This window comes from Hyla sarda, chromosome 4, assembly GCF_029499605.1.
Source record: "Hyla sarda isolate aHylSar1 chromosome 4, aHylSar1.hap1, whole genome shotgun sequence".
In the NCBI taxonomy this organism is placed as follows: Eukaryota; Metazoa; Chordata; class Amphibia; order Anura; family Hylidae; genus Hyla; species Hyla sarda.
The window spans coordinates 248,309,420-248,381,508 of NC_079192.1; the positions used below are offsets into that span (position 1 = coordinate 248,309,420).

Genomic DNA, 72,089 nt, shown 5'->3' on the forward strand with positions numbered 1-72,089 from the left:
CACCATGCTGACTGCTAATCATGCTACCACCTGCCTGCCTCATGGGCAACCTGCCTCACGTGAGGCACATACTGCCTCACGGGCAACCTGCCGTCTTCTCCTGACGTAGATGAAGCCCCTTCTGCACCTGGTTCTCATGTGTGATCGGCTTCATCATCAGTTGTGTCTGCACGTCACTGATGTCCTCCTCATGTTTCTCAACACTGTCTGCTTCAGGAGCCTGAACGATTGCAACACCACCTCCCACGCCACTCTTCTCATCACTACTTGCCCGCCTAGCGGAGGAAGCGGCGGTTGTCTCCTCCCCTTCTTGGCTGGGCAGTAGCTGATGACTGTCCTCCAGATTGACCTCACTAAATAGTGGAGCTGAATCCACAGCATAATATACTTCTGTGGGGGAAGGAAACAGAATAGGACAGAGGCAATGGGAGGACAGGGACTGCTCCCGGTCCATGCCAACTGACGGTTGTGTCTGAGGAACCCACCGACTGTTGACTGGGGGTATCAGATGTCACTTGTGGTGAAGTGGATGACCGTGTTAACCAATCGATAACAGTAGATGGGCTCCTGATCGAGACACGACCACTAGCTGATACCGGGAGCTGCGACTACTCGCTGTGACTACTGCCTGATGAATTTAGGCCTCTGCCATTCCTCTGTGCACTTCCTGGCACTTCTCTGCCTGACATGCTTAGTGCGTATATCAGGGGAGTACAATATGCTCCACTATGCTTAAAACAGTAATTGTCTACAACACCATCAGGTATGTACTTTTGGCTGGCCTTTCACAGAATCTAGGCCTCTAAGACTTTAACAGGAACAAAATGGTACACCACTTAGATGTACATATGTGGTATGCACTTATGAGGGGAGGACAATGCGCTTCAAAAGCTTAAAACAGTATTTTCACATCACCAGCAGGTGGGAGGTGTATACTTTTGCCTGGTCTTTCACAGTATCTAGGCTCTTAAGACTTTAACAGGAAGAAAATGGTACACCACTTAGATGTACACACAGGTTACACTTAATTGAGGACAATATGCTTTAAATGCTCGGGTCCCCCTCACTGGCTGGCAACTGTTAGTTTTTCAGTTGTTGTACACACCAGTGCTGCAGCACACAGTCGCCTGTGTACTACACCCAAAATTGCACTCTCTCTCTCGATCTCAGTCCCTTCCCTATCAGTGCTTCTAGGCTGGATTTGGGCTTGAGGTGAACCACTGTTGTAAAAAAGCATTTCTGTGCAACACACTTCTCTCTGTCCCTCTCTGCGATAGGACACTGATGTGACTGGGAGGCGAATCGCTGCTGTAAAAATACTTTTCTGTGCAACACACACTGCTGTCTGTCCCTCTATCTCTGTAATAGAACACTGATGTGACTGGCCGCAAGATTACTGCCGATTATATAGGACTGTGACATCACAGGGGTGGCTGGCTGCTCATAGGCTGCACTCTGCATGTGACTAGTGTCATGAGCGAAAATTTGCATATGGTAAAATTCGTACGACAGTCTCACACAGTAGTATTAGAGCCTTCTTTACACCACACAAGCTGGAAGCAGAGATGGGTAATCACTGTGATGTGTGCTGTGAAAAAAAAAAGGAATATTCGTAATTACGAATATATAGTGCTAAATTCATGAATATTCGCAAATTTGCGAATATGCAATATTCGCGAATACAATTTGCATTGCGAATATTAACGAGCAACACTACATGTGACTCAGGGTCATCCCGCTGACCCTTGATCCCGCCTTCCCAGGATACCTTGCCCCATGGCCTCACATGTGGATCCGCCATTTTAGATGCCCAGCCCCTGGAGCCTGGACCGCACTAAATGGAATTTAATTAAGCCATTTGCGCAATTGAATCGCGGCGATGTTCGCATTTGTTACTAATCAAATTTTACTGAAATTCGTAACAAATTCGGATTCGTCAGATTCGATTCGCTCATCCCTAGTTTTGATGGTAATAATAGAGGTATGGTAGTAATAATACAATAAAATAAAGATATGCAGATGGTGATTCTGGTGAGAATTTTAGAAAAGGGAAAGGAAAAGAGGAGAGTGAAAGAAATTAGTGAAAAGGGGGAGACAGGAAGAGTGTGGTGAGAAGAAGAAGAGTAGAAAGTGAGACAGAGTAAGGAAAATGATTTAACCATTACTAAATAAGTAGCTAATAAAATATACAATTTATTAATAGTGATTAGGGATGTTGCAGGGCCCTCGCGATTCCCTTCCACACATAGAACAATAATAAACATGTAAAATGGTATATAAGCAGTAAAAACAATATAAATGGTATTACAATCCCCTATTGTGCAAAATATGCAATAATCCAACAGATATATGTCCATGCTGTGATGGATGTTCCTGTAAGGGAAAGAGATGGCAATGCAGTATGTCCAATCCTAAGGCTATGGAAAGGTATATACACCTCTGTTGTAGTGGTTGATAAAATGCGATATTCCTTCATACTGGGTGGGAAAAGATGTGATCACAGTAATAGTCTCCATACAGAAGTTCACAGTGCTGGCTGCTATGCAGCTTACCTATTGAGAGAGATGTTGGGACTGTGTCCCGCTCACCCGTCCGTCTGGACACTCATATGGCACGCTGTCGCTTCTGCCCATGCTGCTCGCGGCAGCTCCAGCTGTGTAGGGCAATCACTGTGTCGGCAGGCAGCCCCGCTCAGAAAGCACTCGAAAGCAGGAGCCGTGTCCTCCTGAGCAGGAGCGGTGTCCTTGTATCGGGGCTCAGGAGCGGTGTCCTTGTGGGTGCTTTCAGTTGCTTCAAATGGTGCTCAGCGTGCTCAGGTGGTGGAAAAGGCGCTAGGTTTGAATTGTGGCTAAAGGAAAAAACAAGTAATGGTGTACTTGTGAATGAAGTTCTCTGTAGGGGAAAAGTCACTTGGTACAGGATAGGTTATGTAATACACGGCTAGATGCATTTCAGGAGGCTCCTCCTTTCCTCAGTAGCTACTAAAGGGTTAATGCTGGGCTTCGACCCGATCGGTGGTGCCCGGCATCAACCCTGGGTCCTAGCTGCTGATAGCAGTGGAGGCCCATGGGGTTTGAATCGTTCTCCGCTCGTGAGAACGGGACTGCGGGCGTATAGGTATGCCCTGAGTCCTTAAGGACCCGGGAATGGGGCCTACGCGTAAGCCCTGCATCCCCAAGAGGTTAAGGGCATGGGAGTATATGTATAACATCATAATTGTTGTTACACTAACTATGGAATGAGTGTGGATGTTCAAAAACTTGTGAAATGTAATAATCCTCTGCATGTGCTGAAACTACGGGTGGCCAGCACTCATGTGGACTTTTGAGCTATACGCACATTTAATGGTTGCCCATTTTGTACACAATAAACGTCAAGATTGTTCCCATACTTTCCTCTTCCTCATTATTAAAGTGTGATAAAAAAAAATGCACTGTGTTCTAACTATAGTTAGGGGTACCTTTGGTAACGTGATTTGTTGTAAAGGATTGTGACATATTAAGGTCAGACTCAAATTGGCAGACAAGTTCTTTAATTAACCAGAAGATCTTGCAAATATGCTCAAATATGGTAACTATACAATTCACCAAAAAACTGTCAACCTCCCAGGATGTAATTATAACCAATGGAAGTTGCTGCATGTGTGTTTCTACTGTTATATGGTGCACCCCAGCACGATTTTCATACAAAAAGGAAAACAAGCATGACTAGTCAGGGTACAGGTGCAGGCTCTGGTCCAAGTTTTTTATAATCATCCTAATGTTTTCAGTGGCTGCTGGAAGGCTTTCAGCAGGGTTTCCATACAGGTTTGGTGGCACTCCCACAGTCTACTTATCAGTGTCGCAATCTCCTATCTGCAAATGAAGAACCACATATAGTGCCAGAGCTATTGCAAGTTGAAGTAGACAAAGGCATGATCAGGCCCTTTCCTGCTGATCGCAGCCAGGGACCCACCCGTAATGGCGGACACCCGCGATCCCGCCATTAACTCCTCAGATGCCGTGATCAATACAGATCACGGCATCTGCAGCATCGCGGTCACTAAAATGGATGATCGGATCGCCCGCAGCGCTGCCGCGGCGATCCAATCATCCAGCATGGCAAACGGAGGTCCCCTCACCTGGCTCCGCTGCCTTCCCGGCGTCTTCTCTAAAATGCTTTTTGATAACATTTTATTCCCCAAAAAATTACTAAAAAATGGATTAAAAGTTCTATATAAACAAATATGGCATCAATAAAACGTACAGATCACGGCACAAAAAATGAGCCCTTATACCGCTGCTTATACAGAAAAATGTAAAAGTTATAGGTCTTCAAAATAGGGGGATTTTAAACGTACTAATTTGGTTAAAAAGTTTGCGATTTTTTTTAAGCACAACAGTAATAGAAAAGTATGTTATCATGGGTATCATTTTTATTGTATTGACCCAAAAAATAAAGAACACATGTAATTTTTACCGTTAATTGTACGGCGTGAAAACAAAACCTTCCAAAATTAGCAAAATTGCGGTTTTCTTTTTAATTTCACCACACAAATAGTATTTTTTTGGATGCGCCATACATTTTATGGTACAGTGAGTGATGGTATTACAATGGACAACTGGTCATGCAAAAAACAAGCCCTCATACTAGTCTGTGGATGAAAATATAAAAGAGGCATGATTTTTTGAAGGCAAGGAGGAAAAAACGAAAACGTTAAAATTTTATTCAGTTCATAGGTAGACAGCACGGCACTACTTTCCCTTCAGGTGCAGAACGGTGATGATACGGCAGACTAGGACTAAGGATTGCTGGAGGTGGTGCTCTGACTAGCAATGGTGCATGGAATCGCAACAAAGAAGCAGAGAAATAATCGGCAACTCACCGCGGCCAGCTGAGTAAATCTTCTTTTATTTCATACTCACAAAAATATCATATGGGAAGAGGGTAGTGGGGGGGACACAGGATGGCGACCAAGCTCCATTTCGCATGATGATCATGCTTCCTCCGGCCATATCGCTGCAGATCGCAGTGGCGAGTGGCAGACATGGCCCCCCTTGGCGTTTGCCCTGGATGCCTGCTGAAGCATTTCAGCTGGCATCCGCTTCCGATCCCTGCCCGGGGAGCGGCAGAGACCAGAGAAACACCAGGACATACTAGTATGTCCTGGGTCCTTAAAGCCCAGGGTGCCAGGACGTTCTAGAACGTCCTGGGTCCTTAAGAGTTTAAAGGGGTATTCCAGGCCAAAACTTTTTTTTTATTTTGGAAGGTTTCGTTTTCACGCCGTACAATTTACGGTAAAAATGACGTGTGTTCTTTATTCTGAGGGTCAATACGATTAAAATGATACCCATTAATACATACTTTTTTATTATTGTTGTGCTTAAAAAAAATCACAAACTTTTTAACCAAATTAGTACGTTTATAATCCCTTTATTTAGATGACCTATAACTTTTTTTATTTTTCCGTATAAGCGGCGGTATGAGGGCTCATTTTTTGCGCCATGATCTGTACTTTTTTTGATACCACATTTGCATATAAAAAACTTTTAATACATTTTTTATAATTTTTTTTTATAAAATGTATTAAAAAAGTAGCAATTTTGGAATTCTTTTTTTTTTTTACGTTCACGCCGTTCACCATACGGGATCATTAACATTTTATTTTAATAGTTCGGACATTTACGCACGCCGCGATACCAAATATGTCTATAAAATTATTTTTTTACGCTTTTTGGCGGTAAAATAGGAAAAAACGGACGTTTTACTTTTTTATTGGGGGAGGGGATTTTTCACTTTTTTTTTATTTTTACTTTTACATTTTTTTACATTTTTTTTTACACTTGAATAGTCCCCATAGGGGACTATTCATAGCAATACCATGATTGCTAATACTGATCTGTTCTATGTATAGGACATAGAACAGATTAGTGTTATCGGCTATCTTCTGTTCTGGTCTGCTCGATCTCAGACCAGAGCAGAAGATGCCGGGAGCCGGAAGCAGGAAGGTGAGGGGACCTCCGTGCGGCGTTCTGAATGATCGGAACCCCGCAGCAGCGCTGCGGGCGATCCGATCGTTCATTTAAATCGCGCACTGCCGCAGATGCCGGCATCTGTATTGATCCCGGCACCTGAGGGGTTAATGGCGGAAGCACGCGAGATCGCGGGCGTCGGCCATTGCCGGCGGGTCCCTGGCTGCGATCAGCAGCCGGGATCAGCCGCGCATGACACGGGCATCGCTCCGATGCCCGCGGTTATGCACAGGACGTAAATGTACGTCCTAGTGCGTTAAGTACCACCGCACCAGGACGTACATTTACGTCCTGCATCCTTAAGGGGTTAATGCCCAAATGGGCTGCGTCCTTACGGGGTTAAGTTGTTACCAATCAAGGAAGAGATATGGAGATTATATCATGAAAAGTCGGCAGGCGCTTATTATTTTGCAGTTAAGCTTCTCTTCAGCTGCAAAAGTAGTCTCTGACTTTTCAACAATAAGTGCAAGCATTGCACTGGGCATGTGGTTGATTGTGAATATTTATTACACTGATTTTCTATTGCTAGAGCCCCTGTCAGTTGTCCCCAGTTTATAGCCAGCACTAATGGAGCTGTTCAGTTAGGGGTGACAGTTTCTCCTAAGAAAAAAGGCCTGCTACCCAGTTAACTTTCTTAGGAATAGTGTTGGATTCTGTAAGCATGTAGGTTAGTCTACCTCAAGATAAACTACTTAGGATTAGAAAGGTGAGTCATAAATTCAGTGTGGTGCAAGCTTTATCGAAGGACAAATTTCAGTTTGCTTAGGATGATGGCTTTTGTGATGAGAATCATACCACTGGGCAGGTCATTTTTTTCCAGGCTGCTGGCTTTGCTATCCAATGCCCCTGGTTAAGGCAACATGATATAGTTGGATGCAAGGGCCAGGGCAGATTTGTGTATGTGGGAAAGGTATATCAATGAGTGGAATGCGGTATCATTGTTTGTCCCCGCACTATCCTGACCTCCTATCCCGACCTCCTATCCTGTCGTCCTATTACGACCTCCTATCCCGTCATCCTATCTCGACATCATATCCCGTCCTCATATCCCGTCCTCCTATCCCGACCTCCTATCCCGACCTCCTATCCCATCCTCATATCACAACCTCCTATCCCGTCCTCCTATCTTGACCTCATATCCCATCCTCATATGCTGTCCTCATATCTTGACCTCATATCCCTTCCTCATATCCCGACCTCATATCCCATCCTTATATCCCGTCCTCATATCTCGACCTCCTATCCCGACCTCCTATCCTGACCTCCTATCTCGACCTCCTATTCCGACCTCCTATTTTGACCTTGTATCCCGTCCTCCTATCCCATCCTCCTATCTTGACCTCATATCCCATCCTCCTATCCCGTCCTCCTATCCCAACCTCTTATCCCGACCTCCTATCTCGACCTCCTATCCCGACCTTCTATCTCATCCTCCTATCTCGACCTCCTATCCTGTCCTCATATCCCTTCTTCATATCCCAACCTCATATCCTGTCCTCATATCCCGACCACCTATCCCGACCTACTATCCCGTCCTCCTATCTTGTCCTCCTATCCTGTCCTCCTATCCCGTCCTCATATCCCTTTCTCGTATCCCATCCTCGTATCACGACCTTGTATCCTGTCCTCATAGCCCGTTCTCATATCCCGACCTCATATCCCGTCCTCATATCCCGTCTTTGTGTCCCATCCTCATATCCTGTCCTCTACATCCATTTCCTGTAGATTTGCATGGGACTTTAAAAAAAAAAAAAAAAAAAAAAAAAACGACCCTCACAAATGGGGGTAGTTAAAGGTTAAATTAACTATCCTATATTTTAAGTGAACATATAAGTAGCATGTGACCAAGTATTATCGAAATATCTCTAGCCATTTGGAAGTTATGCAGTAACATATATTTCCCATAGACTTGTATGGGACTTTAAAAAAAAAAAAAAACTTTTTCACCCCCTTAAGGGTTGAGTTTTGAAAAATCCTTTATTATTCCTTGTCTACATCTTAAAAACAACACTTGTGAAAAAATTCAGCTTTCTAGGTCCAAGGGTTTAGGCTGGGCGTTCATAAGTCAGGCCTTCTCTTTTTATATATATAAATAGAAGGTTTTATAAACCCCTGTCAGCGGTGTTTGTGTTCAGTCCCGGATCATCTTGATAAAGCCACGGATGTGGAGAATCTGTCGAGGGGGACCTGAACAAATTGTTTTAATTGTTTTTAAGCATGGTTAGCCTGGGCATTTCATAGCGAGCTGCAGACGCTAATGAGTGCAAATAGAGACAGTCACAATTAACAGGCCGGTTGGCCTGAGAGAGTATAACCACCAATATACCCAATGGAAATTTATGGGATATACCTGCTTTTTTAAAATCACTTGGTGTGTGAGTTAATAATAAAAATATACATTTTATGTGGTGTAGGAAACAAGGGTTTTTTTTTGGACCACCTTTAAAGGGGTATTCCAGGCAAAAACTTTTTTTATATATCAACTGGCTCCGGAAAGTTAAACAGATTTGTAAATTACTTCTATTAAAAAATCTTAATCCTTCCAATAGTTATTACCTTCTGAAGTTTTCTGTCTAACTGCTCAATGATGATGTCACGTCCCGGGAGCTGTGCATGATGGGAGAATATCCCCATAGGAGCTGGACAGCTCCCGGTGCCAGAGTCATCAGAGAGCAGTTAGACAGAAAAAAACATCTCAACTTCAGAAGCTAATAACTATTGCAAGGATTAAGATTTTTTAATCAAAGTAATTTACAAATCTGTTTAACTTTCCGGAGCCAGTTGATATATAAAAAAAAAGTTTTGGGCTGGAATACCCCTTTAAGTTGGTCTATGAGTAAATTCTGTTCTTCATCTGTCACATCATTCTATCAAATTACACCTAGCTGGTATTCAACACCAAAGCTCAATTCTGCACCCAGACAGACCTTTTATACTTTTGGCTCCCATGGTTAAAGCTGCCCTGAAGGGTGTTTTGACTCACTGTGCACCAAAGTGTGCGGTTCATCAACCGGTGTCTGGGAACATGTTCAGAGCCATGTGCACACTATTAGACTCTCACCCTTTTGGGTTCTTAGATAGATAGCGCCTTAATTACCAAACTATCTGGCCTTTTACGGTTTTCTCGTTCTAGGGGAATTTACTTGTGTGTCATCAAAGAAGGATGTGCGTTATGAACTTTCTTTGTCTTCCACCAAAACTTGTAGATGGGATGCAGTTATTCAGTATTTTCCTACCAAAAACCATTGGTGCCAAGTGTTGGTCTTCACGCAGTTTTTGCTGGCCTTCGCAAATAAACCAGGTGATAGTCCGTTACTTCCTCTGAATGGAAGAGCACTTACTACTACTACCAGCAAACTTGTACAATATGTGCGCACTTTGGCTAGTTTTTTGAGGTATAAACCTCACAGGTTCTCCGCTCACTCCTTCCGCATTAGAGCAGCGTCAGCAGCTCTAAGCATAATGTGGCGGCACATATTATCAAGAAATTGGGGAGGTGGAGGTCTTCTTTGTACCATTTGTATATTCCCCATCCTCGTGCAGAAATGAATAATGTTTTTGAATATTTGGTACTATGACAATGTATGCAATAAACAATTTCTTTATATCTGGTGTTATTTTAGCCCACTATAGGCATGCCCACAGTCGTGGTTTTGGGTACACTTCTAAATGCTGTAAATTCATGGTGTTTCTGTTTTAGCATCTTGTTATTTGTTAGTTGGTGTCAGGTTAGTATTATGTTTGCAAACTTCCAACTGCATTTAGTGTAAGATAAGTGTCACATTTGCAGCCACAACCACAAATATTTTTTTACACTAACAACATACTTATTTTAAAGCTGTTTGGGGTCCGAAGACACCATTCAAAACCATAAGTATTTTATCTTCATAGCCAGCAGGGATCACAACTATTTTACGGGGCATGTCATCAGAACCTTCACCAACTTATCTAGAATAAAAACACACACCATAAACCATTAGTATTCATGCTTTCTTTGGTTGGATCACGAAGAGCAGCCATGCAGTGCAAAATCGTAGTATGTTTTCAAAGCAGAGTTTCAAACCAAGGATTAAAGCTAATTGTCATTTATCCATCCTTGAGCTTAATGAGAAGCCTACTTTAAAGGGGTACTCCGGTGGTTATTTTTTTGACTATATGGCATCTTCTTTGTAAGTTTTGTTTTTTTGCAATATACATGTGTTATATGTTTTGGCAGCATGTGTGTGTTTTTCTTACCTGTTTGTTGGGCAGGAAGTTCTGTAGTTCAGAGGGTTTTCTTTTACTGTTGTCCACAGTTCTGAGTCTGTTGTGGACAAGAATTTTTTTTCTCTGTCTGCATGAGAGAAATAAGCCACGCCCCTCATCTCATCCGGCTGAGTACTCAGCTCCTCACCACCCACCCCCCCCCCACCCCCCCGCTCTGTCTTCTGAAGATGCAGGTCTGCACAGGAGAAAGAACACAGAGAAGATAACTGTTATCTAAAGGGGAGGATGAGAAGGTGCAGGGGGTGGGGATGTATGGACTGCAGTGGAATAAATCTCATACTGGGAATGATCCCTATATGTGAAGGGGGAGGGGGACTCCTGAATGACACAAGTTGTAGTCCCTGTTGTGTGTGTGCATGCTAGTGTTTACAAACCAGTGTGCCTCCAGCTGTTGCAAAACTACAACTCCCAGCATGCCCTGACCGACTTTGGGCATGCATTTGCAAGATTTGCAACAGCTGGAGGCACACTGGTTGGGAAACACAGGTCTAGCCTATTCAGCATACACATCATGTTACACCATTGTTTCCCAACCAGTGTGCCTCCAGCTGTTGCAAAACTACAACTCCTACCATGCCCAAAGGCTCTCAGGGCATGCTAGGAGTTGTAGTTTTGCAACACCTGGAGGCACCCTGGTTGGGAAAAAATGGTGCATGCCTTACAGAGGAATGGTGAATTACAACCCCCAGGAGACTACAGAGGCAGCATGCTGGTGTAATACCACAGACTGAAGACTCCTGAATTACACATGCTGGGAGTTGTAGTCCCTTTTGTGTGTGTATGCCAGTGTATCCCAAACAAGGCTGATTTATATTAGTGTGCTGTGTATAAGGGGGCCGACCCGGGAAAATAGTAGGATGGGTAAAGGGCGGAACAAAAAAAAAAAAAGGAGCTGCCCCAAACCAGCAAGGCATGTGGCATGCTGGGATTTGTAGTTTTCAGCACAGCAAGAAACAGGAAATAGAAGCAAAGATAGGAAAACAAAGTGGGGGATAAAAAGACAACAAAGAACGGAAATAGAGTAGGCTAAACAACAAGAATAGAAATGAAACAAAACTAATAGGGTAAGTCAAAAACGGAAAAACACGGTGACTACCGGAGTACCCCTTTAACCTTCCCTAATTGATGTTACAAAACAAGTGAATGATTTCATGCTCCTAACAGGTACAGAGCATGGGGGTATGTAATGGAAGGTTAGCTAACGCATGTTAATGACATAAAGATAGTCATTGACATGAGTTAAATAACCTTCCATTACTTTTCATGGTTTGTGTAGCGGATCACTGAAAAGTATGCTATTTGGTTTTGTTTTGTTTTTTCATGTTTTTATTCAAGTTTTCATTCTGATAAATTATACTTTTAAATATAAAAACAAAAAAAATTAAAAATGTATTCCATGTTCAAAAAGTTTTTGATGAATCTTTAACGCGCTCACGCACATTTTGCTACATAACACAGCATTTCTATTAAATAAACTAACCTGCAGGGGAACATCCGGTTTGGAAGAAGCATGACCAGGTTTGTAGCATATAAAAGAAAGATCTCATCAAAAGGGATATGAAAGGCCAAGTTGCTGAAGCAAAAACAAGATGTCCTCCTCCCTGATGTCAGGCCTTGAAGGAAAGAATTAACCATGTTACCAAATTGTCTTGTCTCCATTAAAGGGGTACTCCGGGGACCTAAACCCATAGCCCATTCTTTCCCTCTCATCAACCTATTTAATTGTCTAAATATATGCATTAGCTATATAGAACAGTTTCCCCTCTTTGGCTGTCATTTACATGCATGACATGAGGAAATTACATCATCCAGCAATCCACTATCTATCCAAATCACTCTCTGAAAGCAGCCCCCACCCTCCTTAGAGACACAGACCATGTGTTTTCGTCCCTGCACTGCTGAGTCATTCTCTCTTTAGTGCTGAGAACCGGGATTTGTGTGCAGCCTTAGTCAATCAGACATTGAATCTCTCACTGCTGCTCAGAGCTGGAGGGTGGGGGCTGGCAAAGCAGAGCTTCAATGATTGCTGGGAGATGTAGGCAAGGGGAGAGAAGGATGGCAAAGAATATGAAGCAGCTAGAGAAGATAACAGATGCCACAGAAACCATGCACATCAGGCAGGATGGTTTACAGGGAACATATCCAGGAAGTGTGGTAGTTTTGGAGCTTTTTATATATATGTGTATATATATATATATATATATATATATATATATACCGTATTTATCGGGGTATACCACGCACCGGCCTATAACACGCACCCTCATTTTACCAAGGATATTTGGGTAAAAAAAGTTTTTTACCCAAATATCCATGATAAAATGAGGGTGCGTGTGTGCGCGTGTATACCCCGATATACCCCCAAGAAAGGCAGGGGGGGAGAGGCCGTCGCTGCCCGCTTCTCTCCCCCTGCCTTTCCTGGGGTCTAGAGCGCTGCTGTCGGCCCTTTTCACCCCCTGGTTATCGGCGCCGCTGCCCGTTCTGTCCCCCTGACTATCGGTGCCGGCGCCGATAGCCAGGGGGAGAGAAGCGGCGCCGACAGCCAGGGGGAGAGAAGGGGCAGCGGCACCCATTGCCGGCGCCGCTGCCCCGTTGCCTCCCCCCATCCCCGGTGGCATAATTACCTGAGTCAGGTCCGCGCTGCTCCAGGCCTGAGTCGGGTCCGCGCTGCTCGGGTCCGCGCTGCTCCGCTGCTCCAGGCCTCCGTCGTTGCTATGCGCTGAACGGCGTGGCGCATGACGTCAGAGCGCCGCGCCGTGCATAGCAACGGCGCTGGGGACCAGCGTAGTTTCTATGCACGGCGCGGCGCTCTGACGTCATGCGCCGCGCCGTTCAGCGCATAGCAACGACGGAGGCCTGGAGCAGCGGAGCAGCGCGGACCCGACTCAGGTAATTATGCCACCGGGGATGGGGGGAGGCAACGGGGCAGCGGCGCCGGCAATGGGTGCCGCTGCCCCTTCTCTCCCCCTGGCGCCGATAACCAGGGGGTGAAAAGGGCCGACAGCAGCGCTCTAGACCCCAGGAAAGGCAGGGGGAGAGAAGCGGGCAGTGACGGCCTCTCTCCCCCTGCCTTTCCTGGGGGGGTATCGGCGTATAACACGCACACAGACTTTAGGCTAAAAATTTTAGCCTAAAAAGTGCGTGTTATACGCCGATAAATACGGTATATATATCTGGAGTACCATTTTAACCCCTTGGTGACGGAGGGTTTTTCCATTTTTGCACTTTCGTTTCTTCCTCCTCACCTTTTAAAAATCAAAACCCTTTCAAATTTGCACCTACAGACCCATATGATGTTTTATTTTTTATTTTTTTTTGGCGCCACCAATTCTACTTTGTAATGACATCAGTCATTTTACCCAAAAATCTACGACAAAACAATAAAAAAAAATCATTGTGCGACAAAATTTAAGTAAAAACAGCATTTTGTAATTTTGGGGGCTTCTGTTTCTATGCAGTACATTTTTCAGTAAAAATGACACATTATCTTTATTCTGTAGGTCCATATGATTAAAATGATACCCTACTTATATAGGTTTGATTTTGTCGTACTTCTGGAAAAAATCATAACTACATGCAAGAACATTATTAAGTTTAAATTTGTCATTTGCTGACCCCTATAACGTTTTTATTTTTCCGCGTACAGGGTGGTATGAGGGCAAATTTTTTGAGCCGTGATCTGAAGCTTTTTTATTGGTTTATTTTTGTTTTAATCTGACTTTTTGATAGCTTTTTATAAAAATTTTATGGTATAAAAAGTGATCAAAAATACGCTATTTTGGACTTTGGAATTTCTTTTGCGATACACCATTGAGCTTTCGGTTTAAATAATTATATATTTTTACAGTTCGAACATTTAAGCACACGGCGATACCACATGTTTATTTTTATTTACACATTTTTTTTAATGGGAAAAGGGGGGTGATTCAAACTTTTATTAAGGGAGGGGTTAAATCTTTATTAACTTTTTTTTCACTTTTTTTTTTTTGCAATGTTATAGCCCCCATAGGAGACTATAAAATGGCACAAACTGATTTCTTACACTGATCACTGCTATGCCATAGCAGAGCATTGATCATTGTTATCGCCGCTTGATTGCTCCGGCCTGGATCTCAGGCACGGAGCAGTCATTCGGCGATCAGACAATGAGGAGGCAGGTAAGAGACCCTCCTCGTGCGTCCTAGCTGACCGGGACACCACGGTTTCACCGCCGTGGTCCCGATCAGCCCGACTGAGCTGCCGGCGTTCAACTTTGATTGCCGCGTCTTGCGACTGCGGTGATGAGCGCTATTAGCCATGGGTCCCGGCCATTGCTAGAGGCTGGGCCCCACTCGCTATGATGCGGGGTTACGGCGTGACCACTTGTTATAGAAAGGGAGCGGGCGCAGGGCATACAAGTGCATGCCCTTTGTCCCCAAGAGATTAATGAATAAACTTCTAAAGTTACAAAGGATTCTGTCTATAGATTTAGTCATTTCAAAACTAAATACTACTTATTCTTTCGGGCAAAAAAAATACTAGCTAGAGGTTCAGGCAATACAAAAAAGTTTTCCACTAGATGGAACCCATGGTACTCCTCATCCTACTGTATTGATATTTAAAGGGGTTATCCAGGAAAAAACTTTTTTTTATAAACAGATTTGTAAATTACTTCTATTAAAAAATCTTAATCCTTTCAGTACTTATGAGCTACTGAAGTTAAGGTTGTTCTTTTCTGTCTAAGTGCTCTCTGATGACACCTGTCTCGGGAACCACCCAGTTTAGAAGCAAATCCCCATAGCAAACTTCTTCTAAACTGGGCGGTTCCCGAGACACGTGTCATCAGAGAGCACTTAGACAGAAAAGAACAACCTTAACTTCAGAAGCTCATAACTACTGAAAGGATTAAGATTTTTTAATAGAAGTAATTTACAAATCCGAAAAGAAAACTAATGTGTGCAGCTCACAACCAACGTCTGAGGTATATGTGGTTAAAAATATCAATCCCCACTGATCAACAATAGTATTAAATAATAATAATAGTATATTAACCACACCTCATGGATGATACACAATGAACAAAAATTGTAGACAGTTTAATTGATGGGAATGCAAAACAATTTATTATACAATGTTGTTCACAATATAAAAAAATTTTTAAATTTGATTAATAAAACATAAATATGAATAACAAGACTGATAGAGCAATAGTATATGTAATATTTTACCATTGGGCCCTAATGGTATATATGAATAAATGTAGCACTGCTGTTCTTAGGTTATCGGACGATTATCCGGCATAAGCTGTTGGTACGGCAATTAGAGGGCTATAGTAATGAAAGTCTTTGATTAACAGACTGAGCTGCTCAAGAGTGTCAAGAAAATGTCTCTCACCCTGTCCGCTGGTCTCCGTGCTGCGACGGGCCAAAGATGGTAAAAGTTGATGTAGTATAACTGGTAGGAATCCTTCTAGCAGCGGGGCTCTGGCATGAGACTCCCGCGTCAGAGGTCCGTAGCGGCAGCGTGCGGCTATGTTGGTATCGGACCTCTGCTTAACCAGCCAGAACGGGATACTTGTGCATATAGCAGCGTATGAAGCAAGTCTATGCGGCAGGTAAGTGAGACTCCCAGCTGAGGCAGTAGGTGGATGAATGGCTTGTTTCAATGGATATGCCGGATTCTATAGGAGCAGCGCGTATTTCTAATGCTCTATTCAGACTGAGTCTAGACCTAGACGCGTTTCAGGGTACCTGAATCGACCCCTTCTTCAGTAGATAAGAGAGATCTTTTACCTACTGAAGAAGGGGTTGATTCAAGTACTCTGAAACGCATCTAGGTCTAGGTCTTACCACATTGCTCTCTGCAGACACCTCTGTCCATGTCAGAAACTGTCCAGAGCAGGATCAAATCCCCATAGCAAACCTCTGTGGCTCTGGACTGTTCCTGACATGGACAGAAATGTCAGCAGAGAGCACTGTGGTCAGAAAGAAAATAAATTCAAAAAGAAGAGAACTTCCTCTGGAGCATACAGCAGCTGATAAATACTGGAAGGATTTAGAATTTTAAATAGAAGTAATTTACAAATCTGTTTAAATTTCTGGCACCAGTTGAATTACAAAAAAAAATGTTTCCACTGGAGTACCCCTTTAAAACTCACTCAGGCATCCTGTTTAGTTTTCCTCCCTACATAGCGATGCTTTTCCTATTTATGTTTTCCCAAAAGTCATAGATTCACTCTTCATAGCTGACAGCTGTGTCTGTCTCTTGTTTACTATTATTATTTGAGTTATCTGTATTTCTTATTTAATAGAAAATAATAAAACACCATTGAAAGTAAAAAATATAAAGGATGAACAGATTTTCTCTATAAATAAATATCTAACAACAACCATTTCTTCATACAGTTTTGATATAAAGGCAAAGGCCAAGTTTTAGTATCGAGCGCACCAACCAACCACTTCACGTGGTCAATACTGAAAAGAATTGTGTCCAATTAATACATTGTCATTTTTTGAAATTGGTCCACTAGAGAAGTGAACTACTTCTACCCTAGTGCATAATATGTTAAACAAACCTTACTAATTGCAAGCAGGAGTGCTAACAATTTCAAAACGCCACAGGAATTTGAGTGAAGCCTCTGAATTAAACCTAACTAATAACAAGCCAAGCCACCATATCCAGAACAATGGCCCACCAAACAACCAGACATAAAGCTCTTAAAAAACCTTGGTCACAATATGCACCCCTATATTTTTTAAATAATCTTGTGACTTTGAAGCACACTTAAAATGGTAATTTTATAAGGTACTACCCTAAGTTTCAAGCATTAAATGGTCACCAAACTAACGTAAGAGCATGAAAGTGCATCAATGTTGGCCTATTTTTAACACCATAAAACTAAAATATACAAATTTAAACATGTGGCCAACAAACAATTTTATTATACTCCAAAACTAAAGGGGCATTCCAGAAATGATGAACCAAAGGACACCAATACCAACATTACATATCAGAACCAATACAGACAAGAGATATTTCAATATCCCAATACAAATCAGAGAGCTGCATCATATCAGCAGTACAACTCGAAGGCATTCAGACCTAATATCCAGGAGAAACAACAAACATTCAATCAAAATGCATATCAACAGATATAACAAATATCTGCTCAAGAAACATATTAACAGATGCAGCAGACATTCAATCCAAATACACATTCACCGCTACAACAATCATTGAATCAGAGATTACCCCAATACACACAACACCATCAAGGTGTTTCCCAACAAGTTTACAAATTTTCTCAAATAGTGAGAACACAAACTCAAACCATTCAGAAAACACCACATATACAGCGTCCTACCAGGGTAATAAAAGCACAGGTTCACTTGGCTCAACAGTTTTCTCCACATGTTCAGGGACAATCTTACAATATGCACAATAAAAGAGAATACGTAGTGGTAGAAGAAGAAATATAGGTGATGGATAAGGTGATGAAAAATTATTAGAAGAATCTAGTGCTATATTTAAAGGGGTATTTCGCTGGGTATCAGCTGCTGTATGCTACATAGGAAGTTCTTTTCTTTTTAATTTCTTTTCTGTTTGATTTCAGTGCTCTCTGCTGACACCTCTGTCCATTTTAGGAACTGTTCCTAGTAGGAGCAAATCCACATAGCAAACCTATCCTGCTCTGGACAGTTCCTGACATGGACAGAGGTGTCAGCAGAGAGCAATTGTGGTCAGACAGAAAGGAAATTAAAAAAGAAAAGATTTTCTTCTGTAGTATGCAGCAGTTGATAAGTACTGGAAGAATTACAATTTTTAAATAGAAGCAATTTACAAATCTGTTTTACTTATCCTGTAGGCTTAAAAAAAATGTTTTCTAGTGGAGTACCTCTTTAACCTGTGTTCTAAACCCTTAAACAGTGAACAATTTAGACTGCTAGATAAAGGTCTATAGTTTGCAACTAACAAAGTTGAAATAAATTTGATGTATATGTGCAAGTACAGAAGTTTATTAGAAAATTATGTTAACAAAAATATTTTATGAAAAATCCAATACAAAGACAGGTTGTATCAGATCAGCAGAGTCTGTTCAAGCATACTAATTTACATAAGAAATCTAAATTTTTTCCGAGACAAGAACTAAGTCCAGATATGTCAGCTTTCTCAAAATCAGTATAGAGAGATCTATGTAAATTAAAATTAAAGAAACAAAAAAACAAGAATTTTATAATCAATATACATATGAGAAATTCAGTGTTTTACACTATCCTAAAAATTCACAAGTGTTACCAATCCCCCGGGACATCCTATTGTCTCTGGGATCAGTTCACTTATGGTCAATTTATCCAAATATATACATTATTAATAACCAAGTGTTAAAAAGGTACGATCCTACTTACATGATGCGATGCAAGTGATACAAATATTAGAATCTATGGATATAGATGAGCAGGTGAGCTCCAGCTGGACCAGGGGCAATCGCTGGATGTCGTATATCTGGATTTTTACAAAGCATTTGATACGGTGCCACATAAAAGGTTGTTGCATAAAATAAGAAGGATTGGGCTGGGGGAGAATGTGTGCAAGTGGGTAAGTAACTGGCTCAGTGATAGGAAACAGAGGGTGGTTATTAATGGTACTTATTCTGATTGGGTGACTGTTACTAGTGGGGTACAACAGGGGTCAGTCTTGGGTCCTATTCTATTTAATATATTTATTAATGACCTTGTAGAGGGGTTGAATAGTAAAGTAGCAATCTTTGTAGATGATACTAAATTCTGTAAAGCGGTAAACACTATAGAGGACAGTGCACTATTCCAAATGGATCTTGATAGGTTGGAGGTTTGGGCTGGGAAATGGCAGATGAGGTTCAACACTGATAAATGTAAGGTGATGCGTATGGGGAGGAAAAATCCGGGCTGGGATTATGTATTAAATATTAAACACTTAGGATGACTGCGGTTGAAAAGGACTTAGGAGTCTTAGTTAACAGTAAATTTAGCTGTAGTGACCAGTGTAGGGCAGCTGCTGCGAAGGCAAATAAAATCATGGGGTGCATCAATAGGGACATAGATGCCCACGACAAGGAAATAATTCTACCACTGTACAAATCACTAGTCAGACCACACTTAGAATACTGTGTACAGTACTGGGCACCAGTGTACAAGAAATATATAGTGGAGCTGGAGAGGGTTCAAAGACGGGCAATCAGGGTAATATGGGGAATGGGAGGACTACAGAACCCAGAAAGTATATCAGAATTAGGGTTATTAAGTTTAGAAAAAAGAAGGCTTAGGGGCGACCTGATAACTGTATAAATATATCAGTACAGAAATCTCTCCCATGATCTATTTATACCCAGGACTGTATCTACAACAAGGGGGCATCCTCTTGTTTAGAGGAAAGAAGGTTTCTACACCAGCACAGATGGGGATTCTTTACTGTAAGAGCAGTGAGACTGTAAAATTCTCTGCCTGAGGAGGTGGTCATGGTTAACTCAGTAAAAGAATTTAAAAGGGGTCTGGATGCCTTTTTGGAGAATAATAACATTACAGGTTATGGATTCTAGATCTATAGGGACAGAAGGTTGATCAAGGGATTTATTCTAACTGCCATATTTGGAGTCGGGAAGGAATTTTTACCTTGTGTATGAGGGTTTTTTGCCTTCCTCTGGATCAACTCAGTAGGAACTCATTAGAGTTATAAGTTGAACTTGATGGACTCTGGTCTTTTTTCTACCTTATGAACTATGTTAATATGATAAGAAAGAAAGCTATATCATGTGCACGTTAGATGTTACTTCTCTTTACATGATTATTGATCACACACAGGGGACTGAAGCTATTAAAAATATTTGAGTTTTTAGTACGTTTATTTGTAGCACTTGTAGCACATAAAAAACCTGTGGCTAAAATGGATTCATATTGCTCAGTAGCTGTCATTTACCCCAGTGGCTATTAAATGTACCTACAAGTCAGTTTAGATGCTTGAAGTGTAATTGTACTTTGGACCAACAATTTAGCTAAAATTCTAAGTCGACAGCTTGTTTATGAAGATTATCCTATAGAACCATTAGGAGACTCTTTAGAAAAAGTACATATTAGATAGGACTTCATTTTTTGTAGAAGGAAGATACAAAATAAAAATGAAAAAGATAAGGAGGGTGGCTCCAAATTGATTTTACCTTTTAATTCAACAATATTGTCAAGTAGAGGGAATATTGAAAATATATTGGCCGTTATTATGTAAAGATAAAGGTTTGAGTTATAATCTCTCAAATATTCCCCCAATAGTATATACTCGAGTGCCTAATTTAGGCTTAAAGGGGTACTCCAGTGGAAGGCAAATGTTTTCAAATCAATTGGTGCCAGAAAGTTAAACAGATTTGTAAATTACTTCTATTTAAAAAGTTTAACCCTTCCAGTACGTATTAGCTGCTGTATACTACAGTCAAGTTGTGAAGTTCTTTCCAGTCTGACCACAGTGCTCTCTGAAGACACATCTGTCCATGTCAGGAACTGTCCATAGTAGAAGCAAATCCCCATAGCAAACCTCTCCTAGACAGTTCCTGACACAGACAGAGGTGTCATCAGAGAGCACTGAGGTGCAGGAAGTATTAAGATTTTAAAATAGAAGTAATTTACAAATTCGGAAACGCGATACAGAACACAGGGAGACAGGCTCATAATGGTGATATCTGCTGCACATTCCACTTTACCTTTTGTATGCTGATTTTAATGGAAATTAATAAAGGAAACTTTTAACTGACTGGTGCTGTGGACCTTGCATTTGGACTTTGCTATCTACGTTTTTCCCACAAGCACAGGAGAGGTGAGCGATACTTTTTCTTTGTTGTATTTTACCTTATGTAATTTACAAATCTGTTTAACTTTCTGGCACCAATTGATTTGAAAACATTTGCTTTCCACCCTTAAATACCCCTTTAAGGGTGGCCCCAACTGTTGACAATGTATTCAACAGAAGTGCTCCACAACCTTAATTGATGTTAAAGGCTTTATTAAGAGTGGTCAATACTGTAATTGTAAAAACATAACATTACCTAAGAAAGAAACCAGTATAAAATCAATGGTGAATGATTCTGAGTGGGAGATTGAGGAACTTCTAACTTGTGCTAGTAAAGGAGTTATATACGTTATTACATGTCCCTTTCAAAAGCAGTAGGTAGGGTGGACATCTAGATCTTTGAGACTGCGTATTTAAGAACACCTTTAGAACATACATAAAAATAGGAATCATCCATTGCATGTTAATTTTAGGGAAAATCATGCGAGTAACTCCCTACGTAATGACATTTGTTGCTATCCAGTCAATAAAAAAAGACTAAAGGGGGGGAGGGATTTTTTGGCTAAGATGTCTTGGGCGGAAACACAGAACATTTTTGAGTTGGATACTATGGCACTCAAAGGTCTCAATTCTGATTTTGAGCTCCTTGGGTACTTGGATGATTTCTGATGTCTGGTGGAAGCTCTTTCCCATGATGGATCTGCGTTTTGCAATTTCGTCTGCATGCAGATTGTTCCTGTGATTGAGCCCCAAGCACATACATTTCAATATCAATAATTATGGTTTATTTTCATTGTTATGTGTATTTTTATTTGTATTTATATTAGTATTTTTATTTGTAGCAAACAAAGTTATGTTTCAGCTCACCCCGATATAGGCGCACAGAGTTGAAGTGGAATGCGTCTCTTAACTATACATGAGAAAAGAAAGGAATGTACTTGTGATGTCTCAGATGGCTATCCAATAAAAGTACTGTTCGTGAGTCTGGCGCTGGACATTCCTTTCTTTTCTCATGCATATTTTTATTTGTATTTTATTATTTCATATGTTTATTTTCTTTATGCATACTGGTTTATGTAATTAGTCATACTAGATTACATATTTGGAGATATTGGGGCATATCCTCACTTGATTTAGTGAAGATGCATTTTTTATGCACTCTTTTGGTATTGTTTGCATTATAGTATGTATACTTACCGTATGTTTTAATTAGGATATTTCTAATTGTATCTGTAATAAGGTGATTCTTAAATTGTTGCAATTGTGTGCCTAATTTAAGGAGGTCATGTTCTTTGTGTGTTGGTTGGGTATTGATGGCATACTAGTGTACATATTTATGTACTAATAAGTGAATTATTGTATGAGTTTATAATAAATGTTTTTTTATGTGTTTTTGTCTTTATTTGTTTCACCCAACTACAAAGGATATTATTTTAGATGATCCATTCCATATATTTATAGTATTCTTTAGCCCAATGAGGTTAGGCTATATAAATTGATATTTGGATTTATTGTATTATAGCTATTTTGACACTGTAGAGGGGACCTATGGGGGTCTTGAAACGTGTCTGATGATATCTGTTTTATGATCAGCCAATTGTACAGCAGATTTGATAATATTTTATCTAAGAATTAGACTTTTTATTCCATCTGATCAATAGACGGATTTTGTCTGAGGGTTAGCATGCTAAACACCAAGAGGACGCCAAGAGACAACATTATTGTTGCTACCATTTCTTTGCGAGACATGCAGTCTCAACGTCCATCTTGCTTACGGAGCCGGGTAGCAACCCTATCTGGAAGGTGGCTGGTAGCTGACATCTCTGGTGAGCTGTTTGCCCACAGAGCCGGTCTGCATCGTCATCTGGCAGCAGCAGTAAGTGGAGCATGAATTCCAACAATATAGCCCAAAGTCTGCACAAGCAGGACACCAGAGTGGTGAGAACTATACAAAAAAGAACACCAGTATCGAAAATATAAGACAAAGAAATATAGAGTTAACTCTGCAACAATGCTGGAAGGAGTAAAGCTGCTGTTGACAGCCATTTTTTTACACCTAGAAAAGGTTGGTGTGGAATTGCACCTTTTGGCAGCCTTTTACACAAGTGTGCAAATGATAAATTCTTTACCACTGCATAAATCCGGCTGAAATCAACTTTACATCAACCATTTCAAGAAAGCATCTGTAAAGCTCTGGAGCAAAAGTTTTACGAACACACTGCAAAAATAACAGAGTATGACCAATGATAAATTCCCCCCAATTACCAATTGAATTGGTAATTTAATTACTATGCAAGAGTTTTGCATAGACATTAAAATTGAAAATAACTTATATAAACTTTAATATACAATTACCATTTGCTGAGCTGCAGTATGAAATGTTGGGGTCAGGTGCTTCCATAGACGACACTCAGGTTACAGCTTCAGAAAGACTATCACTGCGGGGGACCGGAGCAGGACACTGGAGGCACCGCAGGAGCGCTGAAGGTAAATAGATGTTTATTTTTTCATATCCCACACAATGGGCATTATTAGAAAAAAAAAACCCTCCCGATGGAGTTCTCCATTAACTGCTAAACTGTTTTGTACAATATATAAAGTATTATAATTGTGATTATTCTTAGCATGATAGTATTAAGAGTGTGGAGCTATTATTAGAAATATTGTCATCTAGTGGGTTTGGTTCATAAACAGTATAGTAGTATTATTCAGTTACTGTGATGGCAATATGTGGTCATGATGTGGCATTGGTAACATTGGTCTCTATATAGTGTGTGTTACGGCTGTGGTGAAGTGGAACCACTGAACCTGTGAGGATGATAACGTAGGCCGTGCCAGGGAGCGGAGTCTAAGGTAGACATGTGCATGGCAAAATGTTTTGTTTCTTTTAGTTTTGTTTTACAATTACATTCGTATGTTTCCGGTTCGGCAGACATTTTCGGATGACATTTTCGGACAGATTCGTTATTCACCAAGATGGCGGTCAAAATTTTCAGGTGCATTCATTATCGGATTCATTCGTCAACAAATTCATTAGTTTTCAGGGGCAGTCGTTATAAGGGGCATTCGTTATAGGATTCGTTATCGTTTGTTCGATATTCTGACATATTCGTTATTTCTTTCGTTATCGGGCGCTTTCGTTATTTGGATACATTCGTTATTTAAGCCGAATAACGAATACATCCGAAGCTTTTTAACAAACTTTATTGAAATGACAAAAAAAAATCGAATTCGTTCCAGCAATTTCCACTTCCACCTAGGCTGAGCTGCATGCAGTACTGTTGGTTGTGAGCTGTGAGAAAAACTTTGCTGTGATACTGGGTGATAAAATGTCTGGAGTAGAGCATGAAAGTGTGGCTGGGAGAGACTAAGGTGAGCGTATGAGAGTGAGTGAGAGTGCAGGTGTGAGTGTGAATGTTGTTGATGAATGTGCTGGTGGAAGAGGAGAGAGGAGGAGGAGGCGCCCTTATCAGGGCGACATTAGCAGTGGCAGTGGCACCACTAGAAAAGTTGGGTGGTCAGTGTCCCCATCCCCAAGTTCGGAAAGTGGAGCGGAGGAGTCGGCACCTGTTTCCTGGGCCCAGGTTCCCCACTGAGGAAAACTTAGCTCTGGTGGCAGCTGTCACCAGAAAAAAATCCACACTGTTCACCACCACCGTAGGCACCGAGGAGAAATTTGCGGCCTGGAAGCGGGTCCGAGACGCTGTGGTCCATGTTGGTGAAGCAAAGGACCGATCAGTGGAATGTATACGCAAAAGGGGAGTACTAAATGTAAAATGTATGTATATATAATATATATATATATATATATATATATGTGTGTGTGTGTTCCCCAACCAGGGTGCCTCCAGATGTCCCAGCATGGACATCCGTAGACAGCCGTTGGCATGCTGGGAGTTGTAGTTTTGCAACAGCTGGAGGCACCCTGGTTGGGGAACACGGATTTATTACATATATATAATTATATTTAAATATTTTATTCCACCTAATGTGAAAAGGGTGATAACTTAGGTAGCATTGCATAATGATCAGTGTTATCTATGCTCTGTTGCTCCATCCAGGATCTCAAGCATGTAGCAGAGGAGTTAAAGGGGTACTCTGGTGAAAACCTTTTTTATTTAAAATCAACTGGTGCAAGGAAATTAAACAGAAACTAAACAGAAAAGTGCCTGGCAGAAAGTACCCACCTACTGAGTGGTGAGCGTGCATCATACCTCAGGAGCCACAAATGCAGAATTAATGTCCAATTGCAGCAAGGGGTTAAACCCAGTCCTTCACTGAGGCTTTAACCCCTTGCTGCAATTGGGCATTCATTCTGGGTACCTCAGATGCCATGATCAATACAGATCATGACATCTGCAGCAGTTAGGCAATTTAAATTTCATATTTGATCACATGGACTGTGTCCTACTGTCCTTTATGGGTTAAAGGGGTACTCCATAGAGAGAAAACATATAAGTTGGTATAACCATGCCCTGGAGAGTTTATTTAATCTTTTTCCTTACTGCCTTTCACTAGAGTACCCCTTTAGTGTAAGAGTAGTCTATGGGGAATTTAGATATTATTACACTGTGTGTGGCACTTGTAATGATGTATATTCTATTAAATAAGTAATTAATCACAGATGGAAAAATTAAAACCACACAGAGGTACATACAATATAATTAGGTGCATTATTGAAAATAATGGAATACCCCTTTAACATACCAGACATTTTGGTAACAGTAGCTATATCTGTTTATGAATTTAGGAATGTGGTTATGTGCAATTGTGCATATAAGTAAAATCAAAAAAGTTGTAACATTTGTCAACAAAACTTTTTATTGATTTTAAATGTATGATAAACTCTTTAATAAACTATATCTCATGCAGGTATTATGACTGCAAAGCATCCATCCTGCGGAAAATCAAAAAGAAAAAGGCATTCAGGAAGTGGGAGCAGGAGTTCCGGAAACATCTACTGCCGGAGGGTCGGAGTGAGACAGGCCTTGGTGGTCCTCATATGTCGTCCGAGAGTGCTGGCGGTGAGTAAAAAAAAAAAAAAAAATTAGTATTATTAATAATTACTTATTCAAAAAATATAAAACAATCATACTAATCCCAAACATACAATTACACACACACACACACACACACATATATATATATATATATATATATGTACACACATGCATACATAAATACCGTATATGCCGGCGTATAAGAGGACTTGGAGTATAAGACGACCCCCAACTTTTACAGTTAAAATATAGAGTTTGGGATATACTCGCCATATAAGACTGCCCCTCCTACCACGATGTACGGTACCTTGTATTTCCCCCCACATTAGGTAGGCATCATGTTCCCCCACATTAGGTAGGCAGTATAGTTCCCCCCACATTAGGTTAGCAGTTCCCCCGCTATAGTAGGCAGGTCCCCCCACATTTGTAGGCAGTTCCCCCCACATTTGTAGGCAGTTTCCCCACATTAGATTGGCAGCATTCCCCAACAGACATACAGCTTCCAGCCATATACAGTGTATGGCTGGAGGTTGTATGTCTGTACTGCCACCACAGTGTTCCGATCACCACTCCTCCGGCCCGGGTCACCATCTACTGCTATGGCCTATTGACCATAGCAGCAGGTGTCGGGACCGGGGAGGGGTGACTGGATCACTTAAGATAGCACGGCCGGTCACTCACCAGGCCCCTGCCGGCACGCGTCCTCCTGCGGTCCTCCTGGTCCTGCGCTCCTCTGCCTCTATGGTTGTACACACAGGACGTCACTGGCGTTCCGTGCGTACAACCATAGAGACGGAGGACCGGACCGCAGGAGGACCAAGGGAGGATCGCAGGAGGACGCACGCCGGCCAGGTAATGGTAAGTGAACGGCGGACATCCTTATGGGATTTCCGGCATAGGAATACCTATGATTATCTACCCGGACCGGCTCCCGTGTGTGGCTGCAGGCGGGGGCCAGCCAGAGCAGGTAAAAACTAATACTGTATACTAAAAACCAGGGGGCCTCCAGCTGTTGTAAAACTACAACTCCCAGCATGCCCGGACAGCCTTTGCCGTGCTGGGAGTTGTAGTTTCACAACAGCTGGAGGCCCCCTGGTTTTTAGTATACAGTATTCGTTTTTACTTGCTCTTACCGGCCCCCACCTGCAGCCACACACGGGAGCCGGCCTGGGCAGATAATCAGAAGTTTTCCCGGCATATAAGACGACCCCTGACTTTTCAGAAGAAAATTTGGGGTTAAAAAGTCGTCTTATACGCCGGGATATACGGTTGATATCAAACAATCAAGAGAATGCAGCACCTCCAGACCCACAACACTCCAAAATGCTGAAATAGTGATGAGTTAATTTCCTCAGAGGTTAATAATATAATATTTCAGTATCTTCTTCTTTACCTATGAGGAAATAAACTTATCACTTTTTCACCATATTGTAGTTTATTTATTTAAGCTTTAACAACTTATGATGGCAGCTAATCAAAGTAATGAGACACACTGTAATGTAAACTTTCTTACTGCTTCAGTCAAAACATTACTAATTAATTATTATTATTTTTTTTTTTTCAGATCAACCAGGTCCATCTGCAGGGAGGATGGTCCACCATCAAAACTTGCCCCAATCACCTGTCCTATCCTCAGCACCGGCTGAGATAAATGTGGAGGAGGAGGTGTCCCCAGGTACACAACACCAACCACTCTCCCCAACCCTAGCTCCTCCCTCTGTCCCAAGGCATACTTACCTGCAGGTTGTAAAAGAAAACCAAAGGCTGGCCAAGGAGAACAGGAACATGTCGCGCGAATTGCGCAGGATGAATCGCACCATATTTGAACTCCACTGGTCTCAAAAAAAGAATTCCAAGCCCTGTTGGCCAAACAAATGGGAGAATTTCAGGCCATGTTGTCCCACCATAGCTGACAACAGATGCAGGCGATGCATGATTTGAGGGTGGACGCTATGTCTGCTATTGTCAGCTCTCAGAGGTTGCCTGACCCCATAAGCATCAGCAGCAATACCCCCAAAAAAACCTGAAATACTACAGTAGCATTCAAGGCCTTGGCCATTCAAGAAAAAAAAAAAGATTTTTTCTTTATCCTGTGTGGTGTCTAAATAATTACAAACATCACATTAATTTTATTTCCATTTTTTTTTTTTTTTTGGTGTTGTCCACATCTTGGGGGGGATTTATCAAAACCTGTCCAGAGGAGAAGTTGCCCAGGGGCCCATAGCAACCAATCAGCTCGCTTCTTTCATTTTTTAACAAGGCCTGTGCAAAATGAAAGAAGCGATCTGACTGGTTGCTATGGGCAACTGGAAAACTTTTCCTCTGCACAGGTTTTGATAAATCTGCCCCTTGTCCACAGTGCTCTCTGCTGACACCTTTGTCCGTATTAGGAACTGTCCAGAGCAGCAGGAACTTTGCTATGAGGATTTTATTCTAATCTGGACAATTCCTGACATGTACAGAGGTGTCAGCAGAGAGAGCCCTGTGGTCAGACTGGAGAGAAATAAAAAATAAAAATACACTGACTTATATTTTCTATTGGCACGTACAGTATTCTGCACAGATTTGATGTACTGCATATTATGCTGCAGATTTCAATATCTGCAAAAAATAATTTACGTGTGAATAGACCATTATGCCGCTGGAATATTTGCTTCTTTCATTTACTAGGGGTCCCTCTAGTGGCAGAGGCACTGTAAAGCACAACTGTTATAAAGAAAATTGATGGAATTTTAAGTTACTCAGTACTCACCAGTGATTTGCTGAAAGAAACTCCTTGTTTTTCACCCACTTCAAGGTCCAGCAATAGGATTCCTAAATCCTGAAAGAAAGATGGAAAGCTATAAATTAAACTAAAATTAATAATGTGATATTATGAGGGAAGGGGATGATTGACAGACCACTCACCTGTTTGAAGGGGCTGTTAAGCTTGTCACTTGCTTCACTTTTAACCCCTTAAGGACGCAGGGCGTAAATGTACGTCCTGGTGAGGTGGTACTTAACGCACCAGGACGTACATTTACTTCCTGTGCATAACCGCGGGCATCGGAGCGATGCCCGTGTCATGCGCGGCTGATCCCGGCTGCTGATCGCAGCCAGGGACCCGCCGGCAATGGCCGACGCCCGCTATCTCGCGGGCGTCCGCCATTAACCCCTCAGGTGCCGGGATCAATACAGATCCCGGCATCTGCGGCAGTGCGCAATTTGAATGAATGATCGGATTGCCCGCAGCGTTGCTGCGGGGATCCGATCATTCATAACGCCGCACGGAGGTCCCCTCTCCTTCCTCCGTCCGGCTCCTGCCATCTCCTGCTCTGGTCTGTGATCGAGCAGACCAGAGCAGAAGATGACCGAAAACACTGATCTGTTCTATGTCCTATACATAGAACAGATAGGTATTAGCAATCATGGTATTGCTATGAATAGTCCCCTATGGGGACTATTCAAGTGTAAAAAAAAATGTAAAAGTAAAAAAAAAGTGAAAAATCCCCTCCCCCAATAAAAAAGTAAAACGTCCGTTTTTTCCTATTTTACCTCCAAAAAGCGTAAAAAAAGATTTTTTATAGACATATTTGGTATCGCCGCGTGCGTAAATGTCCGAACTATTAAAATAAAATGTTAATGATCCCGTACGGTGAACGGCGTGAACGAAAAAAAAAAAGTCCAAAATTCCTACTTTTTTAATACATTTTATTAAAAAAAAATTATTAAAAATTAATTTAAAGTTTTTTATATGCAAATGTGGTATCAAAAAAAAGTACAGATCATGGCGCAAAAAATGAGCCCCCATACCGCTGCTTATACGGAAAAATAAAAAAGTTAGAGGTCATCAAAATAAAGGGATTATAAACGTACTAATTTGGTTAAAAAGTTTGTGATTTTTTTTAAGCACAACAATAATATAAAAATATGTAATAATGGGTATCATTTAATCTTATTGACCCTCATAATAAAGAACACACGTCATTTTTACCATCAATTGTACGGCGTGAAAACAAAACCTTTCAAAATTAGCAAAATTGCGTTTTTCGTTTTAATTTCCCCACAAAAATAGTGTTTTTTGGTTGCACCATACATTTTATGATATAATGAGTTATGTCATTACATAGGACAACTGGTCGCGCAAAAAACAAGCCCTCATACTAGTCTGTGGATGAAAATATAAAAGAGTTATGATTTTTAGAAGGCGAGGAGGAAAAAATGAAAACGTAAAAATGTAATTGTCTGAGTCCTTAAGGCCAAAATGGGCTGAGTCCTTAAGGGGTTAAACAACTGGTGACGGGAAAACATTCCAACTTGTAAATGAAACGTGAACTCAACTGTAACTGTTCAACTTTAAGTGAAGATGTAACTTGTTAACTTGTTTCAAAGTTTAGGGCTGGGTACCCTAACTTTGGCAAATTGACTTTTAAAAAAGTCATCTGCTCCATGAGCTGAGGGGCCAGTTGAGAACGCTGTGGGCATAGAATATTTCCAGTGACGGAAAATACCCGCTCACTTTGCACAGAGGTTGGGGGGCAGGATAGGAGCTCCTGGGCCACCATGCTTAGAGCAGGCCAAATAGCCCTCCTTTCGTCCCAATATTTCATGGCATCGGCAGTGGGTAATTGATGTGGTTCAGAAAGATAATTTTTATCATGTCTGCAAACTTGTCTCTTGGTATCCGGGAGGGTTGTCTGGTTTGTCCAACCAGGGTTTGTACTGTCTCTGCCCAAAAGTCAGCAGCTCTTGAGGAGGGTACAGCAGTGTTGCTGATGGTTGCTGAGTCTGACATTTCAGCAGGCTCATCTTCCTCTGCTTCTTCCTCCTCATCATCCCTCTCTTGTCCCACATCCAATAGCCTCTGTCTGTCACACACTTTGGTGATTAATTTGTCCTTCCAGCTTTTTAGGGCATTTGCTTGGAGAGCTATTTTGCCCTTAATCCGGGGGGTCACACATGGTGGCTAGCATTAGATCAGGGCAAGTGTCTGTCAGCTCTTTGATCCTATGCTGTAGTTGGACCTGGAGTCTCCTTACCAGTGTGGCAACATCACCAACTATATAGCTTCCAGTCAACTTTTCCCTGTTATTCAGGAAAGCATCCATTTTGTTTAACAGATGGGAAAAGAGGGGGATGACTTGCGCCAAACTTGCCTTCTCCTGGCTTAGGTTTTCCGTGACCGCACGAAAGGGGCTAAGTACAGCCACCACCTGAGCAACTAAGGTCCACTCCTCCCTGCCAAATGCTCTGGTGATGCCAATGTAATTTTCATGGGACATTGCATGTATAGGTTTTTGCTGCTCTAGGATTCTTTCCAGCATTTCTAGTGTGGAATTCCACCGGGTGCTAACATCCTGTTTCTGTCTGTGTTGAGGAACACCTGCCTTACTCTGCTCCCGTCTGAGTAAGTGGCTGTCTTTAACACTCCGGTGAAAATGCCCTGCAATTTTTCTGCATGAATCCAGAACTCCTGTGAGCTTTGTGTTGCTCTCTGAGGTGCCTTCCAAACCGGCCTTCACCACAAGATGGAGGACATGTGCAGAGCATCGCACACCCACAAAGTTGCCATCACGGAATGCCTTTATCATGTTGGCTGCACCGTCAGTCACCACGAAACCCATCTTCGGATGTGTATCTCCGTGCTCCCCAAGCCATTCTTCCACCATTTTTTAAAGTGCTCTGGTAATGTTTTGAGAGCTGTGCTGCTCATACAATACCTTCGCATGGAGGAGGAATGAGCGGTGGCCCTGATTTGTATTCTCAACACCAGCCCCTGTGCTTCTTGGACCTGATTTGGTTTGGGCAAGTTCAGTGACAATGGGCTGCCACCAGCGTGCGGTCAATGATAGAAAAGCATGCTGGTCACTGGGAGCACTCCACAGGTCAGTGGTTAGATTTACCCCTTACCCCTTTTCCAGGTTATCTGAGGCTGAACTCATAGTAGCACTGGAACTAGCACTACTACTTCCCTTTTTTTTACTTGGTGGAGCTGCCAAACTACTTTCTTCTCTCATCAGTCATCAACACTGCCTTGTGGTGTGTCCTCAGATGATTATTCATTCTTGCATTGGTGAGATGCCCCAAGACTTTGCCACGACTTACTTCCTTGCCACATAGTTTACAATAAAGAAAAGTTCCTCAATGTCTGTGAAAAACATAGGATGTAGAAGGACAACTCGATTGGCTGACTAGTGTCATGTGACAACTAACTCTGTAAAGGGACCAATCAAATAAATGGAAAAAATGATTTCTTAGTTTCGATTTCGTTAACTAATAACCAATGCATTCCGTAATTAACGAATGCATTCCGTAATTAACTAATGCATTCCATAATTAACTAATGCGTTCGTTATTTACAGACTGCATTATTTGTGAACAAGAGTCAACATTCGTAATTATCGAATGCATATGTTGATCGGCATTCGGACCTTAACGGATATCGTCAGATTGGCATTCATTAATACGGCGTTTTCGGAAAGACCCAATATTTTATGTTCGGCACCTTACGAATATCGTCAGATTAGCATTCGTTAATGAGGTGTTTTCAGAAACATTCAATATTTTATGTTCATTTTTCGGGATCATCCGAAAGTAACGAAAATCACACTTTTCGTTATTTTAGCGATTAGTTCTGAAACGAAATGCACATGTCTAGTCTAAGGTACCACTGGTTTTCACCAGAGCCCACAGAAAAGCAGGATAGACTTGCTGCAGCAGGGGGCACCCAGGTCGCTACCCCTTATACGACTCGTCCCCACAGGCAGCCGAGGTATAACGTGGCACTGGAAGGATGAGACACACACAAAGTCAGGACAGGCAGGAGGTCTGGGCTGGCGGCGCTGAAGCAAGGTCAGGTCACGTAGCAAGAGGTCAGATGGCAGGGGGCACAGAAGCAAGGTCAGGTCACTCAGAAAGGGGTCAAATATACGACAAGGCAAGTCACAAGTGAATGGGTTCTCTTTAACGGCACAAAGATCTGGAAAAGTTCTAAGGAAGTGCGGGGTTATATAGGATCAAAACAGACTAGCACCAATCAATAGTGCGCTGGCCCTTTAAATTTTAAAGAGCCAGCATGTGCCCTAGGAGGCACTTTAAGCCAACAGATGTCAGGGCATGCTGGGAGTTGTAGTTGTGAAACAGCTGGAGGCACCCTGTTAGAACGGAGGGCGGAAGTCGCCCCCAGCAAGCATCAGTGACGTGGTGCCTGCTGGGGAAGTCTGCCTGGTAGTGAGCACACTACCAGGCAGACAAAATGGCATGTATTAGTCAATAAGTATAAAAATAAAGGCAGGGAGGGGATTAGGGATAGAAGGGCAATAGGCAGGGAGAGAAAAAAAAGAGGGTTGGTGGGAGCTACCCTTTAAACCTGTTTGTATATTACTTCTATTTAAAAATCTTAACCATTCCAGTACTTATCAGCTGCTGTATACTACGGATATACTACAGAGAAATTTGTGAAGTTCTTTCCAATCTGACCACAGTGCTCTCCCCTAAAACCTCTGTTAGTGTCAGGAACTGTCCAGAGCAGGATAGGATTTCTATGGGGATTTGCTTCTAATCTGGACAGTTCCTGACATGGACAGAGGTGTCAGCAGAGAGCACTGTGGTCAGACTGGAAAGAACTTCTCAATTTTCTGTGTAGTATACAGCAACTGATAAGTACTGGAAGGATGAAGATTTTACAAATTTACAAATCTGTTTAACTTTCTAGCCCCAGTTGATTTGAAAACATTTGTTTTCCACTTGTTTCCACCGGAGTTCCCTTTTCAGATGCTGGGAAATATAAAAAAATGATTATTACACTGAGGCTCTATAAAAGTTGCAAAGCTGGAGAAATAAACTTTATGTGGAGAATAAGAAACATATGTTGCAATAAATCAAACATAAAACAAGAATAATTTAGATAGCAGTAATTAAAAGATAAAGTTCATGGATATTAGGTTATAAAATCATTGGCATGAACTTATTAAAGCAGCCACTGCGGAATGAATATAATTTGCAAGCGGGTATCAACTTTAATATTATTGGAAATTTAAAATAGAAAGGGATTAAAATACACGAAAGTGTAAACTCCGGGGATCCATAAGAATAATGAATTTAATTTTATTAGTCTCTCTCCACAGTGTGTTATCTTCTTACAGGAAGATGAAAGGGAATGAGAAAAAATTCTCATGCATTAAACTGTATAGGAGAGTATAGCAGACAGACTTTATTGAGGAAAATAATGTTGCAAAGTTTTTGTGACACGTTGAAAAAAACTAATAAAAGAAAAAAGAAAAAAAAAACACCAGCTCAAAGCAATATGTGCTTTTGTAAACAAACAATTGATATGTGGTATGAAATTATTTGTAATCTATATCTTTCTAGCTTTGTATCTAAAGCTAAAGATAACATTACAAATTCCAGCATACATTGTAATAAAGAATACATGATACATGTATAACACAGGGCTATTCAGAGGCATATTTAGAACATTAAATCAAAAAACTAAATAAATAAATATCTAAATAAATAAATGTCAGGTATTCAATATTTTGCAGTAGCTGTCTGGCACTGTTCTCAAACCACATTAATCTTGTTTGGTCTTCTCTATACCCTAAAACTTTTCGTACCATTTTTGTATCACATAGAATATTGTTACATGTGAATGCAGAATTGTCAGGACTGATTTTGCAATATATTTATGCCACAGATATATTAAAAACACATCATTTAGGCAGAACACCATTTTATTAAACCTTTAAAGAAAGCATTGAAGAACTAGTTTTTGTTTAGGTGTTTCACACGAGCATATCTGTTTAAGTCCATAATACACGTACAAAATAATGGATGTTTTACAGATAGGATAACATCAGTATGTAATCAGTATTTCCTCACCATATTGCTTCACTATTGTATCCATATTCCTGTATAGTAAATGATGGGCTGCCCTACAGATTAAATGGATGAAATATGAAACATATAAAGATGCATCTGTATTTTAATCACTCTCTTTAGACTTCTATGTGTATACTCCATTAACGAAAAATTTAAATGTAGTGCATACTGCGCTTTTTAAAAAAGTTTGCTTTTTATATATCCATGTGAATAACCCCATAGACTAACATTACCTCATTACACTCTGTAAAACAACAGACATGAAATGGATCTAAACTATGTTCGCATCAATGTGGACTATGTCAGATTACAAAAATGTACACAAAGATCTGGAGCATGTTGCACTGGGGAAACAATTCAGTACACCATTCTAACAGTTCTCCAGGATTAATACATTTTTCATAAGATTGCTGTACAATTTTTGCTGATTTCTTTTAATTATTTCTGTTTACGCTTCTCATTGTTGTTTTTTATTTGATAATATGAATAAATTAAGACTTGTAAAATGACTGAGCTGTGTTCTGACACTGCAGTTGAAATATGTTTTTGACTTGCAATAAAGTCTGCCAAGGTGTCTTGCAACAGAAAATCTGACTCATATGTGAATATAGTATTATTTATAAATGAATATAATATATAATATATATGATGGAATTGTTGCAAAAATAATATAGGTGTAACTACATAGAGTAATTATTTACACTGTTCGAAAAAATTGTCATTCAAATGAATTATTGTTAGATATTGTAATATATTACAATTTCCAAAATTAACCAGATATCAAAATTAGTATTAGCGTTCTCAAATTTACTAGAAATAGATGGCCATATTGCCTGAAGTCATATGACTAATTATTTAAAGGAAACTAGAAAATGAAGCTGTAACAGAACTAGACCTTTTCTTTTGAAACCAGGAGAGGGCAGCAAAACACTACTTAAAGATGTGCATGGGTTAGGTAATCTTTTTGATAGGGAACTTCCGATCTAGTTTTTAAAAGTAAATAAAGATTTAATATTGTATATTATGTAACTTGGGTGACCACATGGTGAGATATATGTCTTCAGATGATTATATAATCCTCTGTTATCTTTAGAGCTAGCCACCAGCAAGCCCTCAAGGTAGGGGGATCTTTGAGGAACACCCACTGGAATAAATAGCCTTTACTATTAAACACACAGACATGTAGTAGTAATAATAATAATAATAATATTTTTATTTATATAGCGCTAACAGATTCTGCAGCACTTTACAATTTTGGGGTACAAATAAAGAAAAGTATCAGACATACCAATTTTACACACTAACTATTCAAACAGGAGGAGTGTGGGCCCTGCTCGCGAGAGCTTACAAACTACATGTTGTCCAGTGTGAGCACTAATAATTAAAAAAAGGTATATCTATTTACCAGACAACACCTTTATTTAGACATGTCCTGCATTGGTTAGTATTAGGCATGTTTGTTACAGTATTATCTTTCCACCATTTTTATTCATTATGTTTTTAATTTTTTGCGGGTGGGTTTAACCCCCTTGAGAAGTTAGTTTTCATTTTATAGATATGCCTTTTTCATAACAATAAGTTTAGAATACATTTTTATTTGATGTTATAAATACAATTCAACACACCTTTTAATTTGTTTTAATTACAATGTACAGCCATATGTTTATATGCCAGTACTGCCGAGGTGCAAAAGGTACACAGTCAGTTGTTTTGGAATGCCTATGCAAATGTTTAACAGACATATATAAGCAGATAGGCCTGGAGTCCTTAAATAGATCTTGGGCTGCATGCCCACTTATTGTCATGTAGGACAGGGATAGAGTGCAGCCCTGAACTCGCCCACTCCCTCTTTCCCTGCCTACTTGCATACCCACCCTAGGAAGTGGGTCCACAACCACGGTGCCTGTCCCTTCTTCCTATATAAGTGATGGGAGTCAGTAGTCAAAATAATAAACTACAAAAAAACTGACAAATGTCGGGAACAGCTGGAGGCACACAAACTAACAGAAATAACCTAAACACACACAAATACACAGTCAACAAGTCAGGAGGGAACACAGTTCGATAGCAGAGTGTCAAAGGGTAGTTAAAAGCTGAGCCAAGTGTCACAAAACCAGAATAAACAATATATGAGTACAGAGGTTGCTAGGTCAGTTACAAGAATTTTCACAGGCAAAGCAAAATGGGAAAAGGCTTCCTTATATGCCCCTGAGCATGAAGTAGGAGGACTCCAATAGGCTGCAACTGAACATCACCCAAAAGTCCAGAGGCATAGTCCTAGCAACCAAAATAAACAAAACATTCTCAGGGCAGATTAACCCTACGGGTTCTGACACTTATGGTCCAAGTTGGTCCTTGTCTCTGTTTTTTTGTTAAGGGGTTATTCAACATAAGCTGTTGTTAGTAATTAATAGTGTTGCTCGCGAATATTCGCAGTTCGAATATTATTCGCGAATATCGCATATTCGCGAATTCGCGAATTTCGCGAATATAGCGCTATATATTCGTAATTACGAATATTCGTTTTTTTTTTTTTTGTTTTTTTTTTCTTCACAGTACACATCACAGTGATCATTCCTCTCTGCTTCCAGCTTATGTGGTGTAAAGAAGGCTGTAATACTACTGTGTAAGACTGACGTGCGGAAATTCGCATATGCGAAAATTAGCACATGCTAATTTTCGCATATGCTAATTTTCGTATATACGAATTTTCACATATGTTAATTTTCGCATACGCGAATATTCGCATATGCGAAAATAAAACGAGGGTATAACGAATATGCGAATATTCGCGAATATATGACGAATATTCGTCCATATATTCGCGAATATTCGCGAATTCGAATATGGCCTATGCCGCTCAACACTAGTAATTAAGTGTCATACAGTAATAGACATGCTTATTAAGGATTTGTGCTGCTGGCTTGTTTCTGGAAATTGATTACTTCCAGTTTCTGTGGCCTCCCTCAGACTAGAATTGTTTTGTTTCAAGGTGGGAGGTGACTTATTTCCCTCCCACACATCAGTCACTCCACCCATTTCAGCACATACACGCTCCATTTGATCACATAACTTGCCCGAATTCACTTGACACACAAGCTTTGGATCTGTGTGATGACGAATGCATGCACATGTGTGTTGGTAACTTCATCAGGGGTCTGGCTTCACACACAACAGATGAAGCAGCCAAGCCCCCTTACAGCACCTAACTTGTGATGTTTTGTCTCGGGATGCACAGCAAGCTGGGAAAGATCAGAGTCAACAATCATTTTGAAAGCTGCAGAAAATGAACTTCCGGGGAAAGGAAATACAAAAACTTTTTATACAAGCTACCAAACACAGGTAATTTAAGTATATTTGTAACTAGACAAACTTTGCTGCTGCCCCTGGCAAAGAACCATTCTAAGAACCAAAAATCCTGGAATACTTTTTTAAGTTTTTAGTAATTTAAATGGAGGTTTAGACTACAACTTGTTTCATACTGGCTAAACTTGGGTGTGAAATCTAAGGGATGGCAAGGTGGTATAGTCTTTGCTGCAGGATGATCCCCCAGATCATCGTCCCAAAAATAGCCATTAGATGGAAGCCAGACAGGACAAGAACAAGACTACATTTGGAATGTGACTCAGAAGGCAAAGAAAATTGACCGTTCTTGGCGCTGATCTCAGGAAAGCAGTAGGATTTCAACATCTGGTATAATCCTTAAATGGTGTATTGCATAAAATACCAGCAACGCGTTTCTTGTCTGAAACGCACCCATCATCAGGCAAGGTGTATACAGAGTGAAAACAAAGTATATAAAAAAGAAGGTTGCAGCAGCACTCTTGGTCAAAAAATGGAGGCTCTTAGCGCACGTATTGTTCAAAATGTGTCCCCCATCCACCATACGGAGGTGGCCTCTTGTTGGATGGGACCCTAACATGCTTAATCCACTCACATATGCTGGGCATATGGCCTCTGACTGGGTGACATGCAGGATCCTCTATCAATTTAAAAACCTCCTGTGAAACAGGGAGCGGTGCACGGCTAGAGAGGGTGCCACTCCCCCCCTAACTTGCATAGCAAAAACACAAAAAAATAAATATCCAGCACTACTACCTAATACACGGGTGCATGCTGCTGTAGCAAATACAAAGTATACAAAAAAGAAGGTCCAGCAGAAGTGAGTGGATTAAGCATGTTAGGGGACACTTCTGTGTGGTGGAGGGGGAAACATTTTGATCAAAAAGTTTGCTAAGAAACTCAGTTTTTTGACCAACAATGCTGCTGCAATCTTCATTTTTGTATACTTTGTATTTGCTACAGCAGTGTGCACCCGTGTATTAGGTAGTAGTGCTGGCTATTTGTCTTTTTTGTGTTTTTGCTACGCAAGTTAGGGGGGAGTGGCACCCACTCTAGCTGTACAGCCCTCCCTGTTTCACAGGAGGTTTTTACATTGATAGTGGATCCTGCATGTCACCCAGTCAGAGGCCATATGCCCAGCAGAGGTGAGTGGACTAAGCATGCTAGGGTTCCATCCGACAAGAGGCCACCTCCGCATGGTGGATGGGGGACGCGTTTTGATCAAAAAGTGCGCTAAGAGCATCCATTTTTGGACCAAGAGTGCTGCTGCAACCTTCTTTTTTGTATACTTTTTATTTGCTTCAGCAGCGTACCCCCGTGTATTAGGTAGTGCTAGCTATTTTTCTTTTTTGTGTTTTTGTTATGCAGAGTAAAAACAAGGTGAGGTTTAAAAACAGTAGTTACGTTCATAAAAGGTTACGTTAGGTTACGTACGTTGTTTCCATAGTAAAGCACTATGGCTTTGTTCAAAAGGGGCGGATTCGGAAGTGGGTTTGACAGGGAGCGCTATATGGTATCACAGCTTCAATCAGAGTAAGCAGACTCAGAGTTGAGTGTGAAAGCAAGCGTTATACTGCCCTATAACGTTGTTCAAAAGTGGCGGGTACAGGGGGAAGAGATGTGTGGAGTAATATTAGAGTTAGTAACGTAGTACAGAGAAAAAGGGGCCTGTTAATCAATGTGATATGAATGAGACTTAGCTTATTACTCTGGAAAGTATAAATGAGAGTGCTATAGACCACTGTGGCAGTGTACAAAAGGAGCGGGTTCAGTGGCAGGTATGACAGGCACTGTACATCGTATCGTGCCTGTCATACCTGCCCCTGAACCCGCCCCTTTTGTAAACTGCCATAGCGCTTTATAGTGCTCTCATTCATATTATCTCACGAGAAATATACTATGTATGTGAGTAACCTTCCACTAACAGTATATCCCTAACTATGCCTGGTTACACTTATTATTAATCTGAAGGACTTTGTAAATTGAATGTGTTTTAAGCTTGCCTTAAATTGAATTAGAATGTTACAGGATCAGTGATCACTGATGGGCTCTAGATGGAACCAAGAGATAATAGAAACAAGCAACAGAAACAGAACCAGGAGAAGTTCATGAACCTGAACCTTGAGCAGGCCAAGAACACACAAGCAGTTTGAACAAGGAATATAAGTAATAGGCCCAGTTAGCTCCAGAAGTGAAAAAAGTTCAGGAGCAGGTTAGATCATTAGTAAGAGAGCAAGGCAAGGCAAATTTTCAGAGCATCTGTGTCATAAGGTTTAGGCAGGACTATGGTCAAGAGTAGTCAGGAGCCTGGACCAGGAGCAGTACCACACTTATCAGGCATAGTATCCCCAGGTTCAGACAGGTCTAGATTGGTTCAGGTGTTCTTCTGACTTTAGTCTTTGGTTAAAGTGCAGAGAAAGAGGACAAAGTAAAATTATTATTATTATATATATTTTTTTTTTTACTAAAAGCTCTACAGAAATTGTACTCCTTTGTCAGTAACCACATTTTCTTGGATGCCATGCAAGCAGACAATATGATCAAGAAGCAAAAATGCTAATTTCTAAAACTGACAAAGGCATACTGTGAGTTAAACAGTACTGTTAAAACATGTCTAGAAAATATAAAGGTGAATGAACAAGGTACTAAATTTAACGCCCCAATGGGTGGACCCACTGTACCACTTACCGGTTAGGTGTAGGGCCAAACTTGGGAGCAGAGTCTAAGGGTTCCCCTGGTGTTCACCTTTTATCTTGCTCCAGGATGCGGAAGTTTGTTTTAACTTCAGGGAACACCAGGTCGCTGCCACAAGAGTGCTTCCGGTAAGTGGCAGCTGAGCAGAACCATGCATTGGGGATACAGGCAGGGAAGAGCGAGCTGACACTGGAGATGGAGTTTGAAACAGCAGGCCAGGTGATTTAGCAGAGCTGGTGCTGTTAAAACAGCTTGCTGGAAGAGTGAGGCTTAGTCTAAAAGTACAAGATCATACACTAGAGAGGATAAACAGAAGCAAAGTGATCAGTTCCTGGCCAAGATGAAGGTCAGCAAACTGGAATGCAGGAACACAGCAGATAACATTTTCGCTTGCAGAAACTACAATATTGCTCAGGCAAGGAACGGTGAGTGAAGAGCTCTTAAATAATAGGTGATGCCAGTCAGGGATTGGAAGGGAGCAGAATCAGAGGGACACACTGACCCTTACAGAGGCAGACCTTGTGTGACCCCTACTGAATGCACCAGACACTGTCGCCGCCTGAGACATTGCAGAAGGAACAGTCCGGAGCCTGGAGGAAGAGCTGTGTGAGTAGCTGGGCCGAGGTAGGCAGCGGGATGCAGTACATGCTGGCAGCAGTGTTACACTAAGCTTTTAGTAGGAATAAATCTAATGCTACTCTACTATTTTTCCACCAGAACCCAGAGTTTTTCTGGGTCCTAGTGCCCTTAGCTTGTTCTCTTGAGATAGTTTTGTGTTTTCTGGTGCAGTTCAGTTTCTCTGTTCCACCCTTGGCTATATGTGGTTCTATGATTTCTTCACTCAGCTGCTGACGTGTCACCCTATCCTGGCCTATTTTAATTCCTGAGGGTATCTGAGTATTGAAAGCAATTGTTGGGATCCAGGAAAGGTGATTGTTATGGGTGAAATCAAGTTCTGCTATGTAGTGAATTTACCAAACAAAAAGAGTGGCTTAAAGGGGTACTCCGGTGAAAATCTTTTTTCTTTTAAATCAACTGGTGGCAGAAAGTTAAACATATTTGTAAATTACTTCTATTAAAAAATCTTAATCTTTCCTGTACTTATTAGCTGCTGAATACTACAGAGGAAATTCTTTTCTTTTTGGAATGCTCTCTGATGACATCACGAGCACAGTTCTCTCTGCTGACGTTATTATAATAATAGTAACACTTTATTTATTGTTGTCCTTAGTGGGATTTGAACTTAAGTCCCCAGCACTGCAAGGCAGCAGCGCTAACCATTGAGCCATCATGCTGCCCTTAGCATACATCTGCTATGCATGGTTGCTAAAATGGACAGAGATGTCAGCAGAGAGCACTGTGCTCATGATGTCATCAGTGTTCCAAAAAGAAAGGAATTTCCTCTGTAGCATTCAGCAGCTAATAAGTAGTGGAAGGATTAAGATTTGTTAGGATTCGGCAGGCTGGATGTGGATCCTCTGTGTCAGCGAGGGATTGGTGGGGACCGTGTCAGTGGACCGGTTCTAGGTTGCTACTGGTATTCACCAGAACCCGCCGCAAAGCGGGATGGTCTTGCTGCGGCGGTAGCAACCAGGTCGTATCCACCGGCAACGGCTCAACCTCACTGACTGCTGAAAAGGCGTGGGACAGAAGGACTAGACAGAGGCAAGGTCAGACGTAGCAGAAGGTCGGGGCAGGCGTCAAGGTTCGTAGTCAATGGAGATAGCAAGAGGTCAGGAACACTGGTAAGGCAAACACTGTAAACGCTTTCTCTGGCACAAGGCAACAAGATCCGGCAAAGCAGGGAAGGGGAAGTGAGGTTATATAGACAGGTGCACAGGTGGAAGCTAATCAGACTGATTGGGCCAGGCACCAATCATTGACCTTAGAGAGCTGGCGCGCGCGCGCCCTAAGGGGCGGAGCCGCGCGTGCCAGGACGTGACAGCCGGGGACCAGGACAGGTGAGAGACTTGGGATGCGATTCGCGAGCGGGCGCGTCCCGCTATGTGAATCGCATCCCCGCCGGCAGTGTCAGTGCAGCGCTCCCGGTCAGCGGGTCTGACCGGGGCGCTGCATAGAGAGGAATGCCGCGAGCGCTCCGGGGAGGAGCAGGGACTGGAGCGCTCGGCGTTACAGTACCCCCCCCCCCCCTTGGGTCTCCCCCTCTTTTTGTCCGGTTGTCGCTCCTCATGGGACGAGGATATTGGGAGCGATTGTAGAGTTTCCTTCTGGAAAACAGAGAAGTCCTGGGTATACTCGTCAAAGGCAGGCAGTTCAGAAGGAGTGCGAATGGGGAGGGGGGGGCAGAGGGTGAAGCTTGGCACGGGGCAGAGTGTTGCCAGGCTGGGGGCTATGAGGAGGCAAAATTTCTGCTCGTTTATTGCAAAAACCCTCGGCATAGTCCTGATAGGCCTTGGGGAGACCAAGTATAGGAGGAGACACTGAGGCTATATAGACAGGTGCACAGGTGGAAGCTAATTAGACTGATTGGGCCAGGCACCAATCATTGGTGCACTGGCCCTTTAAATCTTAGAGAGCTGGCCAGGACGTGACAGCCGGGGACCGGGACAGGTGAGTGACTTGGGATGCGATTCGCGAACGGGCGCGTCCCGCTATGCGAATCGCATCCTCACCGGCAGTGTCAGTGCAGCGCCCCCGGGGCGCTGCAGAGAGAGGAATGCCGCGAGCGCTCCGGGGAGGAGCAGGGACCCGGAGCGCTCGGTGTAACAAGATTTTTTAATAGAAGTAATTTACAAATATGTTTAACTTTCTGCCACCAGTTGATTTAAAAGAAAAAAGGTTTTCACCGGAGTACCCCTTTAACTGTGTATTGCTGAACAAGTACACTGACAAAAAAATAAATATATCAGCTCTCTGGGACACCAAATACTTCTATATACAAAGCTTAGTTTAAAAAAAAAAAAGGAAATGTTTCTAATATATCAAAGTAAAAATATTTCACAGTAACATTTACCAAATTGGTAAATACATATAACATGATGCATATTAACTAACTTACTGCCACAAGGAGACTGTAAGTACAAATATAAGTGGCTTAGAGACCTCCTATTTCTTGTGGTCAAATAGCTTACCTTATATTTATATGATGCTGCTTCCTATTAACTAAAGACTTGTAAAACACTTTAAAAAAAAACTAAAAGTGAATAACGTTGTGGGTTTTCTATATAAAGAAGTGACATGAATTATATATAGATAATTCAGGATTGAGCTTGAGGATATATAGCTGTAATCATGGACTTTGAGAGGACAGATTCTCTAAGGACAATTGGGAGGAGATTCTCATGTATGATACTATGAAGATAAAGTAGCAGATATAAGAATCAGGTTATATGTATTTAAGAGTTTCATATAAATTACTGTGACATATGTTTATTATATCTTAAAAATATTTAGCTTGTTTGAAAACCAAGCTTGGTCTGTAGAAATATTTGGTTCCGAAAGAACCATCACTCGAAAGTTGAACTGAAGATGCAAAAAAAAAAGAAAAAACAGGAGCGCATCCTAGTGCATTATATCTGACATAAAAGGTGTCCAGTGCCTTTTAATACCTGTCTGGATCTTTTATTGAATAAATCTACAATTTTAAGGGTAAAAGCGCCAAGTCTGGAGAAATTTTTCTTTTATTCTCTCACCTGCATCTATCAATCGAAAGTTGACCATTATCTTCCCTACAGTTCTCTATGAGCTGTAAATATAGGCCATTAAAGTGACAGGTGAAAATGGACACTGGGCTTTAATACTGGCAAAGAAAGCAACGTACATGTATGAAAATGACCTAAATGTAACGTCTGAACCCGCTCAAAAAAGGGGTATCAACAAATTGGACAAATATGAATGGCACATTTGTCAATATGTTCCCAAAAAGCACTCTCATCTGAAAAAAAAGAAAAAGTGGTTCAATTAACTTTATAAAACCATGTTTAAAAATATTATTCAGGACTGATATCTGTTTTTAGGCTTGTGTGCCATTTATCATCTGATTTGCATTTACTATTCCATTTAGGAGCTGAGATTATAATTTATGTTGATGGTTTGGGTACATCATTCGGTTTATTAAAACACTAAGTAACGGAAAATATGTTTTCATGATCAAATGTAACTGTTTAATTTTCGGAATGAGTCATGTTTTAATCAAACACACAAAATTGCCATTCTGAGTCGCAGTGTGCAACTTGCAATTAATACATTAACAAGATAGAGAACTATTAGCCTTTTAGCCCTTCAAATTGTAACTTACTGCTTAATGGTGTACAGAGGACATATAATACACGCTGTGTACCATATAATACAGGCTGTATGTTATTAAATATATATATATATATATATATTTATATATATATATATATATAAATATATATATATATATTTTATAATTTGTAGCTTGAATAATTTGAAGTATGTTTATAATATAAAGTATACAGTATGTCATAATAAATCTGTTTATTATATTGTACTAGTGATTTTTCAACTGCATTTCTTTCTTTGGCTTGCTTTGTAAATAAAAGAAACATAATTGAAAATATACAATACTTAATCTGTGTATTGGCATTTTACTGTAATGGATTGCATTAGTACAATCAGCGGTGTGGAATTCTGAGCTGCAGTCTTCATTTATCAGCAAGTGATATGGAAAGAAACTGAGTAATTATCCAAGAAACTCATTTGTCATGGATTCCACAATTCTTTAAACAGGATTCTGTGGCAAGGAATAATTTCTGTTCAGGAAAGTAAACCTGATTTACATTCCTTCATACAGATTCTCTTTTACAATTTAGTGCTGCACCATGTAGCAGCCAACGCTATCTAATCAGAAGAGACACGACTATCGGATTGGATTAATTATAGGAGACTATACACCAGTCAGATTATCATCTGTAATCAGTATTATAAAGTAACGGCAACTCAGTGAAATTACATTTGATTTGTCATGATCTTGTGTCCTCTAATGTAACACAATCCCAGGATAGCAGAATATAACAAGACATCATTTGAGTGATTTCACTTTTTTGGAAAAATGGCACTGACGTTTTTTATGCTGTTCTTTGAGCCAAAACTAGAAGTGCATCCAACTGTAACAATAAGTATAATAAGTTCATTTATATTTCCTATTCTTTTAGAATACCCTCTTGGCTTTGAATGTTAAGACCTAAAGTTTCCCAGCAAATCATTGCCCTCTTATCATCCTGGTGCCATCTCTTTCCCTAAGCTAAAACAAAATAGAAATAGCACTCCATGGTGTAATAACATTGGAGATGCGTAAAGATAAGTAAGGTGGCGCTTACCCCATTTAGTTACATTCCACCACGTGTAACCATTGAAAAAACCTATGATAGAGGTGCCTGCAGCCGCTCCACATCTAATTAAACCAACCCCGAAATAAATACGCTGGAAACACAGCACAAGGAAAGGGATACGTTTATTCACCCATGATGAAACTCGTTTCATAGTAAGACTGCTTAATCAGGAATACTAATGTGAGCCCTACCATACATATATATCTAATACCTTAACCCCTTAACGACGCAGGACGTATATTTACGTCCTGCGCAGGCTCCCGCGATATGAAGCGGGATCGCGCCGCGATCCAGCATCATATCGCGTCGGTCCCGGCGCTCACCAGCCCCTTCCTGCCCTCGCTGGACCTTAGTGCCTTGTGCCTAGTGAAAGCGTTCATATTGTTCCTGTGTTGCCCTTGCCTTTTGCCGACCCGCTTGTGAACTCGTGCTGCCTGCCCTGACCTGTTGCCTGACTATCACCTGTGAACCTGTGCCGCCTGCCCTGACCTTTGCTACGTCCGACTATGCTTCTGCCTGTTCCTCCTGTACTGTGTCTATCTCAGCCACAAGAGGGGTTGAGTCGCTACCGGGTGGAACGACCCGGGGGGTTACCTACCGCAGCAAGACCATCCCACTTTGCGGCGGGCCCTGGTGAAGACCAGTAGTCCCTTAGACTCTGTTCCCCTGGTACAGCCCACGTTATCGCCCCTCCACCACCTGTCACCTGACCGGTTTGTTACATATCTGCATCTCTTATTCATAGATTTCTATGGACATCTGTAACCTGATATGTCATTGAGAGCATCCCAACATTTTTTTTCAGAGTAAATAATGAGTTTAGGAGGTTGGAGTGAATAGGAAAGCAACCTGTTTAGTGGACAAGTTTCTTGCATTTGCTTATACAACTAATTATCCAAAGTTTTTGGAAAGTGTAATGCCTATTTAGGGTAGGGACACACATAACTTATCAGCAACATATTTTACATTGTGGATCTGCTGATGACCGACCCTTCAGTGTGCCTCCTGCTGTGTCTGCTCATAGATGCAATCGGCCGCTGCAAGCAGACGCATAGACTTGCGAGTTGCCACGCACACACGCTGTGTTCTTAAAGACATCGCGGTGGCTCCCCCCACTCCCTGGGCTAGGCTGAGAGCGACCGTAATATCTGAGCACACTGCACATGCGTGTGGCAACTCACATGTCCCTGTATGTCTGCTTGTAGTGGTGGATTGCCTTTATGAGCAGACAAGGCAGGCACAGAAGGAGGTGGGTCGGTCATCGGCGAATTCCCAACGGCGTAAAATCCACTGTGGATCTGTTGCGTGTGACCCGACCCTTAAGCTTTATATACACTTAAAGGGGTTTGATCATTTTAACCAAAGCCAACAGTACATGAGAGTGAGTAAATATATAAAGATACGACTGATAGTATGTATCTACCAATAGTAGCTAATACATACATTTCCATTAGCTCAGTATATTGTGGTCCAATTTATTTCTAACAAACAAATCCAAATGTAATATAATATATAGATGTACAGCTGTCCTACATATGTCCCTGTTTTGCTGATAACAGACTGTATTTTTAAGAATTTTTTTCACTACTCTATTTTTATATGCCACATTATATTGTCAATATATATCTAACTCCAGTTCTGCCACTATGTTTGATTTGCAACTTTGATGAAATCATATGTATGTTCCAGACATATGCAGATGTATGCCTACATAGTTGCAGCCAAAAATATTCCAAAAACACTCTTGTCAAACTTTATATTTGATTAAGAGCAGGGTCACACGTACCATATTTTGCTGCGTATTTGCTGCTGCATATTTTCCTACCCATTGAAGCCAATTGGTAGCAAAATATGCAACTGATTTTGCTGCCCATTGACTTCAAAATACAAAGCAGAAAATATGCAACAAAATACAGCATGTGTGACCCTATAATAGAATTCTATAGATAAATAAAACTGATCTGTTTGTAATATTTGCTAATATATATGTATTCTGTTTGAATGTGATGTGAACAGAGCCTTATATTGATAAGTAATTTTTTCTGCTTAATTTCTTTATACATCTACAGAGTTCCAAATCTTCTACATAGATACACAGATAAATAATAACATTCATACTGCCTGCAACCACCAGTAGCAAGAGCTTAGGAGGTTGCCTAATATAGTGTATAAAATTAGCTCAATAGTAACACAATGGGCCTTATTTACTACGAGTTTAGGGTTTTATTAGTGTGAAATGTTGTTTCAGACTTGTAGGATTCCACTCAATTTACTATGGGGACCACAGATTTACAAGTCAGGAAAATTTTCTGACCAGCTTTTTCTAGGTGGAAATTTCCAGCCATTTATTCACAGGATTTTCTAGTAAATAGGTTGGGTTGTGAAACCACACCCCTTTTTGGACCGACCACGCCCCTTTTGTGACAGACCCTTGTCAGGATCCGGACTGGTATGCAGCGAGGACACTGGTGGTGGATCCTCTGTGTCAGTGGGGTGATGCCGTGGGCCGTACCTGGGGAACAGAGTTTAAGGGGTTACTGGTTTTCACCAGAGCCCGCCCCAAAGCGGGATGGACTTGCAGCGGCAGGTAACCCCCAGGTCGTTCCACCCAATAGCGACTCAACCCCAGCTGACAGCTGAGACAGGCGCGGTACACAGGGACAAGGCAAGAGCAAGGTCGGACGTAGCAGAAGGTCAGGGCAGGCAGCAAGAGTCGTAGTCAGGGTCAACAGCAGAAGGTCTGGGTACACAGGCTTGGGAACACACTAAACACTTTCACAGGGCACAAGGCAACAAGATCCGGCAAGGACAGGAAGGGGAAGTGGGTTTTTATACACATAGAGCAGGTGTAGGTACTGATTGGGCCAGGCACCCTAGAGAGTGTGGCCGCGCGCGCCGGGACAGAACAGCAAGAGGACGGGGCAGGTAAGGAGATTGGGATGCGACCCGCGGGCGGGGGCGTCCCGCTACCCGGATCGCATCCCCGCCGGTGATACCAGTGCAGTGCTCCCGGTCAGCGGGTCTGACCGAGGCGCTGCACAGAGAAGAACGCTGCAAGCGCTCCGGGGAGGAGCAGGGACCCGGAGCGCTCGGCGTAACAACCCTTTTTTGGCTTTTCAGAATGCAATTCCGGGTTAGTTGGATTTTACTGGTGCACACTGGCCCTTATTTACTAAGAGCGGATTGTAGGTTTCTTTGTGGGTTTTAATCCCCTACAATTTATTTTCCACGGTATTTACTAAGGTTTCCCTACATTTTCCACTTTCCACATGCTCTGATCAGTCTGGTTTTTCATTATGTGAAAACCATAGTTAATATGTAGGATAATTGTGAAAATGTCAGGGACACGCCCCTTTTCAGAGACCCCGCCCCCTTTTCTCGGTGGCCATGCCCTTTTTTGGGATTTCTTAGCAAAATGGAGAGTTAGTCGGGGGTTTTTCAATTCTGGCACAAATTCTGGTGCAAAATCTGGCGCAGACAGAATTTCGGGCGCAATGTGACAAAACATGTCGGGTTTGCAATAGTAAATGAGGTCCAGACATGTCTCAGACACTATGCACCAAAATAATCCGATAAAAACTAGTGGGTTTTAGCTTAGTAAATAAGGGCCATATGTAGAAAGTTAATTTAGTCTAAGTACAAAATGTATTGCATATGTCTTAATTCCAATAGATAAAAACACACAGTAGATACAATGTTACACAATGTTTTTATTATATCACCAAAAAAGGAAGCACTTAGTGAAAACAGGTTGCAGTGTAAACTAGAAAAGTAAACCCCCAAAAATATACATATACAACAACTAATAGAAAAAAAAATCAGTACAAGCTTCATTGGAAACAAATATATAAAATCACATTAAACCATAAAAATGCACCAACACATAACACATAATTAATTTCATAAAGAACTGAATGGGGTAGACAAATAAACAACGGCCTCTATGGTGGACAATACTGAAAATAAACAAATCTGTTCACTAAAAATGATCTTAGATACTAAAATAACTGCAGGTAAAAATACTGCATAAAAGGTATCATAAGTAAAGAAAAAAGGCACCCAATGAATATATGTAATACAAATAGACCAAAGCAAAAACAAAGAAGCTGTTACCTGCCATGTATTAAGCTAAAACCCTATGCATACATACATACCCAAACACATGTTTCACTACAGAGCACTTTGCCAGATGGCAATTTTTTTTATTACAAAATTGGGTAGTCAATAGTGATATTTGTATTAAGTACACTTTAAAAAGCAACTGCTTTGGCCAAGCACCAAGAATGACCCTAATATTTGAGAACAGAGAACATTTGCAAAGATCAATAATAGAGCAGAGAAAAGTCAGAAAACAACTACATTGCTAATTTAAACCAGAAACATTATGTTGGTAGAGCAACGGATGACTAATGTTCCTTAAATCACTATCTTCTTTACAACATCACAGGCTGCACTCATAGCAAATGTGACTATTAGCATGAAATTATTGCTGTACAGATTTCTTCTTTGTAAGTTCACATTATGGCCTGCAAGTTCTTTTAGAACAAGATGAGTTTACTCCACCCACGTTTAGATGGATAGCATATTTACAGTGTAAAAAACACCAGCTGTCTTCCCTTCTGGCAGTTTCAGTAGATAGTAAGTTATGGCTGATAAATATTCCAAAACACACAAGTGGCCTAAAGATACAAAGAGTCAAACAAAAACTTGTTTTTTTTCTTCACTTTTAAAAAAGCATATTAATATCAAATACAATTATAAATGTAGTAAAACATATTTTCAGACTCTTTGTATACTCAAAATACTAAATTAAATGCACCTTGTAAATCAAAAGCCTAAGTACTTCAGGCTTAAAAAACAACTGATCTAAAGGAAGAGTCTTATCTTACTGCAACACTGCACATTTATGACTGATCATTACTATGGAAATGTTGGTGACAACCTCCACAGCTGCCATTAGACCAAGATACATAGATATATATTTCACATGAGATGATGACTCAGTAATTTTTTTCATTTTCAGACAAATTCTCTTTTTTATGGTTAATGTTAATAAACACAGTAAAAAAATGTGTTGACATAAAAAAATGCTGAATTGCTAAAGTACAAGGTGCATCTGAGGGAAGTATAAAGCATTGTTTTGTTTAATTGCCCCTTCTACATTTTTTTTACTTTTCACATAGCAGTTTTGATATGTCATGGGTCAGCATTAACCTCTATCACCAAGCACATGGGTATATAAGCAGCCATACATACATGGTTGCTTAATTTACATTCACTAGGCTGGGTGCCTACAACTGTACAAACTTTCTATGATGACTTACACCTATAGTAGAGTATTCCAATGAAGCAGTGTAGCCTGCAGCCAATTAAGTTGGCAACCACTACATCAGCAACCACTACATCTACGATTGCCCCAACTTACGATAATTTCAACATACGATGGCCTCTCAGAGGCCATCGCATGTTGAAGGCAGCATCAACATATGCTGCCTTCAACATCAACGGCTATGCGGCAGCGCAGACTGCTTCAGCTGCCGCCGGATAGCTGTTTAAGGTGGTCCGGTGATGATCACTCACCTCTCCCCGGTGTTCCGGACCTTTCTCTCCAGGATCCCCTGCATGGCCGTCGCTCTCCTTCGTCGCCATCACGTCACCATGCACGCCGTCCCGTCATCCAACAGGAGCGGCGTGTGCAGCGACGTGATGACAGCAATGAAGAGCGACAATCCCAGGCAGCAGAGACAGTCCGGAGCGGCGGGGACACCCCGGGGATGCGGCGAGAGCGATGGAGGGCGACATCCAGGGCAGTGGTCCATATGAAACAATGGACAGAATTATAAAACACTGTCAAGATGGAAAGCCAAAATGGAGTGTGGAAAATGATGTTGGTTACATAGTTACATAGTTAGTATGGTTGAAAAAGACATACGTCCATCAAGTCCAACCAGGGGATTGAAGGGAAGGATGTAAGGGGATAAGGGAAAGGGATGTAGTTTTATAATTCTGCATAAGCATTAATGTTATTTTGTTCCAGGAATGTATCTAACCCTGCTTTAAAGCTGTTAATTGTTCCTGCTGTGACCAGTTCCTGAGGTAGACCGTTCCATAAATTCACAGTCCTCACGGTAAAGAAGGCGTGCCGCCCCTTTAGACTAAACCTTTTCTTCTCCAGACGGAGGGAGTGCCCCCTCGTCCTTTGGGGGGGTTTAACCTGGAACAGTTTTTCTCCATATTTTTTGTATGGGCCATTTATATACTTATATACGTTTATCATATCCCCCCTTAAACGTCTCTTCTCAAGACTAAACAATTGTAACTCCTTTAATTGCTCCTCATAGCTAAGATGTTCCATGCCCCATATTAGTTTAGTCGCGCGTCTCTGCACCCTTTCCAACTCCGCAGTGTCCCTTTTATGAACAGGCGACCAAAACTGAACAGCATATTCCAGGTGAGGCCGTACCAATGCTTTATAAAGGGGGAGTATTATGTCCCTGCCCCTCGAGTCCATGCCTCTTTTATACATGACAATATCCTGCCGGCTTTGGAAGCAGCAGCCTGACATTGCATGCTATTTTGTAGTCTGTGATCTACAAGTACACCCAGATCCTTCTCTACCAGTGACTCTGCCAGTTTAATCCCCCCTAAGACATACGACGCATGCAGGTTATTAGTACCCAGATGCATAACTTTACATTTATCCACATTGAACCTCATTTGCCAAGTGGATGCCCAGACACTTAGTCTATCCAAGTCATCTTGTAACTTATGCACATCCTCTATAGACTGTACCTTGCTAAAAAGCTTGGTGTCATCTGCAAAGATAGAAACAGAGCTGTTAATACCATCCTCTATATCATTGATAAATAAATTAAACAGCAGCGGGCCCAGTACTGAACCTTGGGGTACACCACTAATAACCGGGGACCAATCAGAGTACGAATCATTTACCACCACTCTCTGGGTACGATCCATGAGCCAGTGTTCAATCCAGTTACAAACTAAAGTTTCCAAGCCCAAGGACCTTAACTTACCTGTCAGATGTCTGTGAGGGACAGTATCAAACGCTTTGGCAAAATCCAGAAACACTATATCCACAGCCATTCCTCTGTCAAGGCTTCTACTCACCTCTTCATAAAAGCAAATTAGATTGGTTTGACAACTTCTATCCTTAGTAAACCCATGCTGGCTATCACTTATAATACTATTATCCCCTATGTATTCCTGTATGTAATCCCTTATAAGTCCTTCAAACAATTTACCCACAATGCACGTTAGACTTACCGGTCTATAATTGCCTGGCGAAGACCTAGAGCCCTTCTTGAAGATTGGTACCACATTAGCCTTGCGCCAGTCCCTTGGCACAATACCAGACACCAGAGAATAAATATCATGAACAAGGGTACAGATATTACTGAACTTACCTCTCTAAGAACTCTTGGGTGTAGTCCATCCGGCCCTGGAGATTTGCTTACATTTACTTTACTTAACTTACCTTGTACCATCTCTACATTAAGCCAGTTCAATACATTATATGATGTGTTACCAGCACTGACCTGACCAATGTCAGCTCCTTCTTCCATAGTATATACAGAACTAAAGAACCCATTCAGTAGCTCCGCCTTCTCTTGATCGCCCGTGACAACCTCCCCATTATCATTATTAAGGGGTCCTACATGCTCTGTCCTTGGTTTTTTTGTATTTATATATCTAAAAAAATATTTAGGATTAGTTTTGCTTTCTTCGGCCACCTGTCTCTCATTTTGAATTTTTGCTGTTTTTATTACATTTTTACAGATTTTATTAAGCTCCTTGTACTGTTTAAATGTTATAGCTGACCCATCAGATTTGTATTTTTTGAAGGCTATTTTTTTGTTGTTTATTGCTCTTTTAACCTCATTTGTCAGCCATGTAGGATTTAGTTTTAATCGTTTATATTTGTTCCCCTTTGGTATATATTTAGCTGTATAGTTATTTAGAGTTGATTTAAAGATGTCCCATTTACCTTCTGCATCAGCATTTGAGAACACCTCCCCCCAGTCTATGTCCTGTAGTGCAGCCCTCAACCCAGGGAAGTTTGCCTTTTTAAAGTTATATGTTTTTGCTTTCCCCGTCTGTCTTTGTTTTCTACATTTTAAGTCAAAAGTAACGATATTGTGGTCGCTATTACCAAGGTTTTCCCTCACAGTTACATTACCAACCAGCTCTGCGTTGTTGGAAATGATCAGATCCAACAAGGCATCACTTCTTGTTGGGTCCTCCACAAACTGGCCCATAAAATTATCCTGCAATAAATTTAGGAATTTTCTTCCCTTTGTAGTTTTAGCCAACCCCCGGCCCCAATCTATATCTGGATAGTTAAAATCTCCCATTATTACCACTGTACCTGCCCGGGCGGCCCTCTCTATTTGTTTATACAGCCGACCTTCTATCTCTTCAGTGATATTAGGGGGTCTGTAGATTACACCAAATATTATTTTTTCAGTATTTCCCTCCTTTTGTAATTCTACCCACAGTGATTCCACCTCCTCAGAATCATCACACACTATGGCATCGTTCACATTGACTTTCATACCACTTCTTACATACAGACAGACTCCACCACCTTTTCTGTTCATTCTATCCTTGCGAAACAATGTAAACCCTTGCAGATTAACAGCCCAGTCATGCGAGGAGTCCAGCCATGTCTCAATGACCCCAACTATATCAATATGTTCCTCCAGTATCAAGGCCTCAAGCTCCCCCATTTTATTTGCTAGGCTTCTGGCATTTGTGAACATACACTTTACATTTCCATTAAGTTTTACACATATAGTCTCACTAATGGGATTTTCAGAGTTATTGGGGTTAATGTCATTTTTTGAGTTATAAGGGCTAATTGTACTATTTAAGTTATTGGGGCTAATGGGATTTTTTGAGTTATTGGGTCTAACGTTATTATTTAAGTTATTGGGGCTAATGGGATTTTTTGCGTTATTGCGTCTAACGTTGTTATTTAAGTTATTGGGGCTAACGGTATTTTTTGAGTTAATGGGGCTTATTGTAGTTATTGAGTTATTGGGGCTAATGGAATTTTTTGAATTATTGGGATTACAATTTTTCGGGCTTCATTTATTTTTACAGCTGGTTTGTAACGCATGAATCTCCTTATCCACTGTTCTTAACCTCCCCCCACAGGACTCCTCTCCACCCGCCATTATGTCCTGACCCCTCTCTAACCTATCCATCCCACTGTCTGCTTTCTTTGCTTTATTATCCTCCCCCCACTCACCTAGTTTAAATACTCAGCCACCCCTTCCAGGATTCTCTCCCCCAGCACAGCAGACCCCCTTCCATTCAGGTGCAAATTATCCGTAGAATAGAGTTTGTACCCCAATGAAAAGTCAGCCCAGTGTAAGTTGTTTCCAGTCAGCTGCGTGTAAGATGTGATGCAAATATAACCCCCTAAGGACCTTTTAAAAATCATAACACTTTCAATTTTGCGCCTACAGACATATAAGATGGCTTGTTTTTTGCACCACCAGTTAAACTTTGTAAAGACATCAGTCATTTTATCAAAAAATCTACTGCGAAAAAAAGAATAATATTTGTGGGACCAAGTTTAAAAAAATAAAAAGCCATTTTGTAACTTTTGGGGACTTTTATTCCAACAAAGTGCACTTTTCAGTAAAAATGACACCTAACCTTTATTTTGTAGGTCAATACTAGAGATCAGCACATTTTTGAAAAATTCAATACGGCCAATTCGCAGAATTTTCCGAAAAATTCTGTTCACTCAAAATTTATTCATGGCAAATCTGTATTAAAAACGTCTATTTATGGCCTACAGAGAGCCTCAATAGGGGGTGTAGAATACTTTGCCTTGCTATAACATGCAGAGGGTGTGTGCTGGGTTAGTGAAATAATACTGTTATTCAGTATGACATGAAGATTAGAGGCGTTGCTATTAGAATCACTGCCATAGAGCAGCACAATGACAGAGCCTGTAAGTGGTGGAAGCATGAGGAGACCAAATAGTTGCAGAATGAGACAGCCTGGAGGTGGCAGAAGCATGAGGAGAACATATAGTGGCAGTATGAGACAGCCTGGAGGTGGTATCAGCATGAGGAGAACATATGGTGACAGTATGAGACAGCCTGGAGCTGACATCAGCATGAGTTGAACATATGGTGGCAGAATGAGACAGCCTGGAGCTGGCATCAGCATGAAGAGAACATATGATGGCAGTATGAGACAGCCTGGAGCTGGCAGCAGCATGAGGAGAACATATGGTGTCAGAATGACACAGCCTGGAGGTGGCATCAGCAGCATCAGGAGTCCTGAAAGTGACCAGGTGACATAGTGGGGCGGTGGGAAAACTTGGCATGAGATGTGTGGCATCAGGAGGGTGGCAGTATCAGAATAGAAGCTGATGCAGGTAGGCAGAAGAAAACGGTCTCTTTTGTAAAAAGTGTTAGTGTGAACAAGTAAGTATTGAGCATATGCATTACGTAAAACTTAGGATATAATATATGTACCCAAATTTTTTTTTTAATGAAACAAAAGGAAAGATGTGAAAAAAAAACACCATGTGCCATCTACACCACCAAGTATTGATGTGATGCAAAGACCTCTAAAAGGTGGAAGAGTACAACATATGATTCATTGTAACCGGTAGGGATAAAAACTTCCCCTGTAAGGCCCTACTCTTGCATTATTAATTCGCTTCTTGGCAAGTGTTACTTGCCCTAAAAAGGACGGCCCAACACAGGAACCTCTCCCTATGTCCACATGTAAACACTGCCATTTCCCAGGGTTTATAGGTGGAAATAGGGAGAGATTCCTGTGTGGGGCCACCCTTTTTAAGACGAGTAACATTTTCCTTGAAAAGGTGGAAGGGAAAAATGTATTGTCCATTGTTGCAGGTGTGGGTAAAAAAGTCCCCTGTAAGGCCCTACTCTCGCCCTATTAATTCCCCTCTTGGCAAGTGTTACTCACCCTAAAAAGGGTGGCCCCACACAGGAAACTCTCCCTATTTCCACCTAAAAACCCTGGGAAATGGCAGTGTTTGTAGGTGGAATTAGGGAGAGGTTCCTGTGTGGGGCAACCCTTTTTAGGGCGAGTAACACTTGCCAAGAAGGGAATTAATAATGCAAAAGTAGGGCCTTACAGTGAAAGTTTTTACACCCACCGGTTACAATGGACCATACATTGTTCCCTTCCACCTTCTAGAGGTCTTTGCATCACATCAATACTTGGTGGTGTATGTGGCACATGGTGTTTTTGGAACACATTTTGTTTTGTTTGATTTAAAAAATAAATTGGGTACATATATTTTATCCTAAGAAAAGTTAAGTTTTAGCTAATGTATATTCTCAATACTTACCTGTGGTCTGATGCTGAGGAATGTCTGTAACTGGGGAGCAGCACCTTAAATGTGTTTAGCACTAGCCATATTTGTGAAGTGTTGGTGTGGCACCATGGTCAATCTACTCTGATGCATCAGGCATTGTTGGGTAGAAATCCTGGCTGATCCGTGGCTGACTCATCTTCAAAAAGGTCAGTCTCTCCACATTTTTCATGGATAGACGAGTTCTCCTTGGGGTTACTGTGGCCCCTACCACACTAAGCACCGGCTCTGATGGCACACTATTGGCCGGGCAGGACAGCTTTTCCAGGGCAAACTCGGCTATTTGAGGCCGCAAATCAAGTTTGGCTGCCCAAAAGTCCAGCGAATCTTCAAGGTGTGTTGCCATGGTCATGTCAAGGTATGCCACCACCTGCTGGTTCAGGTTCTGCTCCAGGTCTACCTGCTGATGATGAGTTGCTTCACTATGCGGGTGAAGAAAGCTACTCATGAGCAACTGAAGACTCAGGCTGCTGCTGATGGAGCTGGTACTGCTCCTTCCACCCCACTCCTCCACAGCAGCCATGGCAGTGGAAGGTGAGCTCAGAGGGCCTGCGAGAAGCTGGATGATGGTGCAGACAGGCATCGGCCAACTGACTACTTAGGATGTCTCTGTAGTAGGTCAGTTGGTCCTCCCGCTCAGTGGGTGTAAAAAAGGTCCCCATTTTGTGCCGGTAGCGAGGGTTCAATAAGGTGGAGAGCCAGAAGTCATCCCGCTGCCGAATGGTGACAATTCAACGGTCACTACGCAAGAAAGAAAGCATGCATCGTGCCATTTGTGCAAGTGACTTGGAGGGACTCCCTGCCTCCATCTCGACTGCATATTGCTACGGTGTGTCTGGGTCCTCTGTCTCGCCTTCCTCATAACCCTCTAGCTCCTCTAGCTGCTACTGCTCCTCCTCTCCTGTCAGATAACTAGAAAAATCGCCCATCTTGTGAAACCTAAATTGTGCTCCACTGTGCCCCTCCCCCTCCTCCAGTTCAGCCCCCACAGGGCATATGTGGCCGTGAGATGTAGGCGCTACATCTCCAGTGCCCTGACTAGCAATCGTTTCCAACACGTGTTGCAGTTAATGAAGCAGTGAAATGACATTGTTCATCCCGTAATCCTGGCGACTGACTAATAATGTGGCTTTCTCAAAGGGCCTGAGCAAACGGCAGGTGTCACGTAGGAGCTGCCATTGGTTGACATTGAAGTTACACAGGGGAGTCCCTCTATCCACTTGGATCATCAAGAAATTGGTGATGGCTTTTCTCTTTTCGTATAGTCGGTCCAACATATGGAGGGTGGAATTCCAACGCGTGGAAACGTTGCAAATCAGATTATGTTGAGGGATACTGTTCTGACGCTACAGCTCAAGGAAAGTGTGCTTTGCGGTGTATGAATGGCTGAAGTGTATGCAAAGTTTCCTTCCCATTTTTAGGATGTCTTGCAGATGGGGAGAAAACTTCAGGAAGCACTTAACAACCAGATTGAACACATGTGCCATGCAGGGCGCATGTCTCAGGCCTCCTTGTTGCAGCGCATACAAGATGCACTTTCCATTGTCGGTCACCATGGTTCCCATTTCCAGTTTTCATAGAGTAAGCCATGATTCGATTTCTTGTTGAATGACTTTTAGCAGTTCCTCCCCTGTGTGACTCCATTCGTCAAGGCAAACCATGTGAAGAACAGCGTGACATCACCATTCCCTGCACACATGATATGCTGGAGGGGCACTGAGACTTGTCTGTGCAGTGGAAGCTGAGGACGCGGTGGAGGGTGAGGAGGCGGAGTCGCACTGTCACAGGAACGACCGCCTGAGAGCGTGGAGGCAGAGTCGGAAGCGGCATGACCGGTCCAAGTTGCTGTTGTGGATGTACAGGAACCACATTCACCCAGTGGGCTGTAAAGGACATGTATTGTCCCTGACCGTAGTTACAGCTCCACATGTCGGAGCTGCCGTGCTCTTTGGTACACACTGACAGGTTCTGGCAGGACTGGCCCACCTTCTGTTCCACAAAAATGTGCAGGGCTGGTACTGCCTTCTTCACAAAGAAATGATGGCTTAGGACTCTCCACCTCGGCTAAAGCCATCAGTTCTCTGAAAAGGGCAGAGTCCACCACATGAAAAGCGAGAGACTGCAGCACCAGCAACGTGGACAGGAGCACATTCAGCTTCTGCGCCGTTGGATGAGTTGGCGCATACTGTTGTCTCTTGGACATGGCTTCGCCGATGGATTGCTGGCGGAATGACTGACTCAAAGTAGGAGAAGCATCTGGAGAGACAGAAGATGGGTATGACACACAGCTCCCATCTGCTGAGGTGGTGGAGCCTTGGCTGGCGGAAACAGGAAGCAGAGTGCCACTGGGTGATCTAGCAGGCTGGACCAACACATCAGAGCCACGGTTCTCCCAGGCCGCTTTATGGTGATGCTGCATATGTTGATGCAGGGCCGTGGTCCCAACATTGGGACCCTGGCCGTGCTTCACCTTCTGCCTACACATCTTGCATGTGGCCAGGTTAACCTCCTCCAGATGCTTGATGGAAAAACTGCCACACCGCCGAGTAGCTGATTTTCTCACCAATAGTCCGCACTGATTGACTGCTACTGCCACCGACTTCAGAAACCCCTGTTCCACTACCTCCCGGGAAGGTATGCTGCTGCGAAGCAGGTGGTCTACCCCGGGCATGTTTGGCTCCAGACTTTCCACTTATTCCACAATGCTGACTGTCAACCATGCTACCACCTTGCTAGCTCAGCTGCTGCCTCATGGGCAACCTGCAACCCTTGTCTCCTGATGATGATGAAGCCCCTTCTGCACCCAGCTCTCAAGTGCGATCGGCTTCATCATCATCAAGTTGTGTCTGCATATCACTGATGTCCTCCTCAGGTTCCTCAACAGTGTCTGCTTCAGGAGCCTGAACGCTCGTAACACCACCTCCCTCTCTCCTCATCACTACTTTCCTGCCTAGCAATAGCTGCTGACTGTTCTCTAGTAGATCAACCTCACTTAATAGTGGAGCTGAATCCACAGCATAATATACTTCTATGGGGGAGGGAACAGCATAGGACGGAGGCAAAGGAAGGACAGAAACTTCTCCCGGGCCATGCCAACTGAGGGTTGTGTCTGAGGAACCCACCCACTGTTGACTGGTGGAGTCAGATGTCACTTGTGATGAAGTAACATAGTAACATAGTTCATAAGGTTGAAAAAAGACCAGAGTCCATCAAGTTCCACCTATAACCCTAATAAGTCCCTACTAAGTTGAGTTGATCCAGAGGAAGGCAAAAAAAAAACTCATACTAGAGGTAAAAATTCCTTCCTTACTCCAAATATGGCAGTCAGAATAAATCCCTGGATCAACTTTCTGTCCCTATAAATCTAGAATCCATAACCAGCGATGTTATTATTCTCCAAAAATGCATCCAGACCCCTTTTATATTCTTTTATAGAGTTCACCATGACCACCTCCTCCGGGAGAGAATTCCACAGTCTCACTGCTCTTACAGTAAAGAACCCCCTTCTGTGCTGGTGTAGAAACCTTCTTTCCTCTAGACATAGAGGATGACCCCTTGTTATAGATACAGTCCTGGGTATAAATAGATCATGGGAAAGATCTCTGTACTGTCCCCTGATATATTTATACATAGTTCTAAGGTCTCCCCTAAGCCTTCCTTTTTCAAAACTAAATAACCCTAATTCTGATAATCTTTCTGGGTACCGTAGTCCTCCCATTCCCCGTATTACTCTGGTTGCCCGTCTTTGAACCCTCTCCAGCTCCACTATATCTTTCTTGTACACTGGTGCCCAGTACTGTACACAGTATTCTATGTGTGGTCTGAATAGTGATTTGTACAGCGGTAAAATTATTTCCTTGTCGTGGGCATCTATGCCCCCATTGATGCACCCCATGATTTTATTTGTCTTGGCAGCAGCTGCCCGACACTGGTCACTACAGCTAAATTTACTGTTAACTAAGACTCCTAAGTCCTTTTCCATGTCAGTTGTCCCAAGTGTTCTCCCATTTAATACATAATCCCAGCCTGGATTTTTCTTCCCCATGTGCATTACCTTACATTTATCAGTGTTGAACCTCATCTGCCACTTCCCAGCCCAAACCTCCAACCTATCCAGATCCATTTGTAACAGTTCACTGTCCTCTATTGTGTTTACCGCTTTACAGAGTTTAGTATCATCTGCAAAGATTGCTACTTTACTATTCAACCCCTCTACAAAGGTCATTCATGAATATATTAAATAGAAGAGGACCCAAGACTGACCCCTGTGGTACCCCACTAGTAACAGTCACCCAATCAAAATAAGTACCATTAATAACCACCCTCTGTTTCCTATCACTGACCCAGTTACTTACCCACTTACACACATTGGGGAGATTTATCAAAATCAGTCCAGAGGAAAAGTTGCCTATTTCATTTTGCAGAGGCCTTGTTAAAAATGAAAGAAGCAATCTGATTGGTTGCTATGGGCAACTGGGCAACTTTTCCTCTGGACAGGTTTTGATAAATCTCCCCCATTCTCCCCAAGCCTAATCCCTCTCATTTTATGCATCAACCTTTTATGTGGAAAAGTATCAAATGCTTTGGAAAAATCCAGATAAACAACATCCAGCGATTCCCCCTGGTCCAGTCTGGAGCTCACCTCCTCATAAAAGCTAATCAGGTTAGTTTGACAGGACCGATCCCTCATAAATCCATGCTGATACGGAGTCATACATTTATTTTTATCAATATATTCAAAAATAGCATCTCTTAGAAAACCCTCAAACAATTTACATACAACCAAGGTTAAACTAACAGGTCTATAATTCCCGGGGTCACCTTTTGACCCCATTTTAAATATTGGCACCACATTTGCCATGCACCAGTCCTTGGGAAAAGTCTCTGTGACTATAGAGTCCCTGAATATTAAAAATAGGGGTCTGTCTATTACATTACTTAATTCCTTTAGAACACGGGGGTGAATGCCATCTGGACCTGGTGATTTGACTATTTGGATTTTTTGTAGATGCCACTGTACTACCTGGGTTAGACAGGTGACCTGTACTGCAGAGTTTACCTCTGTATTACTGCTGTATTTCACCTGGCATTTCATTTTCCTCGGTGAATACAGTGGAGAAGAATTTGTTTAATATATTTGCTTTTTCCTGATCCCCGTTTATAATTTCTTCTTCGTAATTTTTTAAAATTCATTTTTGACCTTTTTGTTATTTATATAGTTGAAGAACATTTTGGGGTTAGTTTTACTCTCTTTAGCAATGAGTCTTTCTGTCTCTAGTTTTCTGACTTTTATCATTTTTTTTTTACATATTTAACATTTTCCTCTGTAGCTTTTTAATGCTTCCTCACTGCCATCCTGTTTTAGTAATTTAAATGCTTTATTTTTGACTTTTATTGCCCCCTTAACATTTTTATTCATCCATATTGGTTTTCTTTTATTTCTGACCCTTTTATTCCCATAATGTATATACATCTTACTGTGAGAATTTAAGATATTTTTAAAAGTCTCCCATTTAGTCTCAGTATTGTTCTTTTTGAGGACATTATCCAATTTTATATGGTTAAGGGCTTCTCTGAGTTGATCAAACTTTGCCTTCCTAAAGTTCATTGTTTTTGTGGCCCCTCAAGAGATTCCCTTATTGAAGAACAAGTTATAATGTATTATATTATGATCACTATTTCCTAGGTGTCCTTCTACTTGCACATTAGTTACTCTGTCAGGTCTGTTGGTTAATATTAAGTTTAGTACGGCGCCCCCTCTGGTCGGGCCCTGCACCATTTGGGACAGATAATTGTCTTTAGCTATAGTCAGAAACCTGTTTCCTTTGTGAGATTGACAAGTCTCAGTCTCCCAGTTTATATCAGGACAGTTTTAAAGTCCCCAATTATTATCACCTCATTTTGATTTGCTGCCTTGTTTATTTGCCTCAATAATTGATCTTTTGGCTCTTCCATTATGTTTGGTGGCTTATAGCAAACCCCTATCAGAATTTGTTTATTTTTATCTCCATATATTTTTACCCATAGTGACTCCACATTATCGTTTCCCTCCCAAATATCCTCCAGCAGTGAGGCCTTCAGACTGGACTTTACATAAAGACAAACTCCTCCCCCTTTCCGTTTTGTCCGATCCTTCCTGAATAGACTATAACCCTGTATGTTGACCGCCCAGTCACAGCTATTGTCCTACCAAGTCTCTGTTATACCCACTATGTCATAATCCTCCTCAGAAATGTTCAACTCCAGTTCATCAGTTTTATTGGACAGACTTCTGGCATTAGTCAACATGCAATTCAATGGTGTATGTTTTTTTTTCCTATGATGCCTATCCCTATTAACTATTCAGACCTCTCCCTCCGCTCCACCCCCAGGTAAATTATTAAGTACCCCGCTCTATCTACACTATCTTCCCCCTCTATGTTGTAGGTTCCCTCCCCCAGTCCATAGTTTAAACACTCCTCCACCTCTCTAGCTATCTTCTCCCCAAGCACAGCTGCACCCTCCCCATTGAGGTGCCGCCCATCCCTACGGTAGAGCCGGTATCCGACAGCGAAGTCAGCCCAGTTCTCCATGAACCCAAACCCCTCCTTCCTACACCAGCTTCTGAGCCACTTGTTTACCTCCCTAATCTTCCACTGCCTCTCTGGTGTGGCTCGTAGTACAGGTAATATTTCAGAAAATATTTAGAAAGAGTGGATGACCGTGTTAACCGTGGATGACCGTGTTAACCAATCAATGACGGCAGATGAGTTGCTGGTCGAGACACCACTGCTAGCTGATACCGAGATCTCAGGCCTCTTGCTGCGACTCCTGCTGCCACTCGCCCCTAGTCTGCTGCAACCTCTGCCTAATGTATTTAGGCCTCTGCCACTCCTCTGTGCACATCCTGGCACTTCTCTGACTGAAATACTTAGTGCATATATGAGGGAAGTACAATACGTTTCCCTACGCTTAAAACAGCATCTGTCTAGCAACACCAGCAGGTGTACTTTTGGCTGGCCTTTCACAGTATCTAGGCCCTTAAGACTTTAACAGGAACATAATGGTACACCACTTAGATGTACGTATGTGGTATGCACTTATGAGGGGAGTACAACGCATTCCACTACGCTTAAAACAGTATTTGTCTACAACACCAGCAGGTGTGTACTTTTGGCTGGCCGTTCACAGTATCTAGGTCCTTAAGACTTTAACAGGAAGCAAATGGTACACCACTTACATGTACGCAAAGGTTACACTTAATAGAGGACAATACGATTTTAGTGCTCTGCTCGCCCTAACTGGCTGGCTACTATTAGCTTTGCAGTTGTTGTGCACACCAGTGCTGCAGCACACAGTGACAGTGTACTACACCCAAAATTGCACTCTCTCTCTCAATCTCACTCCCTTCCCTGTCAGTGTTTCTAGGATGGATTTGGGCTTGAGGAAAATCACTGCTGCAATACACCCACAATTGCAATTTCTCTCTCAATCTCTCTCCCTTCCCTATCTGTGCTTCTAAGCTGGATTTGGGCTTGAAGTGAATCGCTGCTGTAAAAAAAAACTTTTCTGTGCAACACACTGCTCTCTGTCCCTCTCTCTCTGCAATAGAATACTGATGTGAGTGGCCGCAAGATGGCTGCCAATTATATAGGGCTATGACATAACAGGGGTGGCTGGCTGCTGATAGGCTGCATGCTGCATGTGATTTAGGGTCATCCCGCCGACCCTTGTTCCTTTCTTCCCAGGATTCCTTGTACCATGTCCTCACATGTGGATCCGCAATTTTAGATGCCCGGCCCCTGGACCGCACTAAATGGAGTTTAATTAAGTGATTTGCGCGATTGAATCGCGGCGATATTCACATTCCTTACTTATCAAATTTTTCCTGAAATTCCTAACGAATTCAGATTCATCAGATTTGATTCGATCATCACTAGTCCATACAATTAATATGATAACAAACTTATATAGGTTTGATTTTGTTTTACTTCTGGTGAAAATTATAATTGTTTGCATGAAAATTAGGACGCTTAAAATGTCCTCTTCTGACCCCCATAACTTTTTTACTTTTCTGCTTATAGGGCTATATGAGGGCTAATTTTTTGCGCTGTGATCTGAAGTTTTTATCTGTACATTTTTGTTTTGATGGGACTTTTTTATGTTTATTTTTCTTCTAATTTTTTTTAAATGGGAAAAGGGGGTGATTCAAACTTTTATTAGAGAAGGGGTTAAATCACATTTATTAACTTTTTCTTACACATTTATAGCTCCCATAGGGGACTATAAAATGCAATCTTATGATTGCATACACTGATCAATGCTATGCCATAGCATATCTTTGATCAGTGTTATCGGCGCTCGATTGCTCCAGCCTGGATCTCAGGCATGGAACAATCAAGCAACGATCAGACGCCGAGGAGGAAGGTAGGGACCCTCCTCACATGTCCTCAGCTGATCGGGATATCACGGTTATACCACGGTGATCCCGACTGAGCTGCTGGGAAGCATTTTTTTACATTTTAGACGGGGTAATCAACTGTGGTCACCACGTCTAAGGGGTTAATACTGGACATTACCGCAATCGGTGAGGTCCGGTATTAGCCACAGGTCCCGTCCGTTGCTAGGTGCTGGGACCGACCCGCTATGATGTGGGGTCAGCGCGTCACCTCGCGTTATATCACATAAGTGGGCGCAGGGCATACAAGTACGCTCTGCGTCCTTAAGAGGATAAAAAAACACAAGAATAATATAAAAGAAAATGGAAAAAAATACAGAAACAGAGTCAATGTTAGTAACAGAACATAAGAAAACAATGACATAGGAGGACTAGAGAAATACAAAGTATGGGTGATTGGATAAAAGTGAATAATCACCAATGAACTAAGGATAGCATTTTTGAATGGAAATGTTCTTATTAAACTTCCACACTTATTTATGTTAAAGTTTCATTCTGCTAAATTGATCGACACCTGTTCTTTTGTTCTTTGAGAAAATTGTAACCATGTCCTCATGTAGAATTTTATTTATCATATGGAATTTGTGAAAAAAGCTCAGGAAGGAGCAGTAAAGGATAACTAATTAGAATTTTACTTTGTTGATCCCATCATTTTTGTCATATAAAGAAATGCTGGGGCAGGCCACACAAAGAAGAAGACAACCTTAGAGCTACATAATAGACTGTCATGAGAGCAGGAGTAGGTGTAGAACATTATTTTTATACATTTACATGTACTGGGGAATAAAATAAAAATATAAAATGTCTTCTTGGCTGGATTTAACAGCACATACTGTATGCATGGAGGTGCTTTTACGGCTAGATAGTTAAAGTTTGGAGAATGATTTCTGTTTCTGGCACTATGAGATACATTTCTACAATGTGATAAATATTCGAGAAGCCTGGTGCTTAGTTGTATGACTCATTATTTTGTAGGTCATTACATGTTACAGAGTTTATAAACAACACAGCAAAATTGTTTGGTAGTTTAATATCCTTAATGTTAACTAAAATAAGTCTACTGCTACTAGTAAATTTATTTTTAAGTGTCTCTGATATATTGGAATAGCTTTCAGATTTTCTAATGCAGTACGGGCCAGTTGCTGGGGGGCATCAGTAATGATTATGATGCCAGAACAATCATTTATCTTGTTTCTGCTTCTTCCATTTTACTGCAGTAATAAAATTGCCAATCACAGTGTTGTACACTGTCTAAACAGAAACTCTGTAATAAAGCAAAACTTAAAAGGGGTATTCCAGGCCAAAACTTTTTTTTTACATATCAACTAGCTCCGGAAAGTTAAACAGATTTGTAAATTACTTCGATTAAAAAATCTTAATCCTTCCAATAGTTATTAGCTTCTGAAGTTGAGTTGCTGTTTTCTGTCTAACTGCTCTCTGATGACTCACGTCCCGGGAGCTGTGCATTCCTATGGGGATATTTTCCCATCATGCACAGCTCCCTGGACGTGACATCACCAATGAGCAGTTAGGCAGAAAACTTCAGAAGCTAATAACTATTGGAAGGATTAACATTTTTTAATAGAAGTAATTTACAAATCTTTTTAACTTTCCAGAGCCAGTTAATATATAAAAAATTTTTTTTGCCTGGAATACCCCTTTAAATATTTAGGAGCTATAATAATTATTTTGTATGATTGTTTAAATCGCAAGTCATTCATTATAAAATGAGCACATTGTGTATAGAGAAATATGTGCTTCTTTCCCATGTTTGATGGCCTTTTGCTTCATGTGAGTTATTTTTATTAGTGTAGAGGCTGTGTCACAAAACCTCTACAGCTCAAATCAAATCTTTATTAATGGTTTTTAACAATAATAAGAAAGATGAAAAATGTAAATGAATTCCATAACATCTGATGCAAAGGATAACAAGACAGTAGTACTATCTGGGGATAAAAAAAATAACTAAAAAAAACTTTTTGTCCATAGCAACTAATAAAAGTAAAGTTTTCCTTTTAAAGTTTAGTGGTAAAATGAAAACTGAGCTCTGAATGGTTGCTATACCCAACTTGAACAGTTTTTATTTATTCTCATATTGTTTTGTGGCATGAGCAAGTTTCGTCCCAGTTTAAAGGGGTACTCCGCTGACCTGTGTCGGAAGCTCTGCTCCCCAGCGTCCGGAAGTTTATTGTTCCGGACGCTGTGTGCGGGCTTTCGTGTTCAGGGCCGCCCCTCGTGACGTCACGCCTGCCCCCTTCGTGGCTGTCACGCCCCCTTCCCATAGACTTTCATTGAGGGGGCGGGCATTACGTCACGAAGGGGGCGGGCATGAAGTCACGAGCAGCATGTCAGCAGCACGTCATCTTCAGTGTTCTGACCACCTCTTCTCCAGTCCCAGGACCTACTGCTATGGCCCATAGGCCATAGCAGTAGATCGTGACCCTGGAGCGGTGGTCAGAATACTGAAATGGGGCAGTAAACAGGCATTCAGCTTCCAGCCATACACTGTATATGGCTGAAGGTTGTATGTCTGTGGGGGAACTGTATTGCACCTAATGTGGGGAACTACAACCTAATGTGGGGGAACTATACTGCACCTAATGTGGGGGGAACTATACTGCACCTAATGTGGGGGGAACTATACTGCACCTAATGTGTGGGAACTATACTGCACCTAATGTGGTAGAACTATACTGCACCTAATGTGGGGGGAACTATACTGTACCTAATGTGGAGGAACTACACTGCACCTAATGTGGGGAACTATACTGAACCTAATGTGGGGGAACTGTACTGCACCTAATGTGGTGGACTATACTGCACCTAATGTGGGGGAGTTATACTGCACCTAATGTGGGGGACTATACTGCACCTAATGTGGGGGACTATACTGCACCTAATGTGGGGGACTATACTGCACCTAATGTGGGGGAACTGTCGGGGGGGGGGGGGGGGCATCATAATGAAGTGCTCTGTCTTCCAGGCAGCCTTAATCTGGCCCTGCTCTCGGCCACCTAAATTGTGTAATTAGAGAGCTGCAGGCTGCTGTAATAAAAAATATGTCAGCAGCCTTTCCCGGTCAAAATTTTTAATTGTTTAGCCCCTTTCTCGCCGCCCAATCGCATCCACAGTATATTACTGTTCTTTTCATCATGATGCTGGAGTGAGTCCCCTCCCATCCGCCTTCTGACCTGGCAATCCACCAATCCACATTCCGCAATGCCGGTTAAGTCATGACGCGACATAACCCCTCCCTGCATTGGGGGAATGCAGTACAAAGAAGAAGAAGAGAAGAGGAAGAAAGAAGACTAGCTGCTGCTGCAGTAAAGCGAGCATGAGCAGAGCACAAGAGAGAAAAATGCAAGCAGAACAGAGAAAAGGTGAGAAGAGCAGAGGAAAGGGGAAGGTTGAGCCAAGAAAGGGGATATAAGAGCAGCAGATAAGAGGAAGGAGAGCAAATAAAATGGGAAGAAGAAACAACAAAATGGGACAGAGCAGAAAAAAGGGGAAGAGGAGCAGAGAAGGAGAGAAAAGGGTAAGGGAGAAGAAGGAGAGCAAAGAAAATGGATATTAGAGCAGCAGATAAGAGGAAGGAGAGCAGCAGGAGAGCAAATACAATGGGAAGAAAAGACAGCAAAATGGGATGGAGAGCAGAAAAAATTGGAAGAGGAGCAGAGGAAGGATAGCAAAGGGAAGGGGAGCAGAAGGACAGCAAAGAAAAGGGGAATGAGAGCAAAGAAAGGGGAAGGAGAGCAAAAAAAGGGGAAGAGGAGCAAAGAAAAGGGGAAGGAGAGCAAAGAAAAGGGGAATAAGAGATGAGAAAAGGGAAGGAGAGCAATACAAAGTTGACTCCTTGGCTGACATCAGAATTGAAGTTTTAAGCCAATCCAATGCTTTCCTATGGGAAAGCACTGTGATTGACTGAGATCATCAATTTAGATTATGTCAGCAAATTTGGCGCATCAAGCACTGGCGGACTTGTGCAACTCTAGAATTAAGGTACCTTTTTTTTAAATTTTAAGGGGATGTAGGGTGCTAAATAGTTTACCACTATAGGGTCAGGGATACACATTTGTGTTCCTGATTCTATAGTGTTCTTTGAATACCCTGTTGATAACTTTATTTAAGTTTTAGGAGACACAGTAGTCAAACACTTTTTTTTTAATCTATACCCAATGTTTGTGCATAGATATTTTGTAGAATAATTCAATTAGAAAAATAAGATTTGAAGAGCTGTGAATAGAGAGGTTATGATATATATTAAAGTTTGCCTTAAAATATGCAATTTATACAGTTAATTTTAATATTGCCTGCTTACTTTTTTTTCTTCTTTTTATCGCGCTTGGGGGGCATCAGATTTATTTTCGCCTAAGGCCTCAAAAAGTCTAAAGACGCCTCTATGTGGAGGTGAATGGAGACTCCTCAAGATGGTTTTCTCTATCTTTGTTAATCTGTATTAAAACAAATATGAAATTAAAAAAGTATATATTATTTAAAAAAAATATAAATAAAAAGAAGAAATCTGCAACAAAAAGAAAAAAAAAACAAGAAAAATCTTGGTAGTCTGTATTGATGGGGTTGCAAAGCCATAAAACAGGAGTGGTACCGGGACTAAATCTTTTGAGGATTGAGCACTACCATATGCTGCGGTGTGGTGGCTTCTGCGGCTGAATGCATCGGTGTGCAGTTCCAAAGGGGGTGTATGAATAGTGTCGACGGTCTTCCTCTCTGTTGCCAGCTGTTGGCATAAGATATGCTGTGTTATTTCATAGTCAGAGGAAAAAATGTAAAATTAGCTTTTTTTCCCACATGCTTTATTTGTGGGTCATATTTCTGGTGCATCACTTCCTAAATGGAGGAAATGTGCCCATATTTTAACACGCTTTTTGTCTCGGGCTGGGCAGTACCCAAACTTAGGTCATATTTTGTTGCCTGACCGCTTGATAGGACCCAGAAGGAGAAGAATGCCCTTTGGCTTTCAAGACATCATTATGTGAATTATAGACCCCAATCTTTGCCTGCAAGATTGGTCCTTGGTCGGCTAGCAGTGACATGCAGCTGTCTGTGCATCAGTTGAAGTTCCTAATTAGAGATGAGCGAATTGAAGCTGATGAACCCAAATTCGTTACGGGGCATCTTAAATGTCGGATCCACATGTCATGGCAAGGCGGGAAGGCAGGTAGGTGGGATGACCCTGAATCACATGCAGGATGCAGCCTAACAGCTGCCAGTTACCTCTGTGATGTCACAGCCCTATATAATCAGCAGCCATATAGCTGTATTCTGTGTCGAATCTGCTGGTTATACTAATCTGTAGACGGTATAAAACCCAGCAGTCCATTCCTAATAGTTTGTGAGAGAGTGCAATTTTGGATTTAGTACACAGCGACTGTGTACTGCTGGTATTGTGCAAAAATATGTTTTTTTAACCCCTTAAGGACACAGCCCATTTTCACCTCTAGGACGCAGCCCTTTTTTGCACATCTGACCACTGTCACTTTAAACATTAATAACTCTGGAATGCTTTTACTTATCAATCTGATTCCGAGATTGTTTTTTCTTGACATATTCTACTTTAACATAGTGGTAAATTTTTGTGGTAACTTGCATCCTTTCTTGGTGAAAAATCCCCAAATTTGATGAAAATATTGTAAATTTTGCATTTTTCTAACTTTGAAGCTCTCTGCTTGTAAGGAAAATGGATATTCCAAATATTTTTTTTAACCCTTTAGGTGTTTCACAGGAAAAGCAGCAAAGTGAAGGAGAAAATTCAAAATCTTCATTTTTTACACTTGCATGTTCTTGTAGACCCAATTTTTGAATTTTTACAAGGGGTAAAAGGATAAAATTTATACTTGAATTTGTAGCCCAATTTCTCTCGAGTAAGCACATACCTCATATGTCTATGTAAATTGTTCGGCGGGCGCAGTAGAGGGCTCAGAAGCGAAGGAGCGACAAGGGGATTTTGGAGAGTACGTTTTTCTGAAA

General features: G+C 41.6%; 1 long non-coding RNA gene across 1 annotated transcript; it reads right to left on the bottom strand.

Annotated features, from left to right (window-relative positions):
- Window positions 1-25,945: 25,945 nt before the first annotated feature.
- On the bottom strand, window positions 25,946-41,594 carry LOC130369112 (uncharacterized). The gene is made up of 4 exons (XR_008892669.1): window positions 40,955-41,594; window positions 28,818-28,886; window positions 27,803-27,924; window positions 25,946-26,083 (listed from the first exon to the last, which is right to left on the bottom strand). It is a non-coding gene; the product is annotated as an uncharacterized LOC130369112 (long non-coding RNA).
- Window positions 41,595-72,089: the final 30,495 nt, after the last annotated feature.